We start from the raw sequence: 62,546 nt of genomic DNA, 5'->3' as shown, positions 1-62,546 counted from the left end.
CCCTGGAGGTTGGGCTCCTCCTTTGGGTCTGGTTCCTTCCAAGGTTTCTTCCTACTAGGGAGTTTTTCCTTGCCACTGTCGCCTCTGGCTTGCTCACTGGGGCCTTTGGGCTGGGATGATGTAAAGTGCTTTGAGGCAACGTAATGTTGTGAAAATGCGCTATACAAATAAAACTAAAATTATCCTGGTCAGGGTCCCCTGGAGCCTTTCCTAAGCAGCATAGAGCACAAAGCTGGGGTTTACCCTGAATAAGGTACCAGTCCAGCACAGGACACATAGACACATTCTATGGGGAATTTAGAGACACCAATTAGCTTAACTGCATGTCTTTGGTTTGTGGGAGGAAGCCGGGGTGCCTGAAGGGACATACAGAACATTGGGAGAAAATGGCAGCTTCATGCGGACAGTGATTCAACCCCCCAACTGCAGAGACAGGATGCAGCAGTGGTGCTCTCTGCGCCGCCATGCCACGTTTCGGCCCCGGAAAGATATGCACTTATCCCCCTCCTCCAGAACACCAGTCCATCTGTCTGTCTATATTTAGCTATTATTTTACAAATCCATCCTACTTCACTGAATGTCTGTAATATTATACACATCAACAGTCTATGATTAACATGCATTCATATGACCAGATATCAATAAAGGATCCAGGGAATCCCAGACAAACCAACTTGCATGGTTCTGTCCTCAGCAGACCTATATTCTATTCATTGGCATGGTGACAGTCTAAATGCGTGCTCATTTGATGTCCTCTGCAAGTGGCATGCAACTAATCATATTTACACCGCTTATTGCCGTCTTCCTAGTGATGTGATCATTAGTGGACTGTTAAAATAATTAGGAATTAAGTGTGACGATAAAGTAAGGGTTTCACTGAACTTTTTTTTTTTTTTGGTCACACTGTCTGACTAGTTAGGTGATCCCCTATCATTAAGTAAAGGTTTATGCCTGTTACAGTACCTACTGATATCTGTGACAGTTTTCTCCCGGGAGAATCTCATCAAAATCTGCAGTGGGTGAGTGTCAAATTTAATTATTTATGTAGCAGAGTGTTGCGCTTCATCCACGGGCCGAGAAGTGATGTAATTAGTAATTACTTAGATGTAACTACTAGTTCCTATGTAGTTAATGTCTATAATAAGAGAACTAAAGAACAGGCGGTAAGGCAGAAAATGGCCTTGCAGGTTACTTTGGGCGTCTAACGGAAAGGAAGCACTCACTAGACGTTTCTCTCTTCATTTGCTGAAGTTGCTGTCTACCTGGGCTTCTTGTTTGCCAAAGTCACTGTCTTCTACAGCTCTCTGGGTTTGTATTAATTTACGCATGGAGCATCCTGACAGGCTGGCATTCTTGCACATTACAGTAGTGGAGCGGGAGACTTTATCAGCACATATCACTATCTAATTGCACCTGTATTTCCAGCCCACAGAAAGACTGAGTACTGAGTCAGATGATATGTCTAATAAAATATATTTCAGCGCTATCCTGATACATTCAGAAAATAGCACAACTCCTTTAAATAAAAAGCACTAAACAATCTATGGTCATACAGAATCATCTACGCAGCATCATGGAATAATCGGGGTCAGTAGAATGACACTCTTGTCTTTGAGGATCGGACTTTATAATCTGCGATGTTTGACAAGCAGAAAGGTGGCTGACAATATGCTATTGAATAATCATTTCAGAATCTGGAACTGAGCTGCTTTACTTAATGTCTTGCTAATGATGTCGGTTGACCACATAACTGTCAAGAGCTTAGTCTGACTGCTCCTTAAGTCCAAAAGGTTTTTTTAATGAACGAAAAAATCCCAGCCTGGATAAAAACGAGGGCAATATGAATGAAAGCACAACCACTAAATTGATTTTGTACCCTGTGATGATTTAATTCTGTTGACATATTTCCTTACTTTCGGTTCTATACGTATTTCTTTTGCATTCCATAACCCTGCATCCCTATTCTCTTTTATCCCCCAGATAGCCCTATTTAGGTGACCCTTTTATGTACTTTCTGTATTCCCGTCTTAAGGGATAGGTATCTTGTCAGTATATAGGGCAACATTATATGGTATGTATAGCCATAAGTTGACGTTTCGATTATATGTACATTACTACAATGTACATTAATGAGTAGAGACGATGAGCATATTAGCCCATTTTAGTCGGCGCATTGCGAAATGCGTTCTTTTAATTTCAGGTGGAAAGCCAATGCTGATGTGCCGCACTATGACGCTTTAGAGCAGCAGTAACATGCTGGATTTGCTCCATGTACACGCAACATCCACAGCTTTACGATCAAACATTACAACCTACTTTCCAAGTACCAGTCTGTCTATAAGAAGCAATAATCTTCATATATTATTTGCCAATTTCAATCGGATTACTTATGCCAAGTATCTCCTTCTACATTCTCTTATCTGTCTGTCGGTTTCCTAATGTAATCTTTCAGCAATTTATTTATTTTCCAGTGGTGCACTTATTAAAATGCTGTTTCGTCTCTTTGTCTCTTCGTTGCTTTGTAGCCCACATCCTTTGCTGTGATTATTTTAACCGACCAGCAAATTACTGTGACCCCTTTAATGTGGCCGGGTATGAGGGCCCCTCCACTTCTCCACAGTCCCTTAAAAAGCAGAAGTGCCTAGAGAAAGCAATGCTGTTGCCATGACTACACACTGGCAGCCTTTGGCGTTTCACGAAAGCGCCCACAATGAACAGCACTGGCTGTTCCCTGGCCAGGCCTGGGTGGGGGTGGGGGTGGGGGGTGCGTGGGGGGGGGGGGCAGGGCTGCTAGAGAACAAGGAAAGGTCTCTCCTCATCCAGAGGCACCAGACCAAGGCTGCTGGCTGGCAAAAGACAAACAAGATGCAAAACAGAAAGCCAGTGTTATCTCTTTGCCTGGCCTTTACACAGGACGTGTTTGGACTCTTGGCTAATTATTTGATTTAGATGACTGTCGCGTGTCAACATGATAAATGTTACTAGGTTATCTGTGTGAACTCAGTACCCTAGCAGGTATGCTATTAAATAGGCCCATCTTTTCAATTCCTATTTTTTTCTTTCATCTCTACTTGCTCATGCATGAAGTGCTACATCTATCTATCTATCTATCTATCTATCTATCTATCTATCTATCTATCTATCTATCTATCTATCTATCTATCTATCTATCTATCTATCTATCTATATGTAATATATATGTAATATATATATATATATGTGTGTGTGTGTGTATGTGTGTATGTACATACACATTGGAGTTGCTATTTCACTTAGTATCTATCTATGTGTATCTATATGTAATATATATATATATATATATATATGTGTGTGTGTGTGTGTGTGTGTGTGTGTGTGTGTGGGTGTGTACATGCACATTGGAGTTGCTATTTCACTTAGTATATTGTTGCAACACTCCTACAGTACATGTATGCAGTTTACTAGGTCACAGTCGGATATGTTCACTTAATGGCATCTTCCTTTTTCATGTCATAGCTTGAAGTGTAAGTTGCTGTTGCCATTGGGCACTGAGGCACAGGTCATGCTGCAGCTAGCTCCTCCGCCCCCTGCAGCGACCGGCTGACCTTGGAGCAGCCAATGAGCCGGAGAGATTGGCGCTTATCTGGCTCTCGTTCCCTTTGAGAGGGCGGAGCCAGTGCAGGTGCACCGAGGCCAGGAGGGAAAAAAAAGCCACCAAAGGAAAAGAGTTTTGCAAGCGGGCAGATGCTACGTCTCTCTTCATTCTGCAGAACAGATGCATTCCTGCAGAACCTTAAGCTTGCGATGCTCAGCTCCCATGCAGAATGCGTGTTGGCTGGCTGCTGCACAATTAGCGACCGATTTTCTTAAAACGCTTTCTGTGAACATAGAACATTATTCTTTTTGAATAATTGTCCCATGGAACCTTCTGTCTCCTTGAAGACAACAGTGATAATTCAGTGTGTCAAGTATAATAGCTTAAATTTTTAACGAGCGCGCAAAGGATGCATTCATTCTGATGTTGAGAGTAATAATGCGCAATCAATTTGTCAATAATTTCTTAAAAATATGTAAAGGACCCACATGCACTTTATTCAAATATTTTAACTGCTAGAAGGAAATGCGCTGTAATGTTTTAGCCAGGAAATATTTCACACCCTAATGTTTCCTTTATGTACCTGTATGTGTTTCTACCTGGATTTTTCTTTCTGGTTTGTTCCCGGTCCAAGTTTGGACATTTCAATAATCCCAGGACTGTTTGGCTAAGCTCCACTCCTGTTGCTACTGATGCCCCGTGGAATGGAGCAGTGGTCTTGTAGGAAATACCACCCCTTACAGAGGGAGAAATGTGGCATCATTAGTGCAGAAATGAATTGGATTGCTTTGTGATGACGGGATAGCACCTACACAGGACTGCAGGAACTGTGGCCCCTGCATTTAGCTGATTAATAAGCAGTGCTGGTTTTTAACACGTTAGGTGCAGATCATATTGGCATTTGTCAGATTCATTCTGGAGAGTACGTTTGGTAAGCAGCAGCCGTGTTCATGTTATAACACGTTCCATCCTCCCTCCCTTATCCTGTGCCACCCTACATAGAATGGCTGAATTTTAGAGGAATAAAAATTCTTTGGGCATTTTAGATCACTTGTGAGGTCATGTGCTTAAATCAGGCTTATATATTCACCATAGCTCACTTGCTCCTTTCACACATTATTGGATAAGGTAGTATTCCCAAATGAGTGGAAGATGTTTGGTATTGCTTTACATTAATGGCTCCTTCATAATGCATTCATAGAGCATTCATAAGCAACATGTAAGTATCCCTTATCATTCTAACACATTAGTAGCAAACATTATATGATAATCACAAATGTTATACTTGTATAACTGCATAATGTATATTAAAGCTGTTAATGCATGTTAGGATGTTAAGGTGTATTTACATGCTGCTTATGAATGCTCTATGAATGCATTATGAAGGTGCATGCAGTTAATGTAATGTTAAATGTTACCAAATGTTTAAGTGCAGTCTGTTCAGCATGCATATACAGCATGAATGTGTATACAGTTGCATACTATGACCACAGCGCATGACAGACATGCCCAGCTCCATTATGTTACCTTTATTTTTCTTTCTCCACCTTCTTCGCTATTTTTCTTGTTCTATTTTTTTCTTTTCAATTTATCGCCTTGGTTGATTGCATTCAGTGTTGTTTAGTTTCGTTCAACAACAAAATGCCTTTCAAGTGCCAGGATCCCAGCTCCACGAGGGCAGATGCCACAGGCCATGGGGTGTCGCAGTGGAGTTGGCTGTCAACACCAAGGCAAATCAGAGTTAAGGGGCGTTAGAGATGGGGCATTAAGCGTAAGCCCTATCAGTCTGCAGTAATCTAGGGGAATGTGAGATTGCTCCAGAGCAAGATGGACAAGCTCTCCACCTTGGTACGAGACAAACGAGGAATAACTCAAGTGCAGATTTATGTACTTAGCAGAGTTGAACTTTGAAAGGGACTTTCACCATCACACTAAAAGACTTCTTGGCAGTCTCCCTGACAGGAGTAGAAAAGGCAGAACGGTGAATGGTAGTGCTCAGCTGACTACGATGCCCTAATCATTTGGCTCTGAGCTTGAGGCCTTACTACCTGCAATACAAGTTCTCACGTTCCACTCACAGCTGAAGTGGACACCACATGTGAGGTCATACTCTTTATTATTGTGTATTTTTCAGCACAATACCAGAGCACATTCATAGCAATCAATTACACTTTTTTCTTCAAGGCCCTTCAATCTATTTTGGTTCTATGTGAGCAGGAAGAATGCACACAGTTACATTACCAGTGCCTGGTTAGACGAGATTTTGTACACCTGGTCAACAAATGCAACCCCCTTGTTCAGTTGCAACTCTCCGTCAACTCTTTGAGGATGTGGTCACATGCAACAGCTGCTCGGTGGTGCCAAACTGGGGCTTGTTTTCTGAAGTGAAAGTGATTAATTATTATCATTGACATACTACAACAACAAAATGTGTCCTCTGCATTTAAACCATATGTGACGTAGCTGGGGGCAGCTAATTCGGCACCTGGGGTGCAGTGCCTTGCTGGTCAGGGATACGAACCAGCAACCTTTCAATCACAAGTGCACTTCCCTAACCATTAGGCCACCACCGCCTCTAAGTAGGGTGCATGGTAAGAACATTGATGGTGATATCAGAAATCAGGAATGAACATGCTCATTAAAAATTTTGAGATATATACTCATATAATCACACCTGTCTTGTTCTACCCTTCTTCAAAGTGGCTGCCATTATGTTTATCTGTCAGTTACTTTCCACTCAGGTCAGACAAGAGTCTGGACAGACAGCCTCACATTGGCTGCTGAGCATCAGACTGCTGAAAATCCGTGCTTTCCATTTGGAAGACGTTGTCCTCCACAGTCTCAACTCACTTATGAAGAACTTCCAGTTTGCATACTACATGCAGGTGTAGAGGGTGCTATCCTGTACCTGTCTCCGACAGCCTTGGAGAAGCGGAGTAACAAGATGAAGATTATCTTCTTTGATTATGTTCAGTGATTTTAACTGCTGCCTGAGAAGGTGAAAGTGGAGCAGGTTAAGGACTCTATAGTACATATTCCCCCATCAACAGGCCATAGTTTATTCACATCATTAACTCCACATCTGATATGGTGCTGAGCAACAGGGGGGCATCCCAGAGAATGGTGCTGTCACCATGTTTGTTTGCTCCTAACTCTATAGACCTTAGGTACAAACAAATGTCATCTTCAGAAGATCTCGGGTGATTCTGTGATTGTGAGATGCATCAATGAAACAAAAGAAGAGTGAAAGTGAAGCAGTAAAGATGCGGTGAAGAGTTTCGTTGTGGAAAGTGATTAAAGAACCAACTCAAGGTCGGAAAGACTAACTTGTTGGTCTTGGAGCTGATGACCCCTGTCACCATTCAAGGAGAGAGGAGAGAAATGGACAAAAAATGTCTGTAAGCCTGACCATGTGAAGAAGAAAAATGTTGAATAAGTTTTTTATTTTGGAAGAGCCCGACCTTTCCTTTGGTGTGCAGAAAACTGCTACATGCCTTACCTGCCTCTAATAACCAGCGTCATGTTCCTTGTTTTCTGGGGCATAATATCAAGGTAGCTGGTAGGTTGAACAAACCTTCGACCCTGAGATGCATAACTGAGCATGTCAGGTGCACATTCCTGTTTAATGCCATCTGTTTTTACTTCAGGTCTCCAGATCCCTCACCCCACTCAGCTTGGAGGACACTAACACAACTTTTTTTTTTTTTTGACTCATCACTGAACTGTATGTGTCTTCCATGTAGGCAAGGCATGATTCTACCTCTCTGTGCTAAACACGCACTTTTCATCTTATCATCTTATCTTATCTTATTTTATCTCATCTTATCTTATCTCATCTTATCTTATCTTATCTTATCGCCATGAACAGTATTGTCTCATTGTATATCTCATTTGGGAAATCTGCTGATATACCTCCCAGCCCATCCTTCTCGTTTCATTGTCCCTGGAAAGCGTTCCTTGTCTTTGAGCGAATTTGCAGCATTCTTGTTTTGTACGTGTGTTCAGAATATGTAAGTATATTAACTTTTGTTTCATATACACTGTAAACTTCATTTAGATGTACTACTACACTCACACAGATACAGTATGTACTATTTTCCTCTATTACACAGACTATTATGCAAGCATGTAATGTTTGTATGAGTAGCTATAGAGAATGATGCTGTGTGTATGAGAGTATGATAGTAAATAAAAGAGAGTATGATTGTGCATGTAAAAGGGTGTAGTAGTGTTTGTGTAAGGGTATAATGGAGTATGTATGAGATAATGATTAAGGATAAATTATGTCTGAAGGGTAACCCCATAATGTATGGCTCAACACAGACTTCAGTGGGATTTCATAAATGCGAGGGGACCGTCACTCTCAATATGCTGCGGATCCAACCATCACTCTCAGCGTTAGAATTCTGACATCCCCTCCCAAGACCTCAAAGGGTCATTAAAGTACCTCCAGAATGTGCAACAAAGATTTACCTCTTGTTCACACTCATAACAAAGTTGTCTGCATTGTTCCAGAGGGATAATAAACCTTGCCCATTGTTCCAGAGGAATAATAAGCCTTGCCCATTGTTCCATTGACATGGGTTTGATACGATATGTTCTATTATTCATCAGTTTTCTATTGGGTTGCTCCTTTGCCTAGAATGACCTAAGCTATACTTTTCCTATTATCTTGACCCCAAGTTTATTTTCAAACCCCTTGCTTTTTGTGTTTTCCCCCATTATAATCCTGTGTCTAATAGAGTAGGACTGAGGTTCTATTAATATACAGCATTTGCTCTGTTTGATGCATTAGATGTAATGCACAGGTGTTTGCAAGGTGAATCTGCATTTGGATTAAGGTGTCAGCGAATTTGGTCAAGATTTTATTAATGTTATGCATATACTATATATATTTAAACTGGCATAAAGGAATGTAATACTGCACTTCCAAACTTAGAATAGTGGTTCATGTAATTTTTTTATAGAATATTGACAAAAAATAGATTAAAATATCCAGTCATTCTGACAGCAAATAAAAAGTTATAAATGTTTGATTCTTAAATAAATATCTACATTTCCCCCCAGATATATACTACCAGTTTGATTATCAGCATTTCGAGACATTTTATTAAATTGAATTTGTTGAGATCTTTTTTTCTGAATATATTCTTGTATTGCACTGTATTCTTTATTTTTGGTATTTTTAAAGATCTGATGTTTTAATCTTGCATGGTGAGAACTCTGCCTTGGCATAACAATTTCCCTCAGGATGAATAAAGTTTCATTTAATCTTTTTTAAAAAGTTTGATTTATAATTCAGTCCAAATTAAGATAATACTGTGTTAATTATCCCTGACAAATATAAATCTGAATGACCAACTGAAGTTTTAAACGCACTATATGTTGAAGCAGATTATGTTGTGATCAGTTTCCTAAACAGCACTGGGACCGCACAATGGCCAACACTAATACCATAGTCTCCACCCAGCTACAGCCAGGGTGATATCGTACCAGTGTAGTACACCTTCGGACAGAAGTGGATCTTCCCAGGTGTGGTTGTCAGGTCAGGATCTTTCCCAGAAAAAGGAACAGAATTTTCCACACCAATAGCCTCATATTGATTTGTATGTCTAGCATGGGTGTCAACATGTAACTGAAATAAGGTGAAGGTTTGCAGAATCTCGCTGGAGATATAGCTGCCTATTTAAAAAAAAATACAAGAGTGGACATCGCTGCAGGTCCAATTCCAGTCACCCAGCAGGTGTTTGAGGTGAGACAGATCAGGCGTGATACTCAGGCTCTGAAGCAGTAATACCAGTATTCAGCTGGCATTTGTTGTGAAATTTCCTTACAAAAGCTACCCCGTTTAATCATTCCTTTAATTTCATAAGAGTTTAAATTTTATAAAAGTGATTTAAAACGCTGGCCTTGCGTTAGTTTTGACTTGACAGAGAGAGTTTGTCCAACTGGAGGATTGCAGCAGGAGATGTCAGGCAATGATATCTGTAGGATTATTTTTGTCCCTGTTAGTGAAACTATCATGGGTTATTCCCCTCAAGGTAGCGAACACAAGCATGTGCCACTGAAAATCCCTAGAAATGCATATGGAGGATCCGCCCTTCTCAAAGCAGATGCTTCCAATGTTATTTTACAGTTCTAACCGATATCCATTATTTTCCCTTGTACTGGTTTAACTCAAATATTAGTCATTGTAGAATGCACAGTCTAATGACAAAGACTGGCCATTACCTGCTGCAGTGTTGGTTTTGAAGTCAGGTTCGTATCTGGTAATGCCACCTCATCACCTTTGTCCTAGTGTTACCCTTGGCTTACTTTTTATGACTTTGAATAATAATATCTTCCCTTATTAAAAAATAATTACACATAAGCTGGGCTTAATTTCCATATCTTGGGGGATGTTTCCATATGTTGCTGCATGTTTCACAATTCCCATAACTTAATGTTGTGATTATAACATATTTTCTGAAATGTAAAACTAAAATATATCTGGTAATGAAAGAACATGCTTCATTAAATTAATCACATGAAAAACTGTCTTTCCCCAAATAAACGCAGTTATGCTGGATATTAAGATGCTTCTGCCATCAGTTTGGAGAAAGCTGAGTAATATCCTCTCAAAGTCTGACAGTAAGCATTGCACACTGGGAAAGCTTGGTCACTATCAGGTATCCTAGCCCTTGCATAATGAAGATGGTTTATCCCTCTCAAGTATCCATCCCCCTACATAATGAAGATGGTTCATCCCTCTCAGGTATCCATCCCCCTGCATAATGAAGATGGTTTATCCCTATCATGTATCCGAAAGAGGAAGCTTGGGTCCAGGGCACCTGCATTTTCCCATCTCTCCAGATTCTGTAAAAGAAATAGATCAGCAGAGCTGTGGGAGTGGTCTTTCATCGCCACTGCTGGGGAGCTAGGAGGCGAGATTGCTGCCTGTCACCTACCTTCCGCCCTGCCCCCACAGCCCCAGAGAACCGCATTTCATACTCCTGCTCTTCCTCACTAGCCTTCCCCAAACCTAAAGCCTTTTGTTTGACAAAATAAGAATTCCATCTATCCGTCTTCCAGTTGCTTCCCCAGTACAGAGCTGTGAGGTGGGTGCGTAGAGGTTATCCCACACAGCAAATGGCAGAACGTGGGCAAACCCCCCAAAATGGGTGCTAGTCCATTACAGGAAACACACACACAATAAGGGCAACTTAGAGATTCAAATTAACCTCAGTAGAGGCATTGTTTACATTTAGAACTTATTTTCCTTTTAAAATCATGACTTTGTGTTACAGTTTTTCCATTTAATAACCAGAGTTCTCAAAATTTCCTGGCGTATGTATTGTTTATAATTAAAGGTGATTTAGATGTTTTTTTTCTGTAAAAAGCATGTTTTCCTCATGTGCCTGATATACAGTATCAGTAAATGGAAAATATGTAAACTATAACAGAGAAATCACTCTGTTTAAAAGACCAAGTACCAACAAGTGTGCAAGTCGCAGCCCTGCACAGGAAATACAGGAGGGCAGATGGAGGGGCAGGGAGAGATTCTGCTATGCAGCCCAGGAACTACTTCCTCTCGCTAAACCCTGATTTATCAGTCATGCAAATTAGTTTTGCTTCCTTTACACTAATTTGGGTCCCCAGAGGAGCTTTTCTGAGTCATAACCATCCCCACTGCCACTTCCAGGCTCGATTTAGAAAAGCACTGAAAACGACAGAACCGCATTTTCAAAAACATACATGGAGTGGAATTGCCCAATTGCCAATTAATGATGTCTGCTGTCCATAATAGGTGAACAGCACTTTTCTGAAGAAAGAGACACACCACTTTTTCCTGAGTTCCTGTTGCCCCCCCATCTCTCTCTCTCTCTCTTTCTGTGTATCTCTCACTCTCTCTTTCTAATGTGGGAGGCAATCTGCCATCAACAGCAGAGAGAGCAGGGACAAGAGCTAACCAAACCTGTCGGGAACCCCCCCCCAAGGGGCCCCGTGTAATTCGATGCATGCTGTTAAAGCTTAGAGCATATTGTCTTCCCCAGCTCATGTACTCTCCACCCACCGGCCCACCCTGCATTTAACCGATCATGTGACTGTGGTAAGTCATTTGCAAGTACAACAGTTTTCTGTGAGCCCCCATTCATTTCCTGAGAACTACACTGAGCAGCTGAGGGGCTAAAGGGGAGGGAGTCTCAGAGAGGTGGGGAGCAAGAGGTGGTGAAAGAGAGACAGAGAGAGGGAGGGAGAGAGAGTGAGAGAGCGGGGGAGAGGGACTGTATAAGGAAAACAGTTTTCAGCGCTCTGCAGCCTCTGACAAGGTCTGTGTCGTCTTTCTTTCCCGTTTTGCGTCGTCTGTCTCGTTTGTTCCGCTGTAGCTCTGCCTTGCGTTGCCCCATCCAGCCGTCAGCGGCAAGCCGACTGACATGCTCCCCACAGCACGCCGCTATCCATTCATCATTTGACTGGAAACACCATCATTGTGCGAGTAGTCAGTTCGCAATGTAACGGCCGCCGTCTGTGCTGGAAGCTACAGTGTGCAACTTGAACTGTCAGCAACAGATAGCGCCGCTGCAGTGCGGGATGACAGATGTGCTCTGACAGATGATTGTGTGATTCATTGCTGCGCCTGTAGTTTTAGAGACAGTGGCGGAGTTGTGAATATTGCCAGTGAGCTTTTTAAGACTCGCTCAGAAAGACAAGAGTTCCGGAATTATTGCTGCTGTTTGCACATTTGCTAATGTGTGTTTTGTAGTGAATGCTGCATGTGTGAATGAAATGCAAAATCCTGTGTAATTCCTGCTGTGTGTCAGATGTGTGTGGATAGTGTAGACTTGTCAGGGTTGGGGGGTCATGTGGGGGGGGCAGTGGAAGAACATGAATGTTGGGACAGGAGGTGTGGCAGGTGGGGAAATGGCAGCGTTACATGAGTCTCAGATGCCGTCCAGTGCGGAACACTATGGCACTGATGAGCTGCTGTTACTCGCACAGGAAGAAGGGCGACCCTCTGCCGGGGAAAGTTCCAGCTCTGTTATTGTCAATTAAAGTAAACCTGGGCAGAGCTGACAGGGGAGATGTTTAAATGCTGCAAGCGGCGTGGGGGGCGGGATGGGGGCAAGTGGTGGGGATTTGTGGGAGGTGGCAGTTTGGAACAGAGCAAAACTTCAGTCCCAGAGTTAGGCTACTGACTTTACACTCTGTGTACGAAAAGGCCTTAGCCGACACTTCTGAGTCAGGCCTGTATTCATAGATTTGGTGGATTTTTCACAGACATTTGGTAACAAACACATTTTTTAAATCAAATCTGCAAGAGCACATAAAGGAATAGTCTTAACTCTTGCATGCTCGTCTACAAATGTTACATTTATTGTAGAAATGTTGAGGAAAATATCTGTCCATCTTTCCACCAATTGTCCAGTGCATATTGCTGGCGCTACTAGGAATAACACTGGGGTGTCCCCTGGTTGGGATGCCAAGCTTTTGCAGCATGCAAACAGGCAGTATGAGAAGTGTAGCCTACCAGCACATCTTTGGGCTGTGATAGGAAACCCGTGTGAGATTTCAGGGGGGTCATGTATGCTACCCAAGCAAGCTTAAGGAACTCAGAAGTGCAGCAGTTCTGTATGTTTTAGAAAACATAAATTGCACATGTCGTGCGAAACATCAGGCACTGGAGATGTCTGCTGGTGTTAACAGCAGTGCCAAGTTTCAATCAGTACCAGCAGTTTAATTGATCTATTCTTACTGTGATACAACAGACACTGAAATATTAGTGGAATTACCAAAAGGCACCGATTTCATACTGACAGTTCGATATTATTATTTTTGCTGTGCCTATAGTAGAACAGGACAGAATGCCTTTATTCCTATTGTACAGGCAGCACATATAACAAAAATGCATATGAAATGTATTCATGCTGCCAGGTTCCATATCAAATGATAATTTAGTACTTTATCAGTGGGATTACAAACAGTTGACTCTGTATTTCAGAAATGAGGTAGAATACATACAATCTGTTCAACACTCCTGTATGTGTGTCACCTATGTGTGTGCGTGGGAGGATCTGGTTTTAAATGGAGGGGATTGGGGGATTGTGGGGGGGGGGGGGGCATTGTGGGATATCTGTGGTCTGCACCCATGTGCTCTGTGTATGCTCAGTGGATACAGAAGAAGGGTGGTCTATCTTCACAGACAAGTCAAGTTGCAGGAGACACCCAACACAATCAATGCCAGGGCACAGACGACAGACAGCAAACAAGGTCTTGCCCGAGTGCAAACTCAGCAGACACTTGCAGCATTTCAGGGTCATTGTAGGATTTTAATCGCATCCTGCAAAATATGGCAGTTCCTCTGTTTTTCTATGTGTCAAAGACCATGTGTAATCATCCTTTCTCTTGATCATAGCTGTTGAATCTTTGCTCTACTTCTAGTCTGTCTCTGGGGTTGTAAGTAAATCTTGGAGTTCCGTCTTTCTTGCAGATACACGTCCTAGTCAGAGAATGCCAGTCCATCACAGGGCACATGTACCTTTATATACCACAGGAAAGCTTAAGATGCCAGCTAGCCTAACTGTAAGTCTTTAGTTTGTACGTGGAAATCCATGTGACGTGAGGCAGAATAACCAAGCTCCACACACAGAAGAGGCAAGATTTGATCCCAAAAACCTTGGTAGTCTGAGGCAACAGTCCCTCCCACTGAGCCCCCATCGAATTTGGAATTCCATCAGCTGAAAACAGAAAATAGAGTACTTGAATATGAAGGCATGTAGTAATTGTACACATATAGTTGACATGTTTTACATTCACAGGAAACATTCAGCTATAAAAACAAAGTGGTTTTCTTATAAAACTGAAGTATAGGAGAGTTCAGTTGTCCAATGAATGAATCAGAACTATTTTGGCTGTCTTCCTTTTGAACGGCTAAGTTAATGAATTGCCCCATTACTAATGTTTTGGTGTACTCAACCCCTGATCTCCAACTCCCACACAATTTTGTTTACTATAGTCGTGTTCAGTACACACTGCACATAGACAAGCTGTGCAAACTTTGATGCAGGCAAGACAAGGAAAGGACAGAGCTGTAGACCACCGACAGGCTGGTAATTCCTCAAGGTAGATGACTGGCTCCAAAACAAGTCACACAGACAAGGATGCACCATTATTTCTTTTTTTTAATCACAGTCAGGAACCTTTTTTAAAATCTCACATAAGTTTACATAACAGGAACTTTAAAAAAATGACAGATTTATATAGTCTGTGTGTTTAATAAATGTAAAAATCAAAATGTGGCCACTTCGCTTGAGTGGAGGCCTGGATGTTTGCTGAAGAATCAGCCTGAAGCAGCAGGCTTTTGAAGCTCGGGCTCCTGCAGGCCGGTCCATAGGCACGTCTCGGATGGCTCACCTTGTCCCCGTGATTATGAACTTTGTCTGCAGTTGCAGGTGAACATTCTAGAGGATGATGCAAAACAACATGCGGAGTCAGTCCTCAGCTGGCAATGTAGCACATTATTTTCGACAGGACTGCTGTGTGAGCGTGTAGTGAATAACTTGACTTATCGCTGCCTAAACTATTCTTGGTGAGGACCTCAGGGCATGTTTTTAAGCCATGGTGCACGAATCATTGCTGTATTCTCCCTCAGCGTATCACCTGCCTCCATGTTATGACAATACTATATATAAATGTCTGCTGTACTGTGCGTCAGTGAATTGCTCACCGGCATATCACTACATTACTGTATATAAATGTCTGCTGTACTCCGCCTCACCAGAAAACCTCTCTCCATTTAATTTCGCTTCAGTGTACGAATGTCTCCTATGCTCTGCCTCACTGTATCGCCTGCCTTTCATTGTCATTATTTCACTGTATGCCAAAGTCTACCGTGATCTGCTTTTCTGTAACACCTGTCCCCATGTCACTATATTGTGGGAGTTTTACTTACAGAAAAATGTTCTGAGGGCAGAAGGAAAAATGATTGGTTCAGAGAGATAACCAATCAGATTGTAGTGGAGGTGGGTCCAAGCAACTTGAAGAGGCGGGGTCAAGACAGTCATTGGTTGGTCCCGCCTACTCTAATTGCTACATCCATACAGTACTGTGCAAAAGTCTTAGGCAGCCAAAAAAAAATTATGTTTAAATAACTGTCATGTTGGTGTAAAACTATGCTGTTACGCCTGGCAAAGTGTGTCAACTTAGCCATTTCAAAACCTCTGCTAAAATAACCCTCTTATTTCCAGCAACCATACAATACACCCGTGTATTTTTTGACCTGACCACTAGCCCACCTCGTATATCTATTCAATATCTCGTTCGCTTTTTTAACTAATTAAGTTAATTAATTAAGCGAGCTGGTGGTGAAATTTTATAAATACATACAGTAGAATGGTTCGGATGCTACTGAGGAGAAGTTTGGGAACTGAAGTGGTGTTCATCTAGCTATCCAAGTAGATGTCAGTAACTTTTTGGAGAACAGAAGACATTTTTACTAGTTTTTATTGTGTTACTCGTAATTTTCATATGTTCTTATGTTAAATTATATTTTTTGTTTTAAGAAAATGTGGACTTACTACCCAGATAAATAGCGTTAAACATTTCTTTTGAGTGCCTAAGACGTTTGCACAGTACTGTACCTCAATTTCAATGGTAAAACTCCCGTGGGTCATGTTACTGTGTTACTATACATGCATATTTTTTCTCATATTATATTATATTATATTATATTATATTATATTATATTATATTATATTATATTATATTATATTATATGTATGTATTATTTTGCAGTCAATTCAATCATGCATTGGATAAATTCCCATTCACAGAATAATCTGTGATCAAATAAATATGCTATTGTGAAGTTTTACTAGAAATGATTCTTAGGAAAAACCTGGGTAAATAAAACCCAACCTGGGCCATTTTCTTTACATGTGAATCATCTGTTTGAAGCCAAAAATGGAATCTATTGTTTGTCTATGTAGTGTTATTTACTTATTTTGCCAGGAAGATTTGCAAGGAAATCTGCACACATGGTAACTTTTTTTGCAGTTTATATATATATATATATATATATATATATATATATATATATATATATATATATATATATATATATATATATATATGATTGGTTCAGACCCCCCAGTCCAGACCAATCCGGTTATTTTCCAAATTTTAAGTAGCTGTATATTTAGGCACCCAGTCAGTCTGGGGCTCTTGGAATCGTCCTAACTTTCCCCCAACAAACAGTTACCCTGCCACACACATGCATACACACATACATGCATGCATACACACATACATACATGCATACACACATACATACATGCATACATATATATATACACATAACAACCATGTGAATTAAAGGAGTAAAAATGGCCTTTAATTACAAGAGAAATCACAGTCGACGATGGTTTTGAATTGTTGAAAAGCCAAAGCAAATGGAACCAAATTTATGGAGCAGTAGTGCGACCTGACGTCTACCTGTGCCTGGCAGTAGGTCTTGTATAAATTCAAATGTAATTTTATAATGAATAGCACATTCCAATGTTATGCAATGTGGGTTGTGTTCAGTTGTACTTCCCCCGCTGCCAGTAATAATAATTAATGAGGCAATAATGATGATGATGATGAAGATTCTATACATAACTGGAATGTCCAGCATAAAAGATGATGGTGATAATGATGGCAGGTAAATCAAGGGCCTGGGGAGTGCCAGGTCATTAGAAGGTCAGTTAGCGGAGAGCAAGGGGGGGGCAGGACGTTTCAGACAGGAAACACGTTGGAACCTCGCATTGTAAAGGGAAAATGCCAAGTATTCTGAAAGACTGACAAAGTGGTTAAGATCGTCATGCAGCTGAACCTTCCTTCAGAATGTTTTAGGTTTTGGACGATGTAAAGTCAGCAGGACGCTTACTGTAGGAGCACAGATCCGAGGGTTACTGGGCTGGTCTCCAGAAAGGACACTACCGTTGGTATCAGAGGTAGCAGTACCTGAACCTGAACAGACAAGTATTAGGTTGAATAAATGGGATTAATTGTAAGCTGTTTTGGATTGCAGTAAAAATGTAATAAAAACATTTTACGTACGTATTTTGATAATGGGTTTGGAAACGAAAATGTATACTGATGTAATTTTAATGTTTTGTAGCGTTAAACAAAGGGCATATTCTCCCCCCCCCCCACACGTTGCCTACTTCGATGTTTAATGCTAATATATCATACTACCGAAAAGTACAAATCACAGTCTCCATTTCTGTTTTATCATTGAGTCGCATTATCTGAATCATGAAATACCTGAATGATAGCGTGTGCCTTCATTTTTTACTCTGCACACAAAAAAAAAACCACATTTCTGATTGAGAGCAACAGTGTCATGGAGAGTGGGGACCTGAGCTCAGATGTACTGTGTTACAGTGACATTACAGTGCTTCCAATAGAGACGCAATGTTAATGATACGTATCTGACACATTTGAGATAGAAGGAAAAACATAATAAACGAATAAAATTGGGATTTTTGCGATATCTTGAAATAATGACGGCTTTGACCTATCATGCCGCAGCGGTTTTTCACAAACCGTGCTGTGCCTTTAACTGAGCCGGTTCCAGCCCCTGAGTTTGAATGGAAACTTAAAAACCTCGGGGTGACCCAAAGCCTTCTTTCAGAGGCCCTCTGTAAGTGTGTGAACGCGGCCTGGACCCGAGCTGTATCCGGAAACTTCCGCTCGGCAGGATTAGCGACACAGTATCTCCTGCAGCAGAAATAGCAGGAGCCCAAGGGCATTCCATCTCAATAAGTGAACTTCCGTTCCCCAGCTTGCATCTGGGGCCAACCTGATGTTTACATGGGTGTCACGGCACTATAAATGGGCCAAATTACTCAACCAGGTTTTGAAGCAAGCCAAGGGAAATGAGGGAGTCATACGTGCTCCATTTTAAAAGCAGAGCTGGAGAACTGAACCTGTTCACAGTTATGTTCTTTTCAGTGACTATACTCACCACCACAGCTTGGTCAGTGCCAGGAAGAATTTTTAAGCAGCACAGAGAAACTGGATGTTCATTAGGTTGAGTGTATATTGCATAAATATACAGCTACTTATGTTTGTAGCTTTTATTTATCGATGTTTCCTTTTCATGTTTCATCTAACATCAGATGTTTTCTTTTTCATAGCTGACAGTGCATAGTTGTGTTTTAGCAGTCCATAAAAATACCTGCCTGCGAGATCTTTATTTCAGTAATCAAACACTTGCTTCACCACGTATATTGTGCCCAGTCTGGTGCAGAACTATCTGCCTTGGACACAAGATCACAAAATAAATTAACCGTTTAAAAACAATCGTAGCAATTCAATGGACAGGGAGAATATGTCCATATCTAACCCTATGAATAGTAAATGATGCCGATAAGCACATGCAGACACAGGCCAAATTCATGAGTTAGTGACAGCCTGAAGTTAATACCAATACTGAAGCAGTTCACCTCTCCAGGGCCTAATTCAAAAATGCATCCAAAGTTGCTTCGGCCAATTCGCCTGCCAAGGAAAATTAGCCTTATAAAATGGAAAGTCTGAAGTCATTTATGGCGCGCCAAAAAGATTAAGCCAAAGCTGTATCCAAAGTACTTTTACAGTTGAAAGAGCGCTCGTCGCTGTGCCATCAGACTGGGCTTGAGTGGGAATATGAATGACCAGCGGCTTTTCTCAATCCACGATACGGTGGCTGTGGTCTGGCTTTTATGAGCAGAAGTTTGCAGGAAGCAGCAAAGCATTTCCAAAGAGGCCAGCAGAAATGCATGGAAGGGAAGGTCAGAAGGCTTTTGTTTGCTGCGTGGTTGGTCATGCTCAGGTGAAAATGGACAACTGGGAAGCACAGCAGAGTCAGAAACTGCAGCAGGACTTTTAGAGAGTCACAGATCTTACACCAACATGTGAAACGTGAAATTAGGTCAAAACTGTGTCTAACAGTTAGTGGGTAGATCAGGTTATAAATCTGTGTCTGGAAGGGTGTGGTTTCAAATCTCGTGACTGAAAGGGAAACACATCACTGCTGGACCCTTCAGCAAGACCTTCTAGCCTAAATTCTCCAGGGACACAGGCTGTTCCCGCTCTTTGACCTCAAAATTTCTGCTAATATTATTTTTCCCCTGAAATCCTATGAAATTCAGTACGTTCTTCTTTTGTGACATAAAGAAAACGCGCCCTGTGTTTTTATTGTGCTAGATGGAAATACAACGTTAAAAATGCACAGATGAGCTAAAAAAATTATGACCACCTCCACTGTGATGTGAATAATGGTGACTATCTCGTAAAAATGGTGCCTGTCAAGGTCTGGGATATATTGCATGGTACGCTAACATTCAGTACTCCTACTTGACATGTTGAATGCAGAAGCAATAAGAAGGGCCTAAGTTCTGAGTAACTTTGAAAAGGACGACTGGGTCAGAGCATCTCGGAAATGGCAGGGTTTGCGAGATGTTCACAGTCAGCCATGGTGAATACCCGCTCAGAGGGGCGGAGGAGGGACCTGCTAACAGGATGTTAGGTGGCCAAGACTCGTAGATAAGGGATGTGATTCAAGGCTATTCCATGTAGTACTAACCAACAGTACAGTTAATGTGGCACAAATGGCAAATAATTTTGATGATGGTTGTGGAAGTAATGTGTCACACAGTGATGTGTGCATTGAGCCCTGCTCGTTGGTGTATACAGACACTGATCATGCTGAACTGAATTGTTGATGCTGGGCTTTCTCTTCGAGAAGGGTCTGGTTGCAGGAGGGGCTGAGAGCGCATGTCCTCTGCTAGGCCACATCCACTCTCAAGCCCCTACATCATTTCCGTTTAAATGACAGAATCCATCTTCCCAAACCCCAATACGTAATTTCCGTTTAAATGATAGAATCCACCTCAAACCTGAACAATACCGTTGTAAATTAATACAATATATAATAAATATAGCGCTATTGTATGTTATTATTGTGAGACATCAGACTATAGCTAATATGTACTTTTAATAATTATTTTCTTGTGCCAAATTTATGCCGTGAAATATTGTACTTTAATAATGTCAGCATTTCAATGTTTATACGGAAACTTTTCAGTCATAATCTAATAAAAATATTTTGAATAAATTGTGCATTATTGGTTATTAACGAAACGTATTTGTTTTATCCAAGATATGTGTGAAGTAATAACATCATTTTAATAACATTATCATATTGAACTCTACTGCTGGAATTCCGAAACTAATTATAAACTCTCCACCTGATTGCCGTAATAACCGAAACACATGTAACTAATTTGCACAATCTTATATTTATATTAATTTTTACTCGTCTTGTTATTCTTTATCTTTATGTTTAAATGTACGTTTTTTTACATGTTATTTCTTTGTATATTTTAAGTGCCTTTTCTTGTACTGTGTAAAGTTGAATCCACGTCGTCTTGTCTCTCTCGATATACTTGTATATACAGTAGCTGAGATGACTATAAAATTTACTTTGACTTTGGCTGACTTTATTGTGTGACCGAGCACTAGTCTTAGGACTTTTTTAAGGTAAACACCAGTTGCCTGTAGTAAGGAGAGTTCGACACGCACGTATTTCGACGTGATGATACATTTTTAAACTATTAAGCCATACATACTGCGTTTTAAGAATTATATGCGCAACAAGATGGATTCTATAGCAACAGTCGTCAAGTTGTAATCTATCGCGACAAGGCGGATTCTGTCGTTCGAACGGAAATGATGTAGAGGCTTGAGAGTGGATGTGGCCTGACAGAGGACATGCACTCTCAGGCTCCTTCCACAGCCAGACACGCGCTCTCAGGCTCCTTCCACAGCCAGACACGCGTGTTCTCTTCTGCCCATATGTGTTTTTAGCTCACAGGAAATGAAAGTGCATTGGCACAGAGAAAAGAGGATAGAGGGTTATTTTAAGTCTGATTATAATCCTGCAGTCTCAGAAGTTTTCACTTTTTATCATGTTAATGTTAATCACAATAAATAAAATCTATCTATCTATCTATCTATCTATCTATCTATCTATCTATCTATCTATCTATCTATCTATCTATCTATCTTGTGAGAATATTACTCGAAGATCATTTTTCTCTTTTTTTCGTTACCATCCTTTGCATTTTCATTTATCATGTTATATTTCAGAGTGACAGAGCTGTCACACTCTTGTCTCTCCCCCACAAGATTGGGGGATTTGGGATCCCGCCCCCTCTCTATACATCTGTGTAGTCTGCATGTTCCCCTCACTGCATGGATTTCCTCAGGGTAATCTGGTCTCCTCTGATAAGTCCAAAAACCGGTGTCTGTAAATCGTACGTACTGTGTGCATGACCTGTGATGGATTGGCATCCCATCCAGGCTGTTCTCTGCCCGATGTCCTGTGCTGCCTGGGAAAAAGCTCCGGGATCCTTTGCAACTCTCTGCTGGATAAGGAGTTGGATGATGGATGTACAATTTTAAATTCAAATTTTCCACACTTCTTTGCGAAGTTTTCAAAAGAAATTGCAGTTACTTCTACCTCCATATTGCTAATACCTACCATCCATCCATCCTTGGGTTCAGATCGGGTAGGCTGTTCTTCCCAATCACACACTTCCAGATAGCACTGTGACTACCCACATGAGTGTTACAGTACCCCAGCAGAACTATGGAGTCCCCGGAGGGGATGCCATCCAGCACCTCATTCAAGGTCTCCAAGAAGACCAGATGGGTAAACTCCAGTCTACTAGCCGAGTCCTTGGGGCTATAAGTAGACCCACACCTGTTTGACACCTCTCACCATGGGCAAATCCAGAGTGGTACAGAGTCCAGCTCCTTCCCAGGAGTTTGGTTCCAGAGCTAGAGCCGTGCATCTAGTCGGTCTCTCTCTGCCTCCTGCACCAGCTCAGGCTCCTGACCAGCAGAGAGGTCACGTTCCATGTACCTATAGCCTGATTTGGTCGCCGATGATCAGTCCACCAAGGTCCTTGTGCCTTCACCTGCCACCCAATCTAAAGCGTGCCCAACCCCCACAGTTCCCTCCTTCAGCTGTTGGCCCCACAGGAGGGTAGACCCATATCATTTCTTTGGGCTATACCTAGCCAGACCCCAGGGGTAGAGGCCCAGTCACCCGGCACTCGCCCATGAGCTCTGTCCCCACGATGGGCCCCAGGGCGGGTCTCTGGTCTCCTCAGTCCAGGCACGGTCACATCTCGGGGTCCATGTTAATCCCACTTAGCCTGGCCGCTCACCTAGGATCAATTTGCCTTGAGAGACCCTACCAGAGTCAATTGCCCCCAATAACATTGCTCCTAGGATCACAGACTCAAACACTTCCATCATGGTATGGCGGCGATTCGAGGTTGCTAATCCCAGTGTGATGTTAATAGCAGGCGTTATCATAATCATAATTTCTCTAATGATTGCTGACATGAGTCCAATTTAGATGACCGATAATACTGAAAAAATATTCAAATAAAGGAGAAAAAAAACCAACTGTAAATATGCTGCAGTACTGACAAATTTCCTTCAGTAAATATGAGTACAGGTCAGCATGTGATCGGGGAAGATTCCTTTTCCTTAAATTGATCCCCCAGTTTACAGAGAAGGGGTCCTGTGAAACTGCTGACATCACTAGTTAGCGGCGTGACTAACTGTGCTTTCTGAGAGTGTGAACGGCAGATTTCAAAACGAGACTGAAGATCAAATTCTTCAGTAGACCCCATGACTGAGGTGGATTTTCTCCTGTGTCTCTCTATTCAGTCAGGCTGCTCCAGATGGCAGCTGTTACCGTGCAGCAGAGATTTTGGGGGCAATACAAGGAGACTGACATTTCTGACCATTTCTGGTCCTTCCTGTCGTCTGGTCCTTCATCGGTGTCTCACACTTTCTCAGTGTTTACAACTGGTGTTGACATATAAAACTGTCAAAAAAAAAATATTTGCAAACACAAAACTAATGAGTTCTACATTTTGCTTTTATTTTTGAACTTCCATGTTTTGGGTAATCCTTTATACAAAGTGCATAGCCTTATTTTGTAGTTGCATACAAATGAATTATACTAAACAGGTTCTGAACCACGAACTAAGCTTGTAAACACCCTGTATTAGCAGAGCATACAATATAGCATAAGAAAAGCAGAACAAATAATAAAACCGCTGTTATTATTACTTGACAGTCGTTACTTGGGAAGAACAATGTGTTTTCTTCCCTCGTGGTCAATACTCAACAACTCTATGACATGCTCAGGGTATTGATTTTCTGCTTGGAACTATCTTGTGGACCAGCTGATTTCCAAGGGTGAAAAGAATAAGAATGAAGGACATGGAGGATTGTGTTCACATGCTGATGAGGTCTCCAGCCAGTAGCTGTTGGTGTCAATCAAAATAAGCAAAGCATGCAAGCCAACAAATGAAAGACTTTGATTTACTTTATCATTTTTACTAGGCTACCTTCTCCTTTTATGTTGTACTGTTCCGTAAGCATTATCCATGTTAATCCTTTAATCGTGGTGGGGCGTAATGAAATGGGCGTTCAGGTAGCAGCCCTGGCTATTCTTTGTCAGTGTGGCTGCAGCCTTGTGTCAGGGGATATCTTTCTGGACCGCCTAAAGCGCAGCAAGCTCAATATTCTGTTGCTATAGTTACGCCATAAGTCTTGCAGCCAAAGGACATGCCAATCACACTCAAATTACAAGACTATTGCTAAGAGTTGTATGCACCTTAGGCATTAATTAGTGGTATAGATCACGGCCACAAAGGAACTCTATAAGTAGAATACATAGTATGCAACAGCCCACACGATATGAAGTTGGCAATATTAAAAGATGTTTTTTGATATACGCCTGCTTTGTATCTCTATGGAGTAACAGTGGATGATTTGGTTGAGGCAGCCAAAGGATTGTGTTTTTCTTATTGCTGTTTTAAGCATTTATGAAAAAAGTGCAGAATAGTAAAGCTATTGCATTAAAATATTTTATCATAGTTCCTTTTATTATATTATAGTGTGTTGTTACGATTTCTTTCATTTGAATGTAAAAAAAAAACCTATATCCAAATACCAAAGTAAATTCTTGCCCTGGCAGGTGCTTTGTATATTACTACTTAAGTATTCCATTATGTGAGGCTCTAGCTTTGATGTTTGGCTTCCTTATTTGGATTCTGGATTTTATTTGGAGTCTCTGTAGATGTGACACCCTTATGTTTAGCAGAAGGGGATCCAATGCTGAATGGAAATGAGAGACACAATTCCTGCATTTTTTTGCCAAGTCTGAAGTGGAACGGAGATGTTCAGAACATGTTTACCCTGCTTGCAGTCATTCTTGCTCTGCTGCTAAAATAACAGAAGATTGGGTCACACCAGGACTCCAGCAAGGCATACTCGTTTTGTTGTATTTGGTACTTATCAAAGACGTATGTATGTCTCCTTGAAGCATAAGACCCCAAGCAGAATGTACTTTTATTTACATTTTATTCCTTTTTATGGGACAAATCCATCCATCCATCCATTTTCCAAACCGATTATCCCACTACTGGGTCGCGGGGGGTCTGGGAAAAATCGATTGCATAATATTTCAGAGATAAAAATGTTCCTGTGAATATGGGGAAAACAACATGGGAATAACATATATTGGGATAACAAGAATTGGGATAACAATTTCACTTGAAATTAAAGGCATTCATTACACATGTAGCTCTGTAAGACTGATAATGTCAAACATGGAATTTACAGATCTGTTCCCCTAACCATCCATATGCAAGAATGGGTAGAGCTAAATGGACAGATGTGAGATATGTGGAAGATGTCATATTGCAGCTTAGGCTTAACACTTGTTCTGCCAGACCCTCCTTATTCATCACGTGTGTATGTCATGGAAAATCTTAATGAATACCTGCCATTCATAGTCGACTTTGTTGTTTGGGAATTATAAGATCAAGGCCACTATTTTTCTGCCTAGAAATGAAAATACAGTCGGCCCTCGTTTATCGCGGTTAATCAGTTCCAGACTCTACCGCGATAAGTGAATTTCACGAAATAGCATTCTTTATTTATAAATCGAATATTTTCATAATTGGAAAATGTAAAACCCGTTTACGACCTTCTAAATAACATTATTAGACATGAAATAACATCCTTTAGTCGGCATGCATGGTGGTGTAGTGGTTAGCACTCTTGCCTCACACCTCTGGGACCCGGGTTCGAGTCTCCACCTGGGTTACATGTGTGTGGAGTTTGCATGTTCTCCCCATGTCGTCATAGGGTTTCCTCCGGGTACTCCGGTTTCCCCCCACAGTCCAAAAACATGCTGAGGCTAATCGGACTTGCTAAATTACCCGTAGGAATGTGTGTGTAAGTGACTGGTGTGTGAGTGTGCCCTGCGATGGGCTGGCCATCCATCCTGGGTTGTTCCCTGCCTCGTATCCATTGCTTCCAGGATAGGCTCTGGACCCCCCGCGACCCAGTAGAATAAGTGGTTTAGAAAATGGATGGATGGATCTAGTCTTAAATGCAGTGTATGTAGTATATAAGGTGTATATATATATATATATATATATATATATATATATATATATGAGTCACTTGAAAGGGAGTATTTATGGTTAACCGAATAACAGAAAAGAACTTTGGTTGCCATGCGCCCTGTACTTCATGGGATCGGCTCCAGAATCAGCGTGACCCCCGACTGGATAAGCAGTTGGAAAATGGATGGATTACATGATACCTGATGTGATCCACTTAAAGCGCAGGCACCATTTTCAGCCTGCCATTATGTACTTTGAGAGTAAAGGACCGTGCCTCTCTTTATTTGAATTCACATGCTACTGGATGTCAGCATGTGTAAAATGTAACGGCTTATTTGTAATACACTTCAATAAAAAGTCATGGTACTATGGGTGCTGGAATTGATTTGCTCCTCTTTCCATTTTCCGTCACGCAGACACCATTAGCAGCAGGATGCTAATGCTGGACGGTATGCCTGCAGTCAAAACAGAACCACTGGAGTCTCAACAAAGGGTGAGTCAGCAGACGCTTCTCGATTACACCCGTAATACCTGGACATCCTTACCTGTAATGAAGCCGCCCTCTTAGCTATACCTGTAATGGGCTGACTCTTGTGGTGATGACTGTAGTGGACCAAGCCTGGTTTGATGTTGTAATGGCAGAATCCTCTCCGCCACACCTGTAACCGATCAGCCGTGTAAGCCATACCTCTGATGAACTAACCCTTTTAGTTGTACCTGTAATGAACAATCCCTCTTTACTGCACCTGTAATGGACCAGAGCCTTCCTCAAACTTTCTTCGCATGCTCTACCTCGCCTTTTGAACTGGGAGGGACAGTTTTATACAGAATTGCTTAAGATAAACACCTGCCAGTTTTACTTGTAATGTTTTGAATTTCCTGGGAGAATGTGATACAATTCATTGATTGTAAAGTTTGGTTACCTAACCAGAGCTTAAAATAGTGTCATTCAGGTAATAACTTGTAGTGAATATCACTGCATTCTGAGTCCTGATTTACTTTGTCTTTTATGCTTATGGGGAAGTTCATTGGTATACCTGGGCTCAGGTATAAATTAGCAAAATGTTTTCCCACGATCCAGCCGAGAATGTGCGATGAGTCCTGTCTCATGTTCTTACAGCTTCTACAGAAATAACAGTACATAACTTAAACTATAGTTGTATATTTGAGCTGTTTTTTTGCAGCCCTATTCCAATTGTTTATCTGTCTTTGATTTTTAAACGGGCAGCATCTGCCATTGATATACTCAGCATAATAAAAGAATATAAATATAAAATGTGTTTTGTTAGAATATAAATTCATCATTCTTGAGAAAAATATGTCATATTCCAGGAAATACATTAATATATTAATGGTTTGTGACACATTAAAAACAGCTGTTATGATGGGTTGGTGCCCCGCCCTGGGTTATTCCCTGTTTTGCGCCTATTGCTTCCAGGATAGGCTACGGACCCCCGCCACCCTGATTAGGACAAGCTGGTATAGAAAACGTATGGATGGATAACAATGGCTGTTCGTTTTACAGAACTTCGTTATTTATCCATAGCGCCTTACCCCGTGGTTCTGAAAATGGCTGTCACTGATTACCTCATGTGGTGATGTCACTCTGCAGCAGCGTTCATGCAGATCTGCTTTGAAGCGTATCATGCTAATCTGGCAACTTTTACGATCACGTTCAACACAGACTACAGACGCATGGTCCTCATTTGCATGGCTTGCAGCCAAGGTCTTTCTGGAAACAGTCAACCCCTCTGAGTCTTTGACTTGTTACCGGAAAATTAGCTGTTCTAAGTGCTTGCCCTAAATAAGAGAATGTCACCCAGCCTGAAGCAGAGGGTGTGGGAAGGGGGGGGGGGGTGGGGGGGGACAGCTGGGATAACTGGTGTTCTGAGTTTTGAAAGCCTGAGTCTCAGGACATTCATTACCATGGACAAAAGTACTGGAGGACAGTCAGCACTCTGGGAAAAAAGAGCCCGGCCCGTGAATCAACAACCATCGTTTATTCAAACTTCAACTGTAGCTGAAGGGCAGCGCACCGACATACCTCTTGGGCAACGAGCTTAACCAATCATATCATCAGTATTAAATCATTTCCCTTGGGGACCAATAAACTATACTTACCTGACTACCTGTGCACTGTCACAACCCAGTCATGCCTTAGTGGCAGGAACAAAACTAGGATTACTCTATGGAGGGAGGCAGGCTGGAATCAGTTAATAAGATTTCAAGCACTGGACAACTTTTATGTGCCCGCTGTCCTCAGCAGTGGAGACCTGAGGAGGCAGGGTGACACCTGAACAGAAGGACCGGTTTACTTTAAAATGTGAAATTAAACTATTGGTGAAAGATCACTACTGAAACAATGTAATCTATACTTCCAAAATACAATATGCAGCATCTGTCCGGAATTTCCCTGCATTTCTTTGTTGTTTTGTCACTTAATTATAAAAGTGTTGGTGCAGTACAATAACTCCAACAGACTGTGGTCCAGATTCTCATTCTGTGCAAATGAGATTAACACTGTAATAAAAGCCAGTTCTGTAAACCTTTGACTCATGTTAGATATAAACCGCTACTATAAAAGCTGAAGAAACCATGCAATAGGATATACATTTAAAGAGTAAAAATAAAATAAAATTATTTTAGGGGGTTTGCTATCACAGCTAGCTCAGTAACACCATGTCCATCCTTTAGATCCAGCCCAGAGCAGCATTGGGAACCCAGGGGAAGCTCCTCTTTGACAAGGTTCTGCCTTTTACCGTGACTCCTCCAGATAGTGGAATACAGTGAAATCTAACAGAAACCATCTAGTGATCCTTAAGTTTTTCTCTCCCTCTCCCCCCACCCACCCCCCACCCCCCCACTAACCAGAGGAGTATTTTTGTCCATACTGGGGCCAAAGAGCTCCCTTAGGAGACTGTACCCAAGAGTCTGAAGATGTCTATAAAAGTGATTTTATGTTTTTGTTGTATATTATTGGTTTTTTGGTAAAGTGATCATAATGCATAGTAGATACCTTCATAATGCATTATAATGGTCGGTATAAGAATTAAGGATGCTTTGTATTGCATTATTAAGATATTTATATTATCTTTATATATGAGATCTTCATAGAGCATACATAATGCATAATAAATATGGCTATAATGTATTATACCTTTTTACAAATAGTTATAGCTGTTTATAATACATTATTAATACAGTATAATGCATTATGAAGGTATCTATAATGCATTATGCATGACTGCTTTAAGTAAAGTGTTACCAGATTTTCTGAAATTGTAAAATCAAGTTGTATAATCTTATTTCTTGGGTTGGCAATCACATTGTACAACTCATTAACAGCCGGAAATAAACTATCCATTAAAAAAATAGAAGCTAACACAAACAAGTTATTTTATATACCTGATGCTGCCTCCGTTACATCTCTCTTTCTCAGCTGGGCCCACTTTGTGTCATCAGGCTTCATTATGATTCATTATGTTATGTCCACACAGAAGTTCACCATGCTCACAAAAATATAAAAATTTCTACATACAAAATAACCACACAGATGTCATGTTGCAACAGTTGTTGTAAGCCGTAAGAAGCTGTTGTGACATGGTGTTATGACACATTTATAACTACGCTCTTATGGTATTTCAACAACAATACTACCCTGCAGAGTTAAATTTTGAGCCCTAAAAATAAAGAATTTCTATAATGCCATACTTTTAATAGTTAATAGTTTACACGCACAGTTATTGTTTATTATTTAATATCTGAATTTCACTTCTTATTTTCTTTCTGTTCCTACAATTCAGTTCATTGCTTGAAACTTTCTGTTTTCTCAGTAGTAAATCAACACCTCACTGCAGTTGTGGTTCTGCTATATGAAATAAGATCGTATTTGCTGACTGTAACTGTGTTACTTCCTGTTCAAAGGTAGTACAGTCCAGGATTAAAATAGCACATAGAAAATAAAGTCAGTTCACTACGGCTAGGGTTACACACAGAAAGTAATGCTGGTCTTTAAACAAAATACACTAAAACATTTTTCACATATGATATTACAATACAGGTATAGTTTAAAAAAATATTATTACCTCTTCCTGCTTTTATTAGTTTAACAGTTCAGTAATCATTTCATTCATGCCCATAGTTTTCTGCCTTAATGGATATTTGTATTATTATTTTTTTTAATCTGATTCAAATTTCACTAACATTTCATTTATTCATTCCATAATCTACTTTGAAAATAAGGTTTGTTTAGCTGGTCAAAAACACCTCATCAAAAATCATTAAAAAGAGAAATGACAAGTGTGAGTGTTAAACAGCACATCAGACAGGACACAGCTTGCCTGATTTTTTTTTTAGCATTAAATAAAACTGACTGAAGACATTAGCAGAACTAAAGAGCTGTGTTCTTGTGAGGGTGATGGGAACCAGGAGGGTGAGACAGCTGGTGTCTGTGGTGAGGTCCTCCCTCTCAGAGACATTCTAAAGTAAACACAGTACTTTCCCCATGGAGTAACTTTAAAGTTCAGATCAGCAGGGGCAATGCAAACAAGTTTCTTAAACAGCAGTAAGTACACTTCATCATAACATGCTTTGATATGTGCATTTTTGCTGGACGACGGTTAGCGTCACGCTGTCCTTATTGTAGCACCTCTGTTCGGTGATTAATGCGCAAATGGTCCCAATATTTACAGCTTTGTTACAATGCTGCATACAGTTGGGGCCGAGTGAAACAGCACAAATGGAGAATCTGTTTCTTTAAAAAAAAAATATACATTTTAAACTTTCTTGGACTGAACTTTAAAGAGACTAACTGTGTTTCTCTTGCCCTTACAGCCCCCAAAAGTCCATGACTACTCAAACATGGATATTCCGCTCCTGTTAAGGAAAGGGAGACCGGAGTTTTCACGGCGCCAGCTCCCTGACCAGTTTCACACACAGACCGAGCCCGTGGACTTGTCAATCAACAAAGGCCGACTCTCCCCTCACCTCGCTGGGGTGTCACCTCGGTCCTCTCCGGCGATGCCTGCCTTCTCTCCCTCCCCCACTTCATCCTGTCCCCCCACGATCATCACTTCTATCTCGTCAGCCCCGCCCTCAGGGATCTCCCCCGTGTTGACACCGGGTGCTCTGCTGCCCCCCTCCCCTGGCATCAGGGGCCAGTCGTTTTTGCACATCATCCACCCCGTGTCCCCTTCCAGCCCCATGACCCTCCACAGCAGCAAGCTCCCCAGCCGCGCACATCACATTCCCGTGGTGGTGCGGGCCGCGCCCATGATGTACGCGGACATGCACTCGCCCCGGAGCCGCACCTCCACCATGATGCTACCTCTGCTGGAGAAACGAAGGACTCAGGGCAAGGGTGAGGAGATGCTCTTCTCCGTTTGTGCTGCCGCCTTGTTTTCATTCATCTCTAGTTTAATTGATGAAATTAATCGGTTGTCAGTGAATCTCTAGGCACCGATGCTTCTTCCTCAGCATTGAAATGAATTATGAAATGTATTATTCTAATTAAGCTCAGGTAGTACAGTCCTTTTGGGTAAAACCTCCACCCTTGCTCTCAGGCCCGCTGTCAGTTTTCAGTAGCTGGTCCCGCGATCTTTAGATTCTAACACAAATTCCCTGAAGTTTGTGCTGCTGATTCTGTAAACTTTTACAGCCCTGCTATCGAGTCTTTGCTCAACTCACGGCAGGGCACCTGTGCATCTTAGATCTCTTGTGCATGACTTGGCCAGTCCAGTTTTGTTAGCTATTAGGCTATTCACTTGCCCAGATATGAATATTTCATTGTAAGCACCTCTCTAAGTACCAGCTTTACTCTGCCTGGAAGACAGGAATACATAAAAACAGACCCTCTTTTGGGAGTTGTACAGCTGTGATAACGAGTGTTCTTAAAGTAATGCAGACAGGGCAACATGCTGAACCTGTGGTACCCAAGAAACCACGGCAACAGGTGCCGACTCACTTGGCGACGTCTCCGAATTGCCACAGAAGCCGAAATACTACCAGTTGTAACAGTACTGCATGTCTACCGCAGTCATCAAGATTTTCACTTTTACTTTTATTATGCTTACTTTGAATATTTTGACACAGAAGATATTTTGCTCTTGTTAACTTGCACAGCTTTAAGAAGGGATTTTTGTTTGTATATCAATGTTTAATTGCACGTAACATCCATTCTTTTCAACTCTGTAATGTTCATTACAAACAGTCCTGCTTATTCACCATTTTTGCTATCGGACTGTCGTCCCCAATGCTTTTTAGTGCCAGGAACATTACATGCACTTTGCCAGAATACTCCACATGAGAGGTACCCCTTCAGCTCAGCCTTCTGTTACATTGCCACGTAAATGTAAACGAGACCAGACTTACAAACAATCAGAACCAAAGACTTGCCACCTTCTGAATGTTTTCGTTGAAATATGTTGGTCATAGTGTGGGCCATGCACATCCCTGTACTGCTAATGTTTCTCAGTTTGACATTTTTGTCAAAGCTTTTAAAAACTGTGTAGTCATAGAGTTTTACTGACCATTTAACAATAAGCCTAATTTTTGTTACTTGGGCAATATGTCAGTTCCGGTAAAAGTCTAAAAGTAACCAAAATTAGAATCAACACATATTACTCTGAAATGATATGTCCCAGCCTACTGAAACACCAGCTGTGATGAATTATTATTTAAGTAAATATTTCAAAAAAGCAATTATATTCTCAGCTCTCCCCAACTGGAGTGGTAACATTATTCCATTACTGCAATACTACAGAAACTGCAGAAACATTTACAGATATGATCAGCAACTTAATGAGGCACTGGTCCCAGCTGAAAGCTGATTGGCTGTGGCATGCCCCCTCCCCTGTCACTCACTGATTGGTAACATATTATTGGCTAATGATAAGGTTGGCCCCTCTGTGTAAATTATGTCCCCTGTAAAGCTTGCCCCCACCTTAAACTATCCTAATTGTCAGAATAACATCATCTATTAACGTTTTAGTTGATGCCAATTGATGCGAATAGAAATTTTAATAGAAAAGTGTAATACATCTGCATGAGTACTTCATAGCTATAAATGATTAGAAGTGTGACCTTAATAATGAAAACTGCAAAAGATTCAGGAAACAAGTGAGAGTGGTGGAGGGGATGGCCCTGTGTGTGCAGGCCTGCCCCGAATTGAAAATCTCACTCCAGCCAGCCGACCAGCATCTGCAACCTTACAAATGTATTTGCATGTCCTGAGCCTGTAGAGTAGATCATGGGGTAGCAGGTAGAGGCTCAGGATATGGATCAGATATCCAAGGGGTAGTGGCCCTATGAACGGCCTGCTGTTGACACTTTGGGCAAGGTACTTGACTTGAATTTCTGCAGGGAAATATCCAGCTATGTCTGAGTTACTTTTGGTGAAAAGAAAAGCCAAGCAAATTAATGACCATGATGATAACATTCTGAAAAAAATATCAACCGTAATCAACAGTAAGTTTCTGACGTTATTCATGATGGTGACATTTCCACACTAAGAGAATCATTCCCACACTTGAATATGTTGACGGCCATAATATTGCTTGACTAAAAAAAGAATTCTCTCTCTCTCTCTTGTTTTTTTTAACGCAGCGCTATCTAACCCTAATGGCTTGTTGAGGGAAATCAAGAACGACAGCGACGATGACGACCTGCCAAACGTGACGCTGGACAGCGTGAACGAGACAGGATCCACTGCGCTGTCCATAGCCAGGGCTGTGCAGGAGTGAGTATCCCTCACAGCTCAGCCTCTTCTTCTCCGCATTCTGTCCAACAGTTTATAAGAGGCTTGCCAATTAAGAAAGTCACATTTTTTTCTTTTAGAGGTATATTTATTATTTGTGAACATACTGTATGAAGCATTGACTTTTTGGGAATCTCACTTCATATTTTTTGCTTCTTTTTACAAAGCCCATTAATCCATCAGCGTGGTTTTCCATTCTTAAGTTTGATTGCTGTAAAATAAGCCATGCATTATCTAGGCCTGCACACAGATGTCAGCGTGTGTCTGTTTGCCTGCTTGTTGGTATGTCTGTCTGCATACCTGTCACCTTGTATGATATACCTTCTTGCATGTTGAACTGTCAGGCGAAATTTGCTGGAATGACAGATTTCTGGGACATTGCACATTATTCTCCGATGTCGGGCAAAAACTATTTTGAAAACCAATTAATATATTCTGTAGAATTATTCTTCTTTTTATTCTAGTGGACATCAGCTTATTATCCAATGCTTTTGCCCCTGACGTTTAACAGACCATTGAACATCTCACGTCACAAATTTCCTGCACCTTAAGTGAAAAACCCTATAAACAGACGTGTTTAATTTTGTGTTCCACCAGTTCCCAGTGCACAAAAAGTTTAGCCCACTTGTATTTACTTCTGACCCAAGTAGCCTACGCATTTAGGGGGGCTGGGGAGGTGATTGTCGTTATCTGAACATTTCTGAGGAACTAGTGGTGTGGCAAGGCTTGGAACGATACTAGATTTGACATGTCTTTGATTGGGGGGAAGGGAAGAACCGTCTGCTAGGTGGACGTATTCAAACATCACGTTACTTTATCAGTTGAGGAGTGTAGGTGGTGCCGCGGATTTTCCATATTAATGAGCTTCTGAGTACTGCTGGCTGGTTGGTTGTCTATCTGAAAGGATGTGTCAGCTTTAAGTGTTTCCCTGGAGCCGAGGGTCACTCGGGTATGGATGTAGCTGATGAGGGTTCAGACGGACTGCTCCCGTTAGAATGCCCTAGGTGTGAAAGTTAATACTACTGCTAATGGCATCCCTGGGCAAACTCATCCATTTATTCAAAACCACAGTATCTACTGCTCCACTGAACTGGCCCATGAGTTTGCCTGGGTATATTCTGTGTCGGTCTATGTGAAAACTCCCTGCATAAAAACAGTAGCAAAACAGTCATATCTCTCTTGTCTTTGGTCTAGTTAACATCTGCTCCACTAAAAATGCAAAATGTTACGTGTCATAGGGGTTATTTTAGGATGAACACGTGTGAAACAGAAGAAATAAACTTGCAGTTATTTCTGACACAAAACTTAGTCAAAATATATTTTTTTTTTGCTAGAGATGTGTGGACAGCATTAAAGTTCATATACAGGGTAGGATATACAGAAACGAGGTGAACATTTCTTTCTTGTCATCAGAATGTCCACCGTCATTACATCCAGATAATTTTGAGCATCTTGTATCTTGTCCATTGCCAATGTTCATTTTCAAAGTTAAGAGTCAAAGACATGTCATACTGCAGGGAGATGGAAAAGAATGTTTTAGGGATACATGTTTAAATGATTGTCCTGCTTTTATTATTATTATTAGTAGTAGTAGTATTGTTATTGGTATTATTATTAATAATAATAATAATAAAATAAAATATACTAATTAATTTATGTCCAAAATAATCAGCAAGGCAGTTCACCTACAACAACTGTTCTCCTACAATCTCAATCCACTACAAGGCATTTTTTCGAGACATGATTACGAGCAAATTCCTATGCAGGTACTTCACCCTAGTTATTCCTTATTCCTTATGTTAAAGGGACCTATTCTCCGTATTCTGCGTCATAAGTAGTAGGCCATTTTCATGCTGGTACTGCTAGTAATAAGACCACAGCGCCCCCTAAAGGTCATCACTGAGCAGAGCAATAACCATTGCTTTTAACATCTTAGTGTTTTGGCAGTGCTGAACTGCCAAACTTAACTGTGTAGTACACATTTCAGTTTAAATTTCACATAAATAATAATAAAACACCAATTACAGTTCTGTAATAGTATCAGATAATAGTAATAGTATTAGATAATAGTAATATCTAATAATATTGACACCTTTATTGATCCCTGTACGGAGAACCTCTTTTTGCCTGTCCCATCTTGCTATCTGTGACACAGAGACACATGTGACACAGTGTAGAGCAGCTGCCTGCAGTGGCTCCCATGGAGGGTCATGCTCAGGGGCCCACAGACATGTGACCATTTTGCCAAAGCAGGGCCCAAACCAGTGAGCTTCCAATCACAGGCACAGAGACTTAGCCCACTGAACCACATACCGCGCCCCCTTCATTTCACTGTACAACTTCATAATGTCAGTGCTGGAAAAGGCCGAGGGGAACAGGGGGTTGTCATTTTTGCTACCCTAGAAGCTATTAATCTTTTTTTAAAAAATTCTGTCAAGGAAAATATGGGCAGGAAAGTCAAGGGTCACAAAATTAACTAGGTAAACTATTAATTCCAGGAAAAACAGAATAAATGATGCATTAAAATGCATTGCTGTCACTCATCTGTCATTTCCATTTTTGTTACGCCCTTGTAAACATGGTGGAAATGAAACTCATTAGCTTTGCTTCCTTTGATTGGGTCATCAAATGAAGATGTCGTCAGAAATTTGTCACACAGGTTTGTAATTCATGGGCGGATGAAGCGCAGAAACAGTAACCTTTTCTCTCTCAAGCTAACCATAATCTATAGAGTTTACCCTGTGAAAATAAAATTATATAAAACTCATTTTCCAAGCAACTGTTCCATCTATGTGCCCTTGTACAAAACTACAATGTACAGTAGAAAAAAGCTTAAACAGAAGAAAGTCCTCCTGCATGTTTAATTTGATACTGTTCACACAGCTGGACGCAGATTAGATGAAGCGCTTTGGCTCTTTAGAGTTATACGGCAATCAGCTGCAGTGCTAAATTTCTGACAACCAGTTCGTGGCTTGTCAGCCTAATTCACTGTACAGTATGTTTGCTGCATTAATGTCTGTCACTGCAGGCTTATATTCTGGATTCTGCTTTACTTGCCATAGGTATGTTTTGAAAATAGAAATGTGTTTCTTTTCACTTTCTGTTGGAGCCAAGACTCTCTAATGATCTGTTTCGGTTTCGTTTTGTGTCCCAGTTCCATGTCTCCATTCAGTATTGAGAGCATGTCGCGCCCACGGAGGTCCGAGTCTCCAGACCCCAAAAAGAGACGCATCCACAGGTGTGACTTTGACGGCTGCAATAAGGTTTACACAAAGAGCTCCCATCTGAAAGCGCACCGGAGGACACACACGGGTGAGTTTACTGGCCCCAGATCAGCAGGTGTGTTCTATCTAGGACAGTGCATTTTGTGAGCTCTGCAGGTACTAGTGGTTAGTGCTGGTCCAGGCCGGTAGGTGACATAGACAGCGGTCTATGGTGCCATATTCTGAGGGGGTGCTGATTTAATGAGCCACTTTGGCTTGTACTACTAGTAATGCAAACTCTGTGCATCATTCCGAGCTGAAACTACATTGAAACGAAAGGCATTTTTCGTCCATTTTCTCTTGGTGGGAGAGATCTGACAATCATGACACGACAATATCATGACAAAAAAAAGACTTGAAACTGACTTGCAGCTGACTAAGACCCTTAATGACCAGGTTGTAGTTTGCTTATTTTATTGTTAAAAGTACATATTAGCCATGGGATTTATTTTATTGTTAAAAGTACACATTAGCCATCGGATTGTGCCAGGTCTTTACTGTTCCTGCATGTGAACAGATATTTTAACCTCCGAAGTTTTGATCGCACTATCCAGTATCGTGAACATATTATACAGGCTGAGGTGGTTCAGCAGCTGGCTGATGTATCTGCATTTCATGGCGTTTCCCTTCATGTTCCCGTACCTCCAGGTGAGAAGCCGTACAAATGCACGTGGGACGGCTGCACATGGAAGTTTGCTCGCTCCGACGAGCTGACGCGCCACTACCGCAAGCACACAGGCGTCAAGCCGTTCAAATGCATGGACTGCGAGCGCAGCTTTTCCCGCTCAGACCACCTGGCGCTGCACCGCCGCCGCCACATGCTGGTGTGAGGGTTGGCCGGAGAGGCGTGCGGAGGAGCGGGCTCTCTTCCGCCTGGCGCTCAGCTGGTCTGAAGCACCGTGGTAACTGCCCCTCCTATGCCATGGCAGGATGGGAAAGCCCGGCATCCTGGGATGAAACAGGGTTCGGCTCCACAAATGGGAAGGAATGTCTCCCCCCGCCACAGTATTTGACACCCAAAACTGTTTCCTTTTGAACATACAGGAATAACGTTCAGCGACAGTACATTTTCTTTAATCGTCAATTTTGTTCAGTTTCGGCCTCCTGCTCTTTTCAGCACTTGTGAAACACCAGTGAAGGTGGGCATTGGATCCAGAAGGGGCATTTTGCCCTGGCTGCCACAGGAGACTCGACGCTGACCCACACCCTCAGTCAGGGCCCACCCAACCTTTTTTTTCATGGCCCTAAGCAAGATTTGATTAACCTAGTTGTCATTTGTCATCTTTCTTCCCGTTCTGACGGGTGGGTCAGACGGTGGCCCCCTGGTTCGCTTGCACCTTGGACTGGCCCTGCCCTCAGTGAGCAGTATTGTTGCCCAGGAATCTGATGTCTCCCTTTTACTCCACGGCAGGAGCCAGGAAGCCAAAAGGGATCAATAATCGATGCATGAGTCCCAGATCGCAAAGACCAAAAATGGATGGTAATCGGCTGATGAGACTGGGGTAGACACACAGCTCACGCTTCTCACTTCAGTGTTTCAGCCGATAAAGCAGAGAGACTTTTCTTTTGTAATCCTAAAACCTATGTTCCTGACAATCTATACATCAGTTAGGATACCGCCAGTTACTGACCACCCATATCATGTCAGGATTTAAGGAAAGCCTACTTCTTCTGGAGTTATTTAGATTAATGTCATTAGTGCATTCTGTGCTGTGATTAGCGGTCGTGCAATCTGATTAAGTAAATAGTTCTTAAATATTAAGCATCTATTGTTTCATTTGTTTTAATTCTGATATAATATTGAAAAGAAAGTCCCGTACAGAACATATGTTATTTTATAAAATGTGAACATAATTGTGAAACCAGTATATATTGTTTTAGTCTTAAGCACCTTAAAAAAAAAAAGAAAATCAAAATCCCACAATTTATTCAGAAAATAAAACATGCTATTCGTGTGAGTAAAAGGGAATGCCATTTCTGTTCGTGTATCCAATAAGTAATTACTAAATAACAGTAATTAAGAATGCAGGCCAACTAACCAGGATATAAATTTTGCTGATTCTACACTGTTAGGGATGCACCGATACCATTATTTTCAGAGCGAATACGAGTACTGATACCGATAACAATTAGGGATGTACCATGTCTAAGAATAATATTCAGTATTATAACTTAAAGTATTGGGATAAGCGATAATACACCCAAAAACAACTGAACAAAACAATGCAGGCCTACAGATAACAGGCCAAACAGCTGGCGTTAAGATTTGACACCAGGGTAGGGGGGACTGATCATATCAGGGCTGAACAATGGTTTTTAGTCTCTGCGGAAAGCGTTGGATAGATGGGTTAAATATGATTTAAAAACATCACTTTAAAGCCTTACGCTTACACACTGTTCGGATCTTTCAAGCCGTGGTTCACAAACTTTTTACACCGTATACCACATCACAAAGTATTACTCTCCCCACCTATGACCATTATGACATTGTGCCTGACCGATACGGTGTAAGAGTTTCTGTAATTTTCACTGCACGGGGGTTATCGTTTGACATTTTCTATCTCTGTGCAAGAGATTTACTGCACATTTGGTCGCAGAGTTGCTGCTGAGGGAAATTTCGTCATACTTTTTCTAATATTAATTTTTTAATGTTTATTTAGATTAGACCTACCGATGTTGTATGAACCTGATTTCGTACCTCTTCTTGATAGCTTAGTATTGCGGTTCGCAGTCCGCCATGCTTTTGATTTTATTAACGTTGAAGTTTTTCCAGACTACAGATATCTTGTACCGTGTATTTTGCTCACTAAACATATTGCTCATAGTCATTTTGTATTATCGGTTAAAGGGATTGTCAACGACATGAGCGTGGTATCGGACCCAGTACAGGTCCTAATACAGCGGCACCTCGGTTCTCGAACTTAATCTGTTCCAGATGGCGGTTGGAGAGCTGAGAACCATTTGGTTGATGATTTTTCCCATAAGAAATAATGTAAATTGGATTAGTTCATTCCAGGCCCCCAAACGATTACCTATTTAAACCTGTAAAATACATCTTAATTCTAAAACGATAAAAAAAACATCAAAACCTATAAATACATGGAATAAATGGAAAAATAATTACGCCATTCCATACTATATAGCGAGATCAGACACGCGAACATCTTTATTATACCTGGCAATTATTTCCTATTTAACCTCTATCATTTTTAGCAAACTAAAAACCTTGCTTTTTAGTTTGCTGCTATCACTAACCTTCTTAGGACCATGGCGGCTTATTTCAAAAGACAGTAAAAGTAAAACAAAACACGAGAATATTCACAGCACAGTTCGGCGGAGATAGTTACGTTAGTGATTGACTGACTCCTACGCACGCATTCTTTCCTTTGTTTATGTGCGGAAAGACGTGTGCTTTGTCAGACGGGTTTTAGCGGGAACGGGTCGGTTGATTGAGAACTGAAAATCCGTTCGACAAACGAGACATTTTTTCACCCAACAATATGCCCGAGAACCGAATTGTACGATATTTGAAACATTCGAGAACCGAGGTTCCACTGTATAGGTAAAGGTGCATCCCTGCTTTCTACTGAAGCCTGCATCTTCTCAAAACAAAAAACAGTTCAAATTATCATTAGTTGCACTTGGTTTACGTTGGCCCTATCAATTTGGCGAACTAGTGAAGCACCCAAAATGCTTGACTGGGTTAACAAAAGCCAGTTTGCCCTAAATATAAACAGACAAATCTCAGTATCCTGATGATCACATTAAGCATAAAGATTGTGCTTTAATGTTCATGCTAACGCTTTTGAATTTTATCAGTAAAGCACAATTACCCATAGTTCATAATACCTAACATCAAACATGAAGTCTAATATGACGTCATCTGTGGGTTATTTATGTTTCACTGATGTTAGCCTACATCAGTACATCTGATTTTAGTACTATCTCTGCCTCTGTTTCAGCTTCACTGTCTATCTTTGCTCTCGGTTTCTCAAAATACGTACGATTTAAGTGTGAAAATATGTCACGGATGAGCAATACGTGTAGAGTCCCGAACAGCCGTCCCCTGGCAAGGACAAGGCAGACCCGATGTGTCAAACATGTCAAATATCTGCCCTTCTCCATATACACAGTGCCAATGCCGCATACTTGGAAAGGACTACTTTACACTCTGTATAGTTGTGGAATCAATGCTAGTGGGAATGATGTAATGGCAGAATGGAAACCAAGGAGATCCTGGGTCACAATCTCAGTATCACTTTCATGACGTGTTACAGTTATGAGTAAGGATTGTCCTTTAAGCTGAGCTGTGATTTACATATCAGGAATGCATTTATAGTATTGTTTAAAGTATGTATATTATAGAGTAAGACCAAATGTTTCTTACCTTTTCTCATGCCTTGGTATTGTATTGGAGTGCACATGGAATTAGATTTATTGTTATTGTTACAGTGGTTAGTCAACATTTGCGTTTTTGATTTTGTATTAAGTATTATAAAAGCAGAGTTAATGTAAATGATAAAAGTTAAATTATATACAGTTTGAACTGTCAGCATACTTTTCTGTAATGTACATTCATACTATTCTGGGAACTTAATTTCTGCAAATTGTTTTTTTTTTCTGCAGCAGCATAAAAGGTGTTTTGAAACTATGTGATAAATGTCATAGTATTTCTTTGAAAATCAGTTTAAAATTGGCTGTAAACCTGACTGTGAATGTTCTGTAATTGATAACAAATATCAGTACCTTTTCTGTTCAAATTTGGTTGGTGCTTAAACTTTTCAGTATGTTCATAAACTCTAAGTTACTTTGCTAAAGTCCTTTCAAACGGTAACGAGTGCTTTTTTTGTAAACTGCAAATTATTAAAAAAAAAAAAAAAACCTTAATATATATTTTGGAGTTGTGAACTGGTTTTGAATCTCGTCCGTATTCCTTCGCTTAATTTTTACAGGGCCTCTGTCCCTTCAGCTGTCCTCTCACAGTGCTTTCCCTCGCAATCTCTGTTACCTCTTTTTTGTGGCAGGATTTCAGTAGCATAAAACATGTCAAAATTGTGCAATAATTGTAAACAGTGCCTCCTGTATAATGGACAAATTTATATTGACACACACACACACACATACTAAGTATAAAACGCAAACAATAGACTATTTCTTTTTGATGTCAATATTAGGCCACTCAAATTTAATCCTTTTATTAATATTTAACTAAGAGAAGAGAAATACATGGTGATTTACACTTTGTATTTTGTGGTTGCTGACATCAATTTTATTAAACCTCTTTTACCAGGAAGGCTGCCTGTTCGATTTTTACGGAGTGGTTTTTGTAATTTGCTGGAAATCCTCTGCTGAAGACACAGAGGCCTTTATATGAGTGACAGTAACAAAGCGTCCTTGTTATTCAGTTTGTTGTATTGTTTTCTGTTGTGTATAGGAAATGGTAATTATAAGTGTTAGCAGTGGTTTACACCATTACACTGTAGATATTTATGGGGGTCAGTGCACATCAAATTCTATCAGGAGGGTATACTTTCAGTTATCAGAGTCTTCACTTTCAGTTGTGCTCCAATATCCTGAATGACATTTTCACGATGGATTCAACTGTGAATTTGAGTAAAATTTGACCATCGTTGTGTATGATAATCAAAACAGAGAAACGAATGCACTTCAATAAAGTGGAATTTTATATGTAACAATCATCCAGGACGTCAAAGGGTTTGGTCAGCTAGGCATTCTAATTCTCCTCCAAAAACACCCAGACTTTATATCGGCAGGAGTTTCGTGGAGCCCAAAGCTGTAACGGAGATGAGCAGCTGCTCGATGGCCGGCTTGATGGAACCTCCAAAGGACTTATGCTATGACACGATCAATAGCCTCTCCAAGAAGGAACTCTTATGCAACTTTAGATACGTGGAGTCACACAGGATTGGCCTCCACCTTTATCCTTCTTACATATTTGAAACATTGAGCTGTTGTGCGTGTTACTCATTGGAGAGATTTTTAAAAATGTTATTTAAATTTTTTTTTTTAAATACAAGCCAAAGATCAAACCCTAAATTGAAACATTACAGAGAAGTACAATAGTTATAACAACATGTGAGGTCTACTCTGTGTCGTATCATATGACGCACTATAACCCACAGTTTACTACTGGTTGTATTTTTCAGTACACGTACAGTAGCAGTTCACGGACCAGATATGTTGCGTGTTCACATTCTTCCTGAGGGGGGCAGCACTTTCACAACCTCAAAGCAAAACAATTCACTAACGTTTTTTTCTTCCCTTTTAATGTAGCCAGCAAAGGAGAAACTGGTTAAACTTGTATAAAGCTTTATTGGTTTAACAGGTTAGAACCGGTTTACAATCCCAGGTCTCACAATTGTACTGCTATTTCCTGAGGGAATATGACTAAAACGAATGCTTTTGCAGTAATACATGGAAATAACTTCATAATTGCCGTGAACTATTACCATGCTTGCTGAAACGTCTGACAGGCAACGCATCAACTTGCACGGAAAGCAGTTTTATGCTCATCTAATGACCGCGGGGCTCTGGGACAGCTACTCAGTGTATCTTAGGTGATTTTTGGTCTGCAGGTTTTAACGATCGGGGAGCATTTGTGTTATGCAATCCTTAAACAGAATTACCATTAAAAAAAAAAAAAAAACATTATAGTAATTCATAGTTTGTACTTGGCAAGTATTAACAGGGAAATGGGAGTCAAAAGAGAAATAATGTGTATGAAACCAGTTTATTCTATGTCCAATTAATTAAGAATGTGGTATCACCAGGAAGGCACTGTACAAACAATTAAACTGTCTTAAAGGCTCTGATGAATCAGGCAATCCCAGTGGCAGAGCACTTTTTATGCAAATAATATTTCACTTGGCAGTAATCTTCTGCTCATTGTCCTCCTTCTTGCATCTCTCATGCAAAAGCACTCACATACACACACGCACACACATGCAAGCACTGCGCAATAAATCAGAAGCATAATAGGTTCTAGAATGTCTTTATTGTAGTTATAGTGGGTTGTACTAAACTAAAGGTCAGTAATGTGAACACCGTAGTGTTATATATTTCATCAGATGTTACAAATTAGATTAACTTTTTTTGAGCCAAAGATTTACTTATTTAGTATATACTTTTGTACAACGTGATATATAATTCAGAGAGCATGGTCAGCCAGTCCTTGGAGAAACTGCGGCTTAAAAGGGCCTTGTTTAGGGGCTGAAGGGTGAAATCTCTCTGCCGACCACAGGGATTGAACCAGCGACCATCTGATTACGTGCACGGAGTCCTAACACCCCGGTAGCAGCGGGAGGTCATAAGGACATCGCAGTTACTGTGGTGACAGGCCATTTTGTATTTGCTTGAGAAATGTTACGAAGGTGACACAGTGGTCTGACACCTCAAGAGGTGCTGCAGTTCAAATGCCACCTCCGGTCTGATTGTGTAGAGGTTGCCTGTTATCCCCCATGTCATGCTGGTTTTCTCCCGTAGTCTAAAATACACGCCGTTAGGCAGATGGGTGTCTCTACATTGCCCAGGGTCTATGACTGTGCTTGATTAAGCAGTTGAAAAGATGCATGGGTGGAATTGTTAATCATAGGAACAGAGTAATGCTGCAGCAGTCAGTGTGCACAATATAACGTAAATTACACTTCAGTTTAGGCAATACATTCCATTTCAAGTGTTTAATCCAAGCATGTGAACATGCAATTAAAGGAAAATCACGATATATGACTTATATTTAATTACTTGCTCATTTACATTTAGCCAAAGCATAAACGATGCAGAGTTTGTCAATGATGTGACTCTCAGGTAGGTCGGTAAAAGGTGGTAAATGCAGAAAATGTGTCACTGTATTTGAGCGGAAAACTGCTATGTAAAAATAACAGGATGATTATCTTAGCTCATTCTTGGTGAGGTTTTTCATAATTTAACATTAGAATAACAGTCCCAAAAATGCTTAAGTGCAGCATATAGCACGTATACAATGGCCTTGCCATGTTATTAGCCCTTAACACAAGCAGAGGTTACACAGCTGAATGAAAACTCTGGCCAGGCCACTCAGCATGTGGCATCCACCCCCCTACTTGGTGAATGGGTCTTCACACACCAGTGCCATCTTTAACTTCTTCCATTTGCCATGACTCAGCGCATTCACCCCGTCGTTATTTTTTCCACGGTATTTAAAACGGGGATCTATTTTAGGATGGGTCTTCAGTATACGCGGCTTGATGTCTTTCATTTTTCTGCCGTTTCGCGACAGCAAACGTCAGAGCTGTTAGTTCGACTCATAAATCAGTAGAGCTCCATGGACCCCGTAGCTCTACAGATGTGACTGTACCGTCGGTGGAGAAATAGCCAAGTCGTTCCACGTAGAAATTCCATTTGGAACAATCTAAAGCTTCCTTAACATCTCTCCCTGAAGCAGGGTGGAGCCTCGTCCCACACAGTCCACCGAGAACAGGGTGGGAGTAGCCACAGTTGTGTTTATAGACAGTTTATGGAAATGTGTATGCTCAAGAGATACCTGCACTCGCTTTCTCATTGTGCAAGACGATGATGGGGATCTAGAGCCAGTGTGGAAAAGGACATTCGATAGTGGTGGGAAAGCCCTTAAATGGCATTTGGAGCTTTCTTGAAAAGTTCCACGGTTGTTCTACGGCAAAATATGTGTCATGGCTGTTGGAACACTTTGAAATGTACGGTTTACTTAAAGTCTGAAGATTGTGTTATATTTTCTAAATGTGTGGCAGTTGAAGCAAAACATATATTTATAAATCTGTTAACATTTTTTGTAGTAACTATGGGCAGGTTCTCAGGTTGTTGGTTAAAAGGTGTCGTACGATTTTGGCTGAACTGTTATACAAGTAGCATAGGAAACTAACCGCAAATAATTATTTCCTCTGACACACTAATGCTGAGAAAAGTCCCCTTTGCACTGATCGGCGTTTTTTTAGAAAACTTAATTAGTTTTCATCTCTTTCTGGTTTTTTCTGGAATGGGGTCCTGAATCGTTCATTGTATTAAAATTAGAAGTGACAGAAAGTCCCAATAATCCTAGAAATGCAACATGACTGTGTGTGTTTGCATATGAGTCTGTGTCCCTCCGTGTGAATCAACCTCATCTAATACTCACCACAATCCATCAGTATTAAGTAAAAAAACACCTCATTTTTCTCTTGTATTTTGAACCGGTTTTTCCTCAAGTAGTTAAACCAGAATTTTTGGGGTGAAGTATAACAACTGACTCAATCTGTCACAATAATTATAAATATTATAAAATTAATAACAGGAAAGACTTAAAATATTTAGTTTTCAACACGCAACAACATTTTGTTTGTTTAACAGTTGAAAATGCAGATTTAAATTTCTTTGTTTTTACATTGAATGGGATAGTAACCCTCCCCTTCCATAATAAAACAACACTATAGTTTCATACTTTGTAGAATTAAATAGAAATTATTATTCTTGAAAGCAGCATCTATTTCTCAGTGCAGTTTGCCAAGAGAAAAGGAGCATTTTATCACCAACCATTGCTTCTCCCTGACTACCTCACTTGTTCTGTCGCAGTTTGGGTGGTCTATGATGTTAAACTGGAAAATTGTACTAAAAAACATGTTTGGGAATTGAGGGCAGTCACCAGATGTTTCAGATTCAAGCAAATATTATCTTAAAATATCTGAGCATATTTATTGTTATTATTATTATTATTATTATTATTGCCAGTTGATGGCCATCAAAGACAGGGGGGTGAATTGGAGCCAAGAATTCTAATGCGTTATTTTATACCCCATTAAATATGTATATTGTGTCACCTTTCATAGTAGGGATTTCTTTTCAAAAGTAGTCATTAAATCTACACGTATTTCAAACTCCTGTCGTTTGTAAAAAGCAGACCTGGGAGATGGCCTGCTCTGCTGTAATATACATGTGAACCAAGCTTTGTCCATGGCGGAAGGGGTGCAGTGAAAGGGGGCTGGAACAGTGCCATGGAGCCATATGTTGTACTCTGCTCACCAAAGAACAGAATTAACATTTTTTAAACTATCTGGTAAAATGACTCCTCTTCATTTGTTTGACATGAGCAAGGGAGTGAGCATGAGTCAATGCAGAGTGCCTCTCCCTGCCCCAGAGGCAGAAGGGCCTGTGTTTCAGAACAATAATGTTCACACTGTGAAGCCATGATATAAGAAAAGATGAAGGAGGGAGAAGAGCCACACGTAAGAGGAAACCTCAGGAGGAAATAGCAACGCTGTTTGACTGGATCCACAGGCGCCTGATTGTTTAGTTTGTCTTTCACATCTGAAGTACATTATTCTCCGGTTCTTGGTCGTTCTGTGAATAACCCAGGAACACAGTAATGAAAATCCCCAGACGAACGCTTACATATCATATTTTGTTCAGTTCCTGGAATGATTCAATTTTTAACCAAATGACTAAAGAGAGAAAGAAGCTGCATTTTTTACAAATAATTTCTGCAGCAAATATCCCACGTAACAGTTTTTATCACAATTAAATATATCCGGCAATTAACTGGCTAGTGCACTTTAGATATTTAACTTTTATACGTCAAACTTTCTTCATATATTTACAATATAGGGGAAAAGACTCACAAAGAGTTAAGCATTACACATGCGAAGTCTCACTCTATACCACCTAAAGAATGTTATGAATCATCTTTATTACCAAACGCTTTGCGCTTTCATTGTACATTTATTTTTCATAGTACTTCGTGTTCACTTTAGACCACTGTTACTTATTAATTAATTACTGAAAGGTTAATTTGGGGTTAACATCCCTCTTCTAAACGACATGTCCTGGTCAGGATTATGGGGATTAATTAGTAGAGTAGGGGGACACAGTTAAAAACAATGAAGGTCCAGTTACCTATATTTCATGCCGAAGTCCAAACGAATAATTTTGGTTGCTTTCTGCTGTCAGTGGGATCTGTTTCTTGTTCTTTTTGTGTTGGCCCAGAAGCCGTGACGTTCTCGCCTGTTATTAGGCTGTAAATGTGGGGGAAGTTACCATGGCAAATATATATTATTTTGGTTATAATTGATTCCCAACTCTGACTTCCGTGAGCACGAATCGTCAAAGTGTCTTTGTCTAGCTTTGTAATGTCGCTTCACATTGCTGCTTCCCATGGACTCGGAACAGATCAGACAGGCCATGTACATCCTGCTGGGAGAATAAAGGCATATTTTGCAATTGACTTGTCTTTGAACTCTTTATTTTCATTGTCAACTTTTCTTATTTTTTACTGAGCCATGTTTCAAAGTCGCTAATCTCCTTGCCTCTCGAACAGCGAAGACTAACAATGCCCCTGAGGTACAGAGCAATTGACTGTGAAGCCCAAAGCCATTTAAATAACACATCTGATTGGACAAGATGCAGTATTTTGAAGCTGCTGGTAACTAAGCTACATTATTGTGCGTGAAGCATATTATTAATTACATTCCTATTTTATGGTTCATATATATCGCTAACTAGTGACTTCTAACTAAAAGCATTCACAAAGCAACATAGAGTGTAAGGCTAGAGTACACCCTAGATTGCATTCCATTCCATTGCAGGGGACATATACCCTAGACCAGGGCTCACCAACATGGTTCCCGCAGGCATCAGGATGCCCCCAAGGTCCACATGAGTTGCCTGCGGACCTGTTATAAAAATAGCACAAATCACCAGTGAGCAGCGTGTAAAATTTAATTTTATCCTGTTGCTATTCTTCTTTAATCACATTTGCATTTATATAGATTCGAAAATGACAATATCTTTGTCAAAAAAGCATTTAAAATGTGTTTATTATACATGAAGTTTAGATAAGTTTAGGGGGGGCGTTTCAAACTGGTAGCCCTTCGTATGGCTCAGTACCCGTGAAGTAGCTCCCAGTTTCAAAAAGGATGGTGACCCCTGGTCTAGACTAATTAGTTACCAATTAACCTATCTGCATGTGTTTGGACTGCAGAAGCAAACTCAGGCGGTATTGGGGAAACGTTCCATCTTCAGAGAGAGAGAGCAGAGGTAGGGTTCCAGCCCACAGCACTTGCTTCCCACTTTACCACCACGGCTTGCTAATATCGAGGGCTGTTTGCAACAAATACAATAATAAAAATGCACTACAAAAAAGTTCATTAGTCATTAACAGTAAAATGGGACACACGCCTTTCTCATATATTACAAACAGTGACAGCCATGGTTTCTTAGATTAAGCTGCACTATATATCATAAAACAGATTCCTGACTTGCTGGCGATATTTTTATAATCGCTGCAACTAGAACTTCAATGCAGGCTTTGAATACGTGTGTACGGTACCAGAGCATCCAAGGCCAAAGGTCAAGGATCAACTTAGTAGTTGCGTAAGATAACATGTGTTTTGGATACTTGCATGATGAGCGAGGCAGAACTATCGGCTGCCCCCCCACCTCCCCTTTTATGCGAGTTGGATTTAGCTCATGAGGAGGAGGCCAGATGAGCTTAGGATGACCCAGGATGAGCAGCTGAGATTTTGCTGACAATGTCTGGCTGGATCTTCCAAATGAGATTAATTCATCCCACACCGCCAGACAAATTTCTCCCAAATGTTAAGTGAAACCAGTGGCACTGAGGCAGTAAGGACCCTATTCAAGGCCAAAATGCAGTCAATGCCTGTCATGATGGGAACCCTAGGACCTATTGGTGGACACTGATGATAAGAAACTGTTAAGTTGAAGAAGGAGGCCTTCAGGGAAATGCTTACACAAGGCTTTCCTGAGACCGCTCAGAGGTATCAACAGGCTTGAACGGCTTCGGCGTAGGTGGCTGTAGAGACGAAACTTGTGCAAGGGAGGAGTTTGGAGGGAGACTGACTGGCTATCAAAGATGTTTTGAAGAATCGTTTGACGCCTCAGGAGGGGGACCTTGTTCAGGACATGTTCAGCAGGATTGGGGAAGTGCTGACCAACCCTAAAGATGTTGCTGAGTGCTGTACGGAATAGTTTGAGAAACTCCTTAACCCAGCGCATAAGTCCACTCAGCAGGGAACAGTATCAGAAGTGGAAAGCTACGTACCAGGGCATGAATTCAAAGTCATTTAGAATGGGTGTGGGCCTTTTGCAAGAGTGCATCTTTTCTCCACTCTAGTGGACTTTCATAGATAGGATGTCAAGGTGCCTACATATACTATATGGACAAAGGGATTGGAACACCTGGCTATTACACCTACAGAGGCTTCTATGCCATCCCATTCTAAATCCATAGGCATCAATATGGAGTTGGCCTCCCGTTTGTAGCTCTTACAGCTGCCACTTTTCTGGGAAGGCCTTCTTCATAATTTTGGGGTTTCTCTGTGGGAATTTTTGCCCATTCATCCAGAAGAGCATTTTCTGAGATCAGGCACTGTAATGCTGGACATGAAGGCCTGGCTCACAATCTCCATTCTAGTTCATCCCAAAGGTGTTCGAAGGAGCTGAGGTCAGGGCTCTGTGCGGGCCAGTCTAGGTTTTCCACACCAAACTCACCCAACCATGTCTTTACGGACCTTGCTTTGTGCACTGGGGCACAGTGATGCAGGAACAGAAAACGGTCTTCGTTCCCACAAAGTTCCCACAACCCCCGACAAACAACCTCATAGTGTTGTCCCTCCTCCACCGAACTTTACAGTTGGTACAATGCAGTCAAGCAGGTAATGTTCTCCTGGCTTCCACCCAACCCAGATTCGTCCATCTGACTGCCAGATAGAGTAGTGTGAATCGTCACTCCACAGAACACATTTCCACTGCTCCAGAGTCCAGTGGTGGCAGTGTGCTTTACCCCACTCCATCCGATGCTTAGCATTGCATGATGTGAGGCTTGCATGCAGCTACTCAGCATTGGAAGCCCATTCCATGAAGCTTCCCAATGCACAAATTTTGTGTTGGGGTAAATGCTACAATAAATTTGTAACTGTTTAGTTACTGAGTCAACCAAGAGTTGGCATCATTTACGCACTCAGCATTCGGCAACCCTGCTCTGTTACTTTACATGTTCTGCCACTTTGTGACTGAGTTTCCGTAGTTCCTAAATGATTCTGACAAAAGTCTGACCTGCAGTAATATTAAAGCAAGTATACTGTACAATGTAGTCACCTTTGTGGCCCTGCCTTCAACATTTATGGGCCCCCCTATTACTTGCAAAAGTTCAGCCTTGAGTATATATATTTTTATACACTATTGGTGTCATTTTTACAACAGACCTACTAATATTATATGTAAATATTCAGATTTCTTGTACCTCAAGGTTCCCAACATTTTGATGTTCACAGTAGGAGTGGTTCTAGCTAATGGCAAGATCAGGAACGAAGTGAAGTTTGCCTGGGGCCTGTCTTTTTTTTTTTGAAGGAAGCTTGGCAACAGGGCTAAACTACTTGGGGCTAGGATTAAAATACTTGGGGCTATAGGATTAAAATACTTGGGGCTATAGGCTTAAAATACTTGGGGCAATAGCCCCGAGTGATTGGACCAAATGACACCAATACTTCAAAGACCGGTTTATGTTGTACTGTACAAAAGTTTCACGGGCCGGTGAAACTGCCAGGGAACTGGCAGAAAGATACTGTATGTGATTTTGTAAGTTTGCCCTTTTTTTCAAATGCGAACAGAATGTGGTGAGGGGGTCATAAAAAAGTGAAAAATTATACTTTATTTTTGGAAATTAACCCTTCTGCAAAACCCTCAGTGTTATGCAGCCCAGTGGAAAACTGGCCATGGACTCCTACCTTAAGGTTTACTGTAGATGGCCCATAACACTTAATTGTATCTGTTTATCTAAGAAATGTTTTGAGCTTGTATATCATACATTATCTGTGCTGTACTATTACATAAGCAGTGGGTGCAATGTGTAATGTTCTGCTTATAGCCTACTGGTGATAATTCTGATTAGTGATATGATCACAGTATGATATGATCATTATTATGACACAATTCAAATTCCATTTAGTGTTCTCCTAAGTTTTACATATTTGTTATTAATAAAAAAAATGTTTCTATATGCAAAAAATCAAACCTTTTACGTTTACTTGCCAAAGTAACGATATACAAAATTCACAGTTCGGTACAATCTTTGGTTTTGGTTTCATGGATCGGCGCAGCAGGGAAAACATTTGTTTTGAAATAATTTATTATTAAACCTGCAAAGACAAATACAATTATGAATAGTTGCAGAACAAAGATAATGTGTCTGTCGATATGTTTGAATAACAAAATAAAAAGGCTCACCTGCACGTTGTAAAGATAAATATGTAAAATAAATGTAAATATAGCATCATAAGAATGATAATGACCCCATGTTCTCTACCAAACAGTACGGCTGCTGATCGGCAGGGATGAACAGCCTTATAGATGTTTTAATTTTGCCTGCCAGTAGCGCCCTACATGCCAGAAGGAGATTAACTTGCAGAAATGGTTTCTGCCGCCTGCTGCGGTTGTAGGTAAACATGGATGATGTCGTCTCAATTGAGTTAGCATACTGATTTCCAGTAACATACCCGAGTTCGGTATAACAGAGCCGACAGACAGCCTTGGTCTTACCAACAACTCTCTCCCTCTGTCTTCCTCTCAAGTGCTGGACCAGTCAAGTTTACTGGGAAACCAAAATTTTCCTAAACCGCCGATTATGATTGACTGTAACCAGCGTTATCCATAACCAATTCACAACCACAATTAGCGCAATGTTTTCCATATTGAACATATACTTGTGAATTTATGTTACGCCTGTATCAATAAATGGACACTTTCATCGTGTGTACCGAACCGAAAATTATTTACCGAACGCTACACGATGAATATGTGTATGATTACTGCCGTAATACATGTAAATATAATTTCATACACACAACACAGGTTTGTAATTATATCTTTGTGGGGACTGTCCATTCATTTCTATGGGCAAATCCCAACATGACGACCTTAACCCCCACCCAGCCCTAACATTAACCATAAGTAACCAAACAAAATATGAGACTTTTGGCAGTTTTAGTTTTTGATTGCATTCATCAGTCTTTGTGGAAACCTGAAAAATGGTCTCCACGATGTCAAAGTAACAGTTTTTTGTTATCACATTGTGGGGAACAACAGGTCCCCACAATGTAATATAAAGATAATCCACACACACACAAAGAATGGAAAAATCTAAAGCAGTATACATCCATCCAACAACTTGTTCAGGACTGGGTTGCAGGGTGGTCTGGCTCCTATCCTAGGCAGTATAGAGCACACAAGGCAGGGGAAGAACCTGGATGAGATACGAATTGATCATAGGGCACACATTCACAAACACATGGCGTGAAACATCTCAAGACCCATCTGTTCCGGGAAGACCTCAACTAACCCTCCTACCACTGACCAGGTCAGTCTTCATCTGTGATCCATTATCTGCTCTCTTGCTTATTCCGAATCCTCTTAGTTTTGTACATTTGTTTTGATTTGAATAGCCCATAGCTTTATTATGTGGTTCTTGCCAAATTTGTAATTTATTGCATATCTGTTGCCCCAGTGCCAAGTTGCACTTCTACCTGAGCTTTCATTGGAAGCTCACCCTAGCCACGCGTATGCTTAGCTGGCCCCTTGACAACTCTGAGCTTATGATGTAGTGTTTGATTAACTTGTGCAGTGCTTTACACAAAAGCATCTGGTAAATAGATAAATGTACATTTGGAAGAGAAGCCAGTTCACTTGAATGTGTGTTTTCAGACCGTGGAAGGAAACTGGAGTAACCAAAGGACACCCAAGTGAGCCGAGCTCCACACACACGGATCTGTAAAAACAGAAGCATGAATGGCGATCGACATCCATTTCACAGAAATATATTTCAGTATCCCGAAACAACAGTAGCACATGCAGGGTTATGTGGAAGAAATAAAATTGCAAAAATATCCCAAACTACCTTTTGGAAACCTTTATTTTTCTCTTGCCAGAAACAGTGGCAATCCAACATTGCGATTTCAGTAGATCTCATTATACACTTTTCACAAATATTTAAAGAAAATATATTTCAAGCCAAAAAAATAATATAGTAATAATAATAAATCACACAATGTGGCAGCGGGGCGATCTTTTGTTTGAACTGTTAAAAGAAAGCAATCACACCTGATGAAAGCTATGTACACCACATATCAAGTATTTACATCATTTTAGTTACATAAAATTACCTATTGTCCACGTACCTGATATCACTCTGCTACAAAATTAAAAAAATGAAATTCCAGTAAATAACCAGTAATCCCAAATCCAATATAAAATCATATCACTAAAATAAACCACTGAGAAAGCTCTTCAGACTCTGATTTCCATGGTTTTGTTCTGGAAAACCTAAAAGGCACGTAATAATGAAAAGGCTGTTCTTAACACGTCAGTGTGTTGCTATACATTCATTTGACTTCATTAATCTGAAACAAATCATAAATAGCATGCATATATTTGTAAAAAAAAAAAACGTTTTTACGTGTCTGTACAATATGTCTGTTTCAGTTATTTTAGTCTAATTTGATTTTTTTTTTTAAAAATCCCATTTATAAATGGATATAAATACATTATTAATGATCAGTAGCTGTAGTTTTTTAACCTTGATACAAACTTTTTTCAAACAGAAGAGTGATTCTTTACTGACAAACCTTTTATATGTCCAGTGCTGTGAAATGATGACAAGCATTTTCCAGTTATATCTATAAAGAACATGACTTCAAGTATTCAGTAAAGGAGCTTAATCTGGCAAATTGAATTTTATGCTTATAGATTTTAAGTGTATAGATGAAATATGAATTTTGTACTGAACACCACTGTAGAGTTCTGAAATAGTTGATAAATGCAAATTAGGTACCGTAAATACTTATTGTTTGTGAACAATAATCAAATCGTCAAAATTCCATTGTGTCAATAACTTACACAATTTTGGTCAACATACATAAATACACTTCAGTCATAAGTACTTTGAATACCTGCAATAACCAAAGTAATCATTCTTGACAGGAAGTATTTTAAGTTTCAAGTAAACTCAAACCTTTGTTATTTAGATTTCAGTATGTCATGAGCCACAGTTGTAAGACTGTCTTCAATGCACTCTCCTGACAGTCTGAGGACGCATTATTACACTGACCAGGTGCTTGAGTAAAAACACTGAACAATCCATTGTTACAAGATCACTTGGCAATATGTTGATTATATCACTCAGGCAAGAGTGCAAGAAGATAGTGGAACACTTACACCTAAAAGCAAATTCCATTGCAAATTTACACCTTATGTAAAATGGCATGTCCTGCTTTTTCTTTACATTTGTAATAAAAAAGTAGAAAAAATAAATATTTTAGTGCTTGCAGAAGCAGAATTCTAGAAATACACTTCCAGAATATCTTTGTACATAATATTTTGGGACTTTTAAATCGACATTGACGTGTCAGCGAGGGCGTAACCCATTGGTTATTAATAAAACAAAGGCGAGGGGGGCAACATGAAATATAAACAATATGACCACAAAGCAGTCCCTGCAGCCCCCATTTTTATTTAACATACATAAGAAAAATAACACCTCTCAATTAGCATGTCAAAATGGAATGGGTTAGTTTTGAAAGTTGAGTTTGAAAACTAAAGTAAAATAACATCTCTAAACAGGGCAACAGAGTCGTTTCACATCAAAACATAAGCTAGACGGCTCATGATGAAGATGGCGATGAAGCACCAAGCTAGTTCTGGTGCCTCTTCATGTGGAGGGCCAGGTGGTCAGACCTGGAGAAGCTGCGACTGCATACGGCGCACTGGAAGGGCTTGGCCCCCGTGTGCTTCCTGAAGTGTCTCGTCAGCTCGTCGGAGCGGGCGAAGCGCCAGTCACAGCCCTCCCAGGAGCACTTGTATGGTTTCTCCCCTAAAACGACACGGATTTACACAAACATGAAGCTGAACCAGTTGTGACTATTGTGCCGGTGACAATGCGAACAAAGGCTGCCCCTCCTAGCTGCGGCCGGCCAAGTAAACAGCCCTGCGAAAATACATTACAGAAATAAAGTAAAAACCGAAACGGTTTTCATTTTGAGTTACACTCTGAAGTTTTGCCAAACGTATGCATAATACACAATGTTTGTTGCATTTACTGTGCCAGAAATGGACATTAAAAGTATTTGGGAAAAGCATGTTCCGTATAAAGAAAATATAAAAGACATATAAACCCAAATGAAGACAGGATACAATCAGGAATACATGTGGCAGTAAAAATTACCTTATCACACTGTATTACACTATCACATATTTCTAGAACACATTGAAGTGTCCTAGACCTAACAACACTGAGAGTACATGAGGTAATTTAAGGTTTAGAACAGTAAAGTAAGATTTAACTGTCCTGTAGGCCACTGACTTTTCAAAATGCAGTTTCTGGAATACAGAGGACAAAAGAGAAGCTCTCCGATGGGATTTGTGGCAGGGACACAGGTAAACACCAAACAAAGACGACGTGCATTAACCTGTTTGATCTACCAAGGGTCTACAGACTTCGCCTCGAGCACTTTCCACTGCAAAGGACAGCAAGGATTGTCTCCATCACAGGTGATTACCAGGCTATTATAAAGATCATTTGAGAACGGCAAAGTCCCTTCTTTAGATAATTCAGATAATGGCCACAGACGTACAAGCAGCATGGCTGCCCGGTGTGTTTGTACTGAATGACGTGAAATGAAGCGTCCCACTCACAGTGGGACATAAAGCAGGGGAAGAAAGGCAGAGTAGCCAGTGAACTATTAATGAATTGCTAGCATTAAATGATGCATACATTTATGGTTGGTCAATAAATGCCAATGGTGCTTAGTATGTCCACCAGGATCCCTTATCTGTCTATCTATCCATCTACAATTTAATTACATCCTTAAACAGGTACAGATTTCCCATAAAGGAAAAAAATTTCACTACGAGGGTTAATTACACATCCATACAACAAGCAACCAAATAAAACAGAATCAGATCACTGATATATCCACCCCTCTATACATCCAATTCGTCCAAGACGCAGAACCCAATTCTGAAAGTACAAACTCCAGCAAAACATCATATTAATGGAAACAGACTGTTCAGTCAGTCCATACAGTGCTCTGAACCCAGAGTTCCCTTCAGAGTGCGTATGTATGTATGCATTCAATTTTTAACCATTAGTGACCCATTGTGACATACACTGCAATATGCTGGACTATGCAGACTTCTACCTAATTAGGAAACTGAAGAATCTTAAACGTTTGTCGAAGCCACTACGACATCATCAAACCCTAATTTAAGAGCAAGGAAAATTGGAAGCAAAAATGTGATAGCATGCCACATCAAGAAAAGCCCGATGATCAGATCCACGTAAGGATATTGTGTCCGGTCAATCTGGGTTTTTTTCCTTTCTTAAATAAAAACCAAAATATTTATTTATTTTAAACTTGGAATTTTATCCCGAGAAGCTGTGCGGGATAGTGTTCCGGCAGCATGCTGAATGAATGCGACCGCATGCATGCCAAAAGCGCATTTCTGCCTAGCAACACGGGCGAGACCTGCCAAGTCCGGAGGCCAGCACCTTCAGCAGCTCTCTGCTGACGCTGCTCACTCCGCTTCTTACCTGTGTGAGTCCGCAAGTGGGCTTTCAGATGAGAGGACTTGGTGTACACTTTCTTACATCCTAAAAAGGAGAAAAAAATTTGATTAGACCTGAATGTGGCGCTAGCTTAAATGCATAATACATTAAACACGTTAACCGTACTCCACAGAAATATGGTAATGTTTACAGTATTGATTTAATGAGACGCCATTAAGTAGCACTTTATCTTTTCCAAATGTGCGTCACATTACTGCAGCCTTCGTGTGTGAACGACGCACCCTGCTGACACTCACTTGTGTTTGTGTGTTTGATCTTCCCACCGTTTGTGGATTAAGTGTAAATTCAGAGGCTGTTTCCTATTAATCGTTCAGTGGCGGTAAAAACACGAAAACGAGGTCTAAACGGAAAAACTGACTCCGCAAAGCCACACGACGTAGAACAAGCCCTTTCAGCCTGATGGAAGCCAAAGTGTTGGGATAGTTACCTGGGAAGTCGCAGTGGTGAATCCGTCTTTTCTCCAGATCGGGGTTCGTCCGGCGGTTGTACTTGACAGGCATGGGTTGCATGGGTACGTGCATCGGTGCTGGAAGACTAGGACTGTGGACACTCAGTCTGGAGGCAATGCTGGCCGCATAGGATGGAGGGGGTGTTAGATTATGCTGGGGATCTTTTTGCCTGTTTGGGCTCCCGGGTTCGGAGCTGGGCGGCGAGGGGGGGAAATAGGCCGCTTTATGGCGCTGTTGGACGAAGTTGGGGGGCAGGGAATAGCCCATGTTATGCATGTTACAAAAGGGCTTTACGCCAGTCTGTTGGTCAACGAAGTGCATGCTGGTGATGTTGGAGACCGGGGAGGTTATGGGGAGACCACTATGCGGGTCTACATTGGCCAAGTCTCCTTGAAGGGACACGTCCATCTCGGAGTTCAGGAGCTGAAACAAGGAGCCGTCCTGAGCCATGTCGGCCGAGGGCATTTCCTGCTTGATGTAAACACCGTTGACGCCGGGCCCGTTCGACAGACTGAAGGTGCTGGTGAACTCTGGGAGGGTGGCTGCTGCGCTGCTGTGAGAACAACTGGGGTGCAGGAAAGACTGCACGGGCTCCGCCTTGATGTGTGGGGTGCCGGACCTCGGCGGTCTACATAAACCAGCCCGCAGGTAGGCAAGGTCAGGAAGAAAGACGTTCATGTTGATGCTGTATGGAGAGCCTTCTTCGGTAAAGTACGGGTCCACCATGGAACCTCCGTCCCGCCTCACTTTATTAGCCTCTTGCAAAATCGAAGTTTCGTGTGACAGGTACTTCTCCATCTCTAATTTTGCCTGAGGAAGGACAACAATAATGAGGCACAACCCGTTCATGCTAATGCAAATTATTACATTTTAAATAATAATTAATAAGTGCCGCAATGTACATCTCTCTGCTTCACTGGTCCCAACTGGAGAGAAACGGCCCAGCTATGCAATGAATGTAGACCGCTGAATCCGGCCGCTGTCACGAACGACACACGCATTCATTAGCAGCCTGCGTCCGAATCCAAATACATCTTAAAACCTGTTACCGCACAGAAGCATATGAATAGCGATATTGGGGAGCGTTTACAGCTTAGGTGGGTGGATGACGGTCGACCGTAGTCACCGTTAAAATATTTATCGAGTGCTCCTCAATGACTTTATGCGACATTCCCCCTTCTCATGTTAAGAAAGAAAAAACATGGTCAAAGCCATTCCTAAAAGAGAATCTGCTGACAAATGGAGCATATACTGGGAATCGCGCTGTTTTGGCAATGAATTTCATTTCCCCCATTTTCTCTACCAGCGGTGTCGCCTTTTAAGTAGCGCAGCTGTAGCGTGTATATATCTGCGTGCAAACACAATGGTGAAGGACGGGTCCCCGGCATCCCGATGCAGGAGTATCGCTTTCCCGAATTTCCCCACGGACGTCAGCGGTGCTGAGAAGTTTAATCTCAGCGCTGGAATGACATGCGTGGGCGGGCTGCTCTTCAAGTGACCGTCCGTAACGCGCTCGCTGCGGCCAGTTACACCGAGCAGCGGGGCTCCCCAGACCCGCCGTCTCCTACCTTAGTTTCACTTTGGGGGGGGGGGGGGGGGAGAAAAAAATCAAACAACTGGGATTATATATCCCACCCACTTTGATTTTTCCCCTTTCGCATTAACTGGAAAAAAATATTACTTTGCGGTATCTTACTAAATATACCACATTCTACTATACGGCTATCCTATGCGGAAAACACCTACACGGAACATTTATGCATCATTAATCTTGAATTGAATGCACTTTGTATTCTGGAGTTGGATTCCAAGCCATGTTAAAAAAAAAAAACTAAAAAAGAAAGAAATACTAAAAATGTCCATTTATATAAGAAAGCAGGATTTACCTGAGTGTAGTTACTTTGCAGACTCCTTCCCCTGACTACATTCTTTGTATCCACAGTAAACTGCTGGAGATCTTCCCCCTGGACACCTTCAGGTTGCGCTGGTTTTAGAAGTGTGTAAAAGGCGTCCTCCTCCCCCGGACCCAGCCCAGCACTGATCGTTAACATCGTGACCATAAACACTACTCCCAAAAGCTTAATCACATATGACAGGACCAAGCGCTCGCCGTTTTTAAAAAAAGATCTGCCTGCGTGAAAGAGCCGAGCTGACGACAGTGTAAACGTGCCTCCTCCGCCTATCTTAGGGTACAATTTAAGGATTTACGCTCGGCTCGGTTTGCTGGGCTTCGGGAACGGGGCGGAGCGCAGGGCGCCGGATTGACAAAAGGCTTCGCCTATGGTGTCTGACAAACCTCCGAGCAGTTAAAGATCCCTCTGCCAGATAGAAACTACGACAACAAAGTTAAATTTCCAGAAAGACCTGTGCTTCACGACAATTATAAGCAGTAATGATAGCACTCATTAAAAGTGTTTAAAGGATTTGGTGTAAAACGTCCCTTTTGTGTATGCATGCGTGTTTTGCTTACAAAAACAAACAATTTGTAAAATATCTGTTTTTAACATATCGAGAAAAGATCTGTAAAACTCAATTTATAACAACTGGGGATGCAATTTATACGATTTTATCAGTAGATTTCTTAAAGGATTTAACTCAAGCTGGTTCTGACAACATCAAAACGAAAATTAACTATAAATAGGCGTGCATTTTAATCCCGATCCAACAATATTCATCCTAATTTTTGAGCAGTATCTAAAATAATAATAGCGAGGTACGTCTACAGAACGAAGTAAATGGATTGCAACATACTGGGCGATGGCTCCTGGGATGCATCCCTGTCTGTGCATCTTTTACTGGTTTTGAATGGTAAGCACCGAAACACTGTTCCATATACGATGGAAAATCTTCGCTAATTCATTGTCCATCCATCTATTGCATTTATGTCATACACTCTCAAACTACTTTGTAGACATCGTTTTGAAGTTGTCTGTAAGAGTAGGCTACACAACGAGGAATGAGTAAGAAAGCTGAAAATCAGCACAAATATTTCAAGGAGTGGTGTACAGTTCAGAGGACACCATGCAACTTCGGAAATATTACACAAGATATTACAAGATGCACCCCCTAAAGAACAGGTAGATAATCCTCAGCACCTGCTACTATGGTAGGATATTCGCTTTGTATGGCAACTTAACGCTGGGCTGATACTATTTTAATACGAAATTCTTAATACTCTCCGTGACTCTAACGAGAATAAAGATGTTAGAAATCGGATGAATGACGAAGGGAGTCTTAATATAAAAATATTATGAATTCCAAATACTTAACACACGTGACACTTAGAGAACTCATGCTTCGGACAGTATCTGAAAATGAATCAGTTAACTAAAGCGTATTTTCTGTTTATTGTCCTGTTGTGTCAAATCAGATCCTGCCTCTTCAGCGGATTGAGTCCCGGCTCCGGGTCATTTAATATTTCTATTTATCGCGCCCCCGCCATATGTGCTGGCGCGTAAGTCAACTGAACTGCAGTGCAGCTGTCTGTGTGGACTGCATACTTTATGCCAGCATGCCACTGGAAGTTGTTGAAGTCGGCAAAGACGATGCCAGTGGGGAACATTCAGTGAATGTTTGGATGAAAATAGCCCTATATATTATAGAATAAAGACCAGTAAAGGCCAATACAGTATGCCTGTATGAAAAAAAAAATACACATATCTACTTCTATAAAGAGGAATACGCCACTACTCCAGGCGAATAATCGCGTATAACTGGAAAACAAGCATTTTCTACTTAATAGTATTCTACCTGCTTTACGGACCTATTTATTAGCAGTAGGCTTATATGGTAGTTTATTATTATTATTATTATTATTATCATTATTATTAATAATAATAATAATAATAATAATAATAATAATGTTTATTTATTAGCCCACCACGCATTTTTGTTTAAACTATGTTTTATGAACTTCCCACACTTTATGGTATTTTAAATACCATACTTAGCATGGAACACTCAAACATGGAGACAATTAGTGACGATGCAAGGGTTCGTATTTTCAAAGCAGGAGAATCGAAATGTGATGCAAGGACGAGCAAGCGGCGGGGAGCAGCCCGTGTTGGTGCCCAAGGACGACTTACCTTCAGAGGCAGCTTTGAGGGCTGCACGTGTCCTAAAGCTGCACCACCCAGTGCCGCACATCCATTCAAGCGAAGGCTTTCTGATTCACGCCTTGACAAGTCTTTTGTTGAACTAATAATGTATAGTTCTATAATACTGACGTGCGTCAGACTCCGTGAGTCAAAAGCTGGCCTTCATTGTCATGCGGCAAACATACTGAGTTCTAAAGGCAATAAAGGAAAATTGTAATTAAACACATGTCATAGCAACACTATTTATCCCCCCCCACCCCCAAC

General features: G+C 40.9%; 2 protein-coding genes across 2 annotated transcripts; one reads left to right on the top strand and one right to left on the bottom strand.

Annotated features, from left to right (window-relative positions):
- The first annotated feature begins 11,736 nt into the window (after positions 1 to 11,736).
- LOC125710035 (Krueppel-like factor 12) lies at positions 11,737 to 41,746 on the top strand. The gene is made up of 6 exons (XM_048979196.1): positions 11,737 to 11,883; positions 26,496 to 26,572; positions 30,913 to 31,438; positions 33,682 to 33,814; positions 36,987 to 37,144; positions 37,744 to 41,746. The coding sequence occupies exons 2-6, from the start codon at positions 26,513 to 26,515 to the stop codon at positions 37,923 to 37,925; spliced, it is 1,059 nt and encodes a 352-aa protein (XP_048835153.1). The 5' UTR covers positions 11,737 to 11,883; positions 26,496 to 26,512; the 3' UTR covers positions 37,926 to 41,746.
- Positions 41,747 to 54,007: 12,261 nt separating this feature from the next.
- On the bottom strand, positions 54,008 to 60,569 carry LOC125710034 (Krueppel-like factor 5). Its single transcript, XM_048979194.1, has 4 exons — positions 60,072 to 60,569; positions 58,164 to 58,995; positions 57,701 to 57,760; positions 54,008 to 55,981 (listed from the first exon to the last, which is right to left on the bottom strand). The coding sequence occupies exons 1-4, from the start codon at positions 60,243 to 60,245 to the stop codon at positions 55,803 to 55,805; spliced, it is 1,245 nt and encodes a 414-aa protein (XP_048835151.1). The 5' UTR covers positions 60,246 to 60,569; the 3' UTR covers positions 54,008 to 55,802.
- Between the last annotated feature and the right edge of the window lie 1,977 nt (positions 60,570 to 62,546).

This window comes from Brienomyrus brachyistius, chromosome 16 (genome assembly GCF_023856365.1).
Source record: "Brienomyrus brachyistius isolate T26 chromosome 16, BBRACH_0.4, whole genome shotgun sequence".
In the NCBI taxonomy this organism is placed as follows: domain Eukaryota; kingdom Metazoa; phylum Chordata; class Actinopteri; order Osteoglossiformes; family Mormyridae; genus Brienomyrus; species Brienomyrus brachyistius.
This window is presented reverse-complemented; position numbering and strand designations above follow the sequence as displayed.

Excerpts from the sequence above, each read along its gene's own strand:
- LOC125710035 (XM_048979196.1), top strand. The coding sequence starts at position 26,513 with ATGCTAATGCTGGACGGTATGCCTGCAGTCAAAACAGAACCACTGGAG. Across the intron at positions 26,573-30,912 it reads CACTGGAGTCTCAACAAAGG|CCCCCAAAAGTCCATGACTA; the intron begins GTGAGTCAGCAG and ends TTGCCCTTACAG. Across the intron at positions 33,815-36,986 it reads ATAGCCAGGGCTGTGCAGGA|TTCCATGTCTCCATTCAGTA; the intron begins GTGAGTATCCCT and ends TTTGTGTCCCAG.
- LOC125710034 (XM_048979194.1), bottom strand. The coding sequence starts at position 60,245 with ATGGTCACGATGTTAACGATCAGTGCTGGGCTGGGTCCGGGGGAGGAG. Across the intron at positions 58,996-60,071 it reads TGCAAAGTAACTACACTCAG|GCAAAATTAGAGATGGAGAA; the intron begins GTAAATCCTGCT and ends GTCCTTCCTCAG. Across the intron at positions 55,982-57,700 it reads CCACTTGCGGACTCACACAG|GGGAGAAACCATACAAGTGC; the intron begins GTAAGAAGCGGA and ends GTGTCGTTTTAG.